The sequence below is a fragment of the Dryas octopetala genome, chromosome 9, assembly GCF_963921425.1.
Source record: "Dryas octopetala chromosome 9, drDryOcto1.1, whole genome shotgun sequence".
NCBI lineage: Eukaryota > Viridiplantae > Streptophyta > Magnoliopsida > Rosales > Rosaceae > Dryas > Dryas octopetala.
Genome location: NC_141374.1, coordinates 2,706,091 through 2,778,179, shown reverse-complemented (window position 1 = coordinate 2,778,179; position 72,089 = coordinate 2,706,091). Strand labels below are relative to the sequence as shown.

The 72,089-nt window shown below is 40.5% G+C and overlaps 1 protein-coding gene across 1 annotated transcript; it reads left to right on the top strand.

The window, feature by feature from the left end:
- Positions 1-14,490: 14,490 nt before the first annotated feature.
- LOC147273171 (uncharacterized) lies at positions 14,491-31,066 on the top strand. The gene is made up of 4 exons (XM_086228166.1): positions 14,491-14,562; positions 15,036-15,411; positions 20,935-21,834; positions 30,921-31,066. Exons 1-4 carry the CDS (start codon positions 14,491-14,493, stop codon positions 31,064-31,066), a joined length of 1,494 nt encoding a protein of 497 aa, XP_086084292.1.
- Positions 31,067-72,089: the final 41,023 nt, after the last annotated feature.

The window sequence follows — 72,089 nt, the reverse complement described above, 5'->3', positions numbered from 1 at the left end:
AAGCTGAAGATGAGAAACTTGAATGCCTCGACGTGGTACGGTCCGACCTCAGCTATCGCTATTGCCTGGGGAAAACGTAAAAATAACAAAATATGAGAAACAAACTCTCAGTGAGTAGACAAAATAAACTTCAAAACCTTTCATAATTCCATTTTCGAACATCATCTCAAAATCAATAAATCTTTCTTGATTCTGAACTGAAACTAACAACTTCAAACTTTGAAATCTCTTATGAACATAGAGAATAATGGGAAATAATAGAAATAATATAACTTATAACATCTCTAGCTAAAACTTCTTTCGAGTCTCGAACTGATAGAAAACAACTAAAAATATTTTCTATCTAATAAAGTTTTTAGCAAAAACGTTGGCCATATAAGTACCCAATTGACAGGCTCCACATTGGTACCGTACAAGACCGTCGCACCAAGTGGGCCGTCTATATAACCTTCCACCCGTACCGTCGCATCGCCGTCATACGAGTGGACTTACGGTGTCCCTTGTACCGTCGCAACGCCGTCATACAAGTGGACTTATGGTGGCCCTTGTACCGTCGAATCGCCGTCATACAACAAGCCAAAGTGCCGTACGTGCACGTAGACTACCCCCAAAGGGCAAGGCATCCCGGCACACGGCCCAAAGCCTATGTGTGTGCCGTGATGGGTCCCAAAGACCTACTTAATAATCGGTGAGTACTTAGACGGCCTCTTAAATAATTAATTTTAATTATTTAATAACCCTTAGATCAACATGGCATATAATTCAATCCATTTAAAATATTTATTAATGCAAAACGGACTTCACTCAATTCATTATTTCATTATTTAACTCAAAATTTCGAAAGTAATATAAAAACCATAAAACCCATAAACTTTGCAAGCAAAAGAAAATCCACTCATCAAATCAATCCCAGAAACCATTTGATTCAATATACCGAAGTTATAATTAACCGAGTCATCAAAGCCAAACTAAATGAAATTCATTTAACCATGGCAATTCACCTATTTCAATCAAACCAAGCTCAATAATGTCAGCGGCCCACAACCTAAATCAGAGTTCGTAAAACAAATTACTATAAATATGAACAATGGCCGGAAATAGGATCGGCTGCCACAAATGGTGGTTGCCCATACCATATTTCCTACTCAAACGCGAATTCATAAGTCTCAAGCTATCAACCAGTTGCAATCCATCACAAGCAAACCCAAATTTGCAGAAAGAACACAAAACCATCGAAATAGGATCACCAGCACTGTCACACGCAGCGGAGCTCGCGGTGGCAGTGGGTGCTTCACCTGCAATTTCCTAGTTTACAACCAATTACACAATTTTAATCCAGCCAGCATCAAGAAGACACAGAGGGAAGCAAAACTCACCCAAACCTGCGGCCAAGAGTGGCCGGAGTCGCCGCAAGTGACAGTGGCAGCGGCGTTTGGATTGGGGCTTTCAGATTCCGGCCCGATTGACTTCATCCGAACACACCCATGTGTTCAGCTCGGCGAGAGGGGACTAACCATACACTCAGAGCAGCAAGACACCGCCGGAAAAGCAGCATTGCCGCCGGGAGCCACCGACGGCTTCTCTCCTTCAAACGGCGGCGGTGGAAGTCGGTTGGATGATCGGAGGCCACCTTCATGCTCGCCACGATGAGAAGGAGACCTGACCGATTCGACGTCGTAACTCCTCTGGGATCGGTGGATCGTCGACGAGAACGTTTCCTGTCTCGCGTAGATTTTCCGCCTACAGTGGTCGGCCGGCAATGGGGAGGGCAGCTGGGGGTCGGCGACGGCGAGAGGGTCCTGCCGCCGGCCTCTGGTCGCCGAGAACTTGGCCGGAGCTGGCCGCGCCGGAGAAAGGAGAGAGGGGCAGAATGGCTCGGGCAAACTGAGAGAAGGCGAGAGAGTGAGAGTGGGGTGCAGACACGGGGAAGAAAAATGAAGGAGGAGAGAGTGTTTTCCAGAAAATTCTAGAGAGAGAAAACCCCTTAAAAATCTGATTTTGAAATTTTAAAACCCAATTTGTCAATTTACGAAATTGCCCCTAGCTTCAGACACTCATATCTCTCAAACCGTAACTCGGATCAACGCGTATTACGTGTCTATGAAATCGTATTCTCGAGGCCTACCCAACGGGCCCAAAGTCAAAATTAAAAGCTCACAAATTTTAAAAGTCAACTTTGGGGTCAAGTATAATTTCAAAACGAAAATCTAAAATTAATCCAGAACATCTTGTTTCTCAATAAGTTCCCAAGGTCGCGAAAAAAAACTTCCTTGAAACCAAAGTTAAATAAAAATTTTAACTTCCAGTGAAATTTGGGTCGGGTCGTTACAAGCGTAAAATGAACACTTATCACACCCCCAAACTTAGACTTTGCTAGTCCTCGAGCAAAGAAAATAAAGAAAAAGACTCAAAGATTCAAAAATAAACTAACCAACTTACCCAACAACTGACATCATGAGTATGACCAACAATAACATAGTAGAGCAAGGCATATATAACATTTATTCTTCAAATTCTAATACTGCTTCAAATAACATACCTTACTCCTCCATTGTGCATATAGGTCATTCTCTTCATAACCCAAGTGTTAGACAAGCAAGAAATAAATCAACATATACAAAATAGATTCAACTCCAATCCTCACCAAGGCATACCCTCAACAATAAAGCACTCAAGAATTGGGTTGAATTGTGCACTCAAAGGATATGTGAGAGAAGTTATGTAATCAAAGAGAAATAGCTCACATATTAGCATGAAAGATAGGCACATCTGAAAGGAAACAAGATCTCAAGGAAGGGAAAATCAAAACACTTGAAATAAAATCAATAACCATAAGCTTCCTTCCGTCCTAGACTCCACATTAAGAACTGCACTTCTCTTAAAATCAATTAGGGCTTCAGAGGGGTTATAATGAAGGCTTAGGGTAAGTTATGATATTGAAATGAAAGGGATAAATAAATGGCTATAAACTATGGAATTGCAAGAACAATAGAACATTCTGAGGCATACCTTGCTTCTTTGCACTACATAGCTCAATTTGAACTCTTTTGCTTAATTCTTCTTTTGAAACCGTCCCAACTATTTCTTTCTTTCTTTTTATTTTTATTTTTTTTTCTTTTTTTTTTTCTTTCAGTGCACGACATATACAATTAAGCACATTTCATTTTCTTCTCCTTCAAGTTAATCATAATCATTTATTTACAACCTCAATCTTAATTAATGCAAAACCATAGATAAGGGTAAACAGGTAGAAGGGGTATAGCACCCCCAAACTTAGGGTTTGGTATATAGTATGGGTAAACAAAGAAAAAGCTATAAGACTCAAAAGGGTTAACTAGGGATAAAACACATAAGGGTTGGCTTTTTAGGCTATAGGCAAAACAAACATGGCCTAAAATCATCTTCTAAGATTCATGTAGTTATAAACATGCTTTGCCTAGAATAAGAAAGAAGTTCTAGTTCATTGATTCAAAAATACATACATTTCAAGCATTTGATAAAAAACAATGAGATCATACAACGACTTAAATAACGAGAAAAGAATAGAGTCATGTACAACACTCGCGAAATGAAGGATAAGGCTCAAAACTTCACATAGGTCACATAAGTCTACTCTAATATGCATATGAATCACTAAATCATGCAAATCACAACTCAAGTTCATGAAAATAAGGCCCAATCACATAGAATCATAAAATATGTTATGGAACAATATTAGAAAAAGAAGAATACATATCATACACACAATGCTAAACATGCTTCTCAAAAGTCATAAACAATCAATCAACTTGTTGGGGACTCAAAAACTAACCAAAACACACAAAAGACTCAAATCACTTTAAAAAAAATGTTGCAACAAGGTTCTAAAGATTCAATTCCATCATTAGGGTGGAATGAATTTTAGAAAATTGCATTTTGATGTGGGATTTGACTCCCTAAGTTTAAAATCAAAAGAAACAAAACCTTTTTTTTTTTTTTTTTTTTTTTTTTTTGAAAAATGCCCTAGAGGACCGAAACCTCTAAAGCCAAAACGGAATTTGTTTTTTTTTTTTTTTTTCAAAAATTAAAAACTAAAAACCTAATAAACAAGCTACGACACCATTGCTTTCCCCCCAAACTTAAATGATACATTGCCCTCAATGTATACAAATTAAATGCATGAATGCTCAAAATAAGCAATAGGGAAATTGCAACCAAATAAACACACAAATGAAATAAGATGGTCAAATGAAGCAAGAATAGAGGAATTGTTTACTTGCGGATGCAAGTTGGACACTCCAAGTGTAGGCGCGGCCTCCTTGGTCTCTATTGATCCCTTGGATTCTTGAAAAAGCTTGGGTTGCCTCCCAATCAGCGCTTGATTTACTGTCTTTCAGCCTGACATTGCCATTCCTCTACTTGCGTCTTCTCTTCCTCTTTCTCCCATTGTTGCTCTAGGCATCTACAAAAGCAAACACTAAATCAGTAGAGAATATGCTTGTAAAGTCATGGCATTTATTTAAACTAAAAACTAACCAAAAACAAATCTAACTAATATATCCTAATTCTAATGATTAATCAAATCAATTCATTGATATTAGACACCATTCCCCGGCAACGGCGCCAAAAACTTGTTGAATGTTTTCTTAGAACAAAATAAACATCAATTTCATTCAAAGTATACTCGCAAGTGCACGAATCGCATCAGTAGCAAAGCGTACAAGCACGAGGTCGATCCCACAGGGAATGGTTAATACACAACAAATCAATTCAATTAATCAATAGAATAACTAAATGAGGGGTTTTGGAAAGATAGAACACACGCACACATCACCACACGCACACACCCTTTATTCTATCTTGCAATGTTAAGTTTTCAGTTTCAAATCAGATAAACATGCAATAACCATCCAAGGCTAATGACAGTTAATTTGAACACAACATATTAAAGTTTGACTGCTAAAAAGGTTTGGCTAGTTACTTTCTCGCAATTGTTCTCCTAATGCATAAACTAAGAGCTTCTTGGGCCTTCCTTAGCCAGTTAACCTACATGTTCCCTAGTTCAAGCTAAGGCAGCTGTTACCCATGCAGGAGTCATTAAGTTTTATGAGAACGTCAAACATGCACAACATATAAGCTTTGACTATTTCCTTATAGAGGTCGCCCAACCCCACTACCAAGAATAATCCTTTATTCCCTTGTTACTTGTGGTTTAGTGTCTTTGACTATTTCACAGCTAAACCTAACAAATAAACTAGATGCAATTACCCTAAGGTGGCCAGTCAAAGGATGCAAACAACTAGTGACGGGTTCTAATAGATAGTGGAAATTTAATACATGCAAACATCAAACTAACAGACCAAGAGACGGATAAACGATTTGTTAAAGCATGCAAATCCAATAATCAACCTACAACTAACATGCAAGATAGAATAAATAAACTTACATAATTAAAATAGAAAAGAAAATCAGAATAATATAAATAAATTCCCAATCCATGTTGGAAAGCAAACTAATTAAACAAAACAATTAAAAACTAGAATCAAACAAAAGAAATAAAAATTCCAAAACAAAAATAAAAGAACATCCCTAGAGAGTGGCAGCGGCGGCGGCACAAGGTGGCAGCAGCGGCACTAGGTGGCAGCAGCGGCACAAGGTGGCAGCGGTTTGACACCTTCCTCCTCCTTCGGTTCAGCAGAAAAATAAAGAGGGAGAGATGATGGTGGCTACGGCAAGGGAAGAGAAATAATGGGGGCTGCTAGGGTTCCTAGGCTTCGTGAGAAAAGAAAGAGAAAGAAAGGAGGCTAGGGTATTGGCGGCTACAAAAGAGAGAGAGAGAACAGCTAGGGTTTCTGAAATTTCAGAGAGGAGCTCCCTCTCCTTGAGTTATAAAGATGTATTTATAGAGAAGAGTGGGGCTGAGATTTCTCTTTCTCTTCAATGTGGGATAAGTGCATTCCTTGCACACCAAGACTCATAATTTTCGGCCAAACATGGGCCTTGGGCTGATTTGGGCTCTTTTTGGGCGTAACTCCGTTTTCAGCTCGCGGAACTGCTGCGCTACCTCCACTAAAATGACCATATCTTGAGCTAGAAAACTCGGAATCGAAATCCGTAAAATTCCCTACGAAGCTAACATCCGTATCTTTCCAACCATATATGGCATGCTACCTGATTCGTTCTGGAGAATTACAGATTTGCTGTCGAAATTGGTGCTCTATTTTCCAGGGTTTTGACTTCTTTTTCAGCTAGGATTCCTTGGGCTTTCTCTTTGTAGGCGTGATGGGCTTGGGTTTCCTTTAAAAGAACATAGGCTGGCTGCAACAAGCAAGTGGCATGATGGGCTTTAGGAATGCATGGCTTGCGCATGGCTGTATGACTTGGGCTGAATGGGCTGCAAGCATGCAAATAATGTGTTGGGCTGCCACCTCACCATTCTTGTGGATTTCGACTTCACCTAGGCCCAAAGCCCAATTGACTTCATGACATGATATGGTTGACCCTTGACCATTGACTTTGACTTCCAATTTTACCCCTCTCTCCTTCTTGGATTCGAATTCATTTCTTCCATCTGATTCCATGGATGTCCACCACCTTCTAGAAGCTTCTGGAACCTTGACTTGATTGAGTTGACTTTGACCAACCTTTCCTAGTCCAACTAGGATTTCTTGTAAATGTAAGATTCCTTATCCATTTTGACTTCTCTTAATGACCATATTGCCCCTGGAGTCTCCTAGTGTCATTAGGACTCCTTCCCCTAGTAGGGTTAGGTTTCCTAGTTCAACCAGGAATTCCTGTTCCAATCAGGATTTCTCATTTCTGGCTCGACAATGATGGTTATGGACTTGATGTTTCCTAGTGTGACTAGGAATCCTCATTTGATTAGGATTTCAGCTTTTTTCCTAGTTTGACTAGGAATTGACCCATTTTCCTAGTTTGACCAGGAAATGTCCCAAAACGGCTCCATTTGCTCCTATTTCCTATTTATGCTTCATTCTACCTAAAAACACAAAAACAAGACAACAGATACAAAAAGATCGAGTTCTAACACTCTAGGTTAGGGAGTTAGTATCATAAAATAGCGTAAAATGAACACTTATCAGTGCACGAATCACATCAGTAGCAAAGCGTACAAGCACGAGGTCGATCCCACAGGGAATGGTTAATAAACAACAAATCAATGCAATTAATCACTAGAATAACTAAATGGGGGGGTTTTGAAAGATGGACACACACGCACACATCACCACACGCACACACACTTTATTCTATCTTGCAATGTTAAGTTTTCAGTTTCAAATCAGATAAGCATGCAATAACCATCCAAGGCTAATGACAGTTAACTCGAACACAACATATTAAAGTTTGACAGCTAAAAAGGTTTGGCTAGTTACTTTCTCGCCATTGTTCTCCTAATGCATAAACTAAGAGCTTCTTGGGCCTTCCTTAGCTAGTTAACCTACATGTTCCCTAGTTCAAGCTAAGGCAGCTGTTACCCATGCAGGAGTCATTAAGTTTTATGAGAACGTCAAACATGCACAATATATAAGCTTTGACTATTTCCTTATAGAGGTCGCCCAACCCCACTACCAAGAATAATCCCTTATTCCCTTGTTACTTGTGGTTTAGTGTCTTTGACTATTTCACAGCTAAACTTAACAGATAAACTAGATGCAATTATCCTAAGGTGGCCAGTCAAAGGATGCAAACAACTAGTGACGGGGGTTCTAATAGATAGTGGAAATTTAATATGCGCAAACATCAAACTAACAGACCAAGAGACGGATAAACGATTTGTTAAAGCATACGAATCCATTAATCGACCTACAACTAACATGCAAGATAGGATAACTAACCTACATAATTAAATAAAATAAATAAAAACAAAACAGCAACGAATAAACAAAATCCCAATTCATGATTATTAACGGAAATCAGAAACGCAAATTAAACAAACTTAAGAACATAAACTAAACAACTAATTTAAAGTGCATAAATTAATTGAAACCAGAAACGTAAAGTACACAAGATTAAATGCATGCACAAATTAAAATCAGCAACATAAAGTAATTGAAACCAAAGACAAATTAAATAAATCCAGAAACTTAATTTAATAAATTCAGTAGCGTAAACCAATAATTAAAATAGAAACTAGAAGGAAAAGAAAGCAAAAATCAGAGGTGCAAACAAATGGGGGCTGCGGCAAGGAGAGAGGAAGAAGGAGGCACCTAGCAAGCAGGAGGAACTCACGGCAAGGTGAGCTAGGGCTTGCGGCAACAGGTGGTCCTTCCCTCTCACTTGTCACGCCACCCTCTCTCTAAGTCTCTCTCTGAATTCGGCTCACCTTACAAGAGAAATAAAAGTTGAAACTAAAACCCTAAAACAGAAAAATAAAACTAGGACAGGAGAGGGGAATTTTCGGCTGGAGTGTAGGTGAAAAGTGATTCCCAAAAGTCTGAATGAGAGGGACTTATATAGAGGAGCCTTCCTTGAGAGGCAAGGAAGAGGAACTTGCGGCTGCTAGGGTTTGCATCTCCTAGTTCCTTGCGGCTTCAGCTAGGGCTAGCTGACTAGGCCTTGCGTGTTGTGCTGCTCCCCATTGGGCTTCAGTGGTTCACGCCTAGCCTAGCTAGGGTCCCTCCTTGGCGCATGGGCTGGTAGTCTTGGGCTTTGGGCTTGCATGTTGGGCTTCCATGTTGGGCTTCAGTTGCTTGCACAAGATGGGCTAGGGTTTCACTCCATGGGCTTCCATCTTGGGCTTGTCACCTTGGCTTGCGCATGGCCCCTTGTCTTGCTAGGGTTTGCATGGCATGCATGCGCATGCATGGCTGCCATCTACCTCCTTGCGTGTGGCTTTTGGGCTGCTAGGGTTTGGGCCCATGCATGTGCATGCATGGCCCACTTGGTTCAGCATCCCTAGGGCCCATGGGCCCTCCACTTTTGACTTTCCATTTTGCCCCTCATTTCCATTTGAATTCAAATTCATTTCTTCCCTCCATTCATTTCCATGGATGTCCACCACTTTCTGGAAGCTTCTGGAACCTTGAAAAACATTTCCTGGTGCAACTAGGATTCCTTGAAAATGAGAGATTCCTTATCCATTTCGAATTCTCGTAATGACCATATTGCCCCTGGGGTCTCCTAGTGTCACTAGGACTCCTTTCCCTAGTTGGGTTAGGTTTCCTAGTTCGACCAGGATTTCCTGTTCGAATCAGGATTTCACATTTCTAGCTCCGCAATGATGGTTCTGCACTTGATGTTTCCTAGTGTGACTAGGAATCCTCATTTGACTAGGATTTCTGCACTTGTTGCTCCTTTTTGTACAACTTTTTTTACTTGGAATTTTGAAACGAATACCAAGTTGTAGCTCGCAAGTATACGAATCGCTCATGTAAGCATAGCGTATAAGTACGAGGTCGATCCCACGAGGAATAGGTAAATACACATCAAACCAATTCAACTTACCAACTAGAATAACCAAACACACACACACGGCAGGGGGGTTTGTAGATTGTTAAACTCACGCACACCACATACACACACACACACACACAATTGCAATGCTAAGAATTCAGAATCCACACCAATTGATGGAAATACAACCAAGCAATTCAAGATAATGCATAAATGTAATAAAGTTCATCTACTAAAAGGTTTGGCTAGTCACTTTTAGCAATTACTCCCCTTACTGTGCATAAACTAAGAGCTTCTTGGGCCTTCCTTAGCCAGTTAACTTGCATGTTCCCAAGTTCTAAGCTAAGGCAGCTGTTACCCATGCAAGAGTCGTTACGATCTGTGAGAGTGACAAACACATAGCGCATGGCTCCAAATTAATGTACTGTATGTCATCTATGATCCCTTTTCTCATGAATATTATCTTAGGATACCCACTTGTTGCCTACTGAAACTATCATCCTTTCGAGCTTGTTTAGTTTCACAACATAAATCTAGATGCATGCAACCTAAGGTGATCAGTCAAAGATGCAAAACAAATAGAGTCAATTTAAATAGAGATCAAGGATTTATTACATGCATCAAATTAAATCACAAGTGTCACCATTGCATAACTCACAATTAAAGTTTCATCATCCAACTTAGCAAAGCAATAAAAAAAACTCAAAACATAATAATAAAGAAAATAAAAGATCTAACTTCCATTATAATAATTTAATCCACAATGAAAGCAAGAACAAGCTAGTTAACTAAAGAAAAAGAAGAAAATCAAAAGAAAAACAAAGAACATCACAAGAGGGTGGCAGCGGCACAAGAGAGAAGAAGAGGAGAGACATAGCAGCAAGGAGGCTCATGGCAAAGGTGAGCTAGGGCTGCGGCACATGGTCTCTCATTCTCCCTCAAATGGCGCCACCCTCTCACTCTCTCTCTCTGAAATTCGGCCTCCCCCTCTCTCTTTGAATTCTGAAAATATAAAAATATGGGAACCCTAAATAATGAGAGAATAGGATATATTTATAGAGGTGAGGTGAGGATTCCTTTGGAGGCAAGGAGAAGACAAGGTGCGGCTAGGGTTTCATTAAAAGAACATGGGCTTAAGTGAATTTCTTGCTCCTTAAGACTTCTAATTTTCGGCCAAAAGTGGGCCTTGGGCTGATTTGGGCTCTTTTTGGGCGTAACTTATTTTCAGCTCGCGGAACTGCTGCGCTACCTCCACTAAAATAGCCATATCTTGAGCTAGAAAACTCGGAATTGAAAACCGTAAAATTCCTTGCGAAGCTAACATTCGTATCTTTCCAACCATATATGGCATGCTACCTGGTTCACTCTGGAGAATTACAGAATTGCTGTCGAAATTGGTGCTCTATTTTCCAGGGTTTTGACTTCTTTTTCAGCTAGGATTCCTTGTGCTTTCTCTTTGCATGGTGTGATGGACTTGGGCTGCATGGCTTGCGCCTGGCTGTATGGGATGGGCTGCTGCAAGTGACGTGATGGGCTTCCTTCCTTCTAGCTTGCGCATGGCTGCATGACTTGGACTGAATGGGTTGCACATAGGCCGTAGGGTTTCAGTGCATGGGCTGCCACCTTGCATGGCGTGATGGACTTGGGCTGCTAGGTTTAGGCGCATGGGCTTGCATGAGATGCGCATGTATGCATGGGCTGCCACCTGGCCATTAACTTCCACATAGGCCCATGGCCCATTTGACTTGATGACATGTCATAGTTGACCCTTGACCATTGACTTTAACTTTCCATTTCGCCCCTCATTTCCATGGATGTCCACCACCTTCTAGAAGCTTCTGGAACCTTGACTTGATAGAGTTGACTTTACCAACCTTTCCTAGTCCCACTAGGATTCCTTGTAGATGTAAGATTCCTTGTCCATTTCAACTTCTCATAATGACCATATTGCCCCTAGTGACCCCTAGTCTCATCAGGACTCCTTTTCCTAGTAGGATTAGGTTTCCTAGTTCAACCAGGAATTCCTGCTTCAATTAGGATTTCTGATTTCTGGCTTAACAATGATGGTTCTGGGCTTGATGTTTCCTCTTGTGACTAGGAATCCTCATTTGACTAGGATTTCTGCTCGTTTCCTAGTTTGTCCAGGAAATGTCCCAAAACGGCTCCATTTGCTCATATTTCCTATTTTTGCTTCATTAGACCTAAAAACACAAAAACAAGATAACAGACACCAAAGTATCGAGTTCTAACACTCTAGGTTAGGGAGTTAGTATCATAAAATAACGTAAAATGAACACTCATCAGCACTTTTCCTGGTTTGACCAGGATTTCACTTGTTTTCCTGGTTTGACCAGGAAATGTCCCAAAATGGCTCCATTTGCTTCTTTTTCTCATTTCTGCTTCATTTGACCTGAAAACACAAAAACAAGACAAGAAACACAAAATAGCGAGTTCTAACACTCTAGGTTAAGGAATTAGTATCATAAAGTGATGCAAAATGCACACTCATCAACAATGGCGAGAAAGTAACTAGCCAAACCTTTTTAGCTGTCAAACTTTAATATGTTGTGTTCAAATTAACTGTCATTAGCCTTGGATGGTTATTGCATGCTTATCTGATTTGAAACTGAAAACTTAACATTGCAAGATAGAATAAAGTGTGTGTGCGTGTGGTGACGTGTGCGTGTGTTCCATCTTTCCAAAACCCCCCATTTAGTTATTCTATTGATTAATTGAATTGATTTGTTGTATATTAACCATTCCCTTTGGGATCGACCTCGTGCTTGTACGCTTTGCTACTGATGCGATTCGTGCACTTGCGAGTAAACTTAGAATGAGGTAATTGTTTATTTTGTTCTAAGAAAACACATCAACACCTATCTTTGTGTTCTTTTATTTTTGGGCTGAACTGAAGAAGGTGGAGGAAGTCACGCCGCAGCCACCACCACCTAGCCACGCCACCTTCTTGCTGCCACCACTTTGCCGAGCACCCCAGCAGCCTTGCCATGGAGCCCAAGTCGAGCAGCAGCCATCACGCCACCTTGCAGCCACACCGTCCAAGGGTGGAGCCGCCTCCACCTCGTCATCCGTGGCTTGATTTCTTCTTCCCTTTCTTTTATTTTAATTGTTTTAATTATGCATTATTTATTTATGGATTTAATTATGTGTAACTGAATATTGGGCTAGGGCTAGGATGAAGCCCTAGCGATGCTGCTTACTCTCACTATGGATTATTGATATTTTAATTATTTACATGTTGACAAATCTTGGATCTCTATTTAAATTGAATCTATTTGTTTCGCATCTTTGACTGATCACCTTAGGTTGCATGCATCTAGATATTTGTTGTGAAACTAAATAAGCTCGAAAGGATGATAGTTTCAATAGGCAACAAGTGGATATCCTAAGATAATATTCAGGAGAAAAGGGATCATAGAGGACATAGGGTACATTAATTTGGAGCTATGCGCTATGTGTTTGTCACTCTCACAGATCGTAATGACTCTTGCATGGGTAACAGCTGCCTTAGCTTAGCACTAGGGAACATGCAAGTTAACTGGCTAAGGAAGGCCCAAGAAGCTCTTAGTTTATGCACAGTAAGGGGAGTAATTGCTAAAAGTAACAAGCCAAACCTTTTAGTAGACGAACTTTGTTGACATGTTTATATATTGATTGTTAATATCCATAGTAGAGTGAATGGTATGCTAGTGGTGGATTCTGACCCCTAGTGTTTCTTTATTATTGTTTTATCCAAATTCATTCAGTTGTTATTTTAAAGTTTTGTCATTTATCTATTAGTTTGTCTAGTCTCAAAAACCAATCAAAACCCCCCATTTGCGTGTGTGAGTTAGAGTTGATTTAATCGAATTTAATTAAGTTAGTGATCATAACACTAGTACAATTCCCTGTGGGATCGACCTCGTATTTGTAAGCTTTGCTACTCTGCGATTCGTGCACTTGCGAGTTAACCTAGAGCTCAGAAAAGGGTATTTAATTTGCTCTAGGAAAACATACAACAAGTTTTTGGCGCCGTTGCGGGGGAATTATTATTTGTGTTGATTGCTAGTTTAATTAACTTTAGTTAAGTCATTTTAGTTAGGTTTTATTTTTTGTTTTTATTTTTGGTTCTCACTGATTTCTCTTGTTTCTAAGGTACAATGGAGGAATCAAATTCGAAGATCACTCCTCTTTCACGCGTAGAAGGCCAAAAGGTGTTGAGTGCGTACAAGGGAAGGCCGAGACTCAATTGGACACCATTAAGGATGAGGTCGACTCTTGTGTCGCCGAAAGGAAGTGAATCTGAAGAAGCATACGAAGAGGAGAAATCAGAAGATGAAGTCGAGGAGACCTTGCAGCCGAATGCATCTCAAATGAGAATACCTTTGAGTGATTATTCGTCTCCAACACTTCTAGCTCAACCTACGTGCATTGTTTACTCTCAAGTGGAAGCTGATTTTGAACTTTCAAGTGGGACAATCAAACTTCTTCCATCATTTCATGGGTTAGAAGGAGAGGATCCCTACGTGCATATCAAGGAATTTCATGCAATAAGCGAGATTGGCAAGCTGAGGGGGTTGAGCGATGATCAAAGGAAGTTAAGGTTATTTCCATTCTCTCTTAAAGATAAAGCTAAACATTGGTTGTTTTTCTTGCAGGTCGCTTCAATTACAACATGGGAGGAACTGGCATCTAAGTTTCTTCTGAGGTTCTATCCAGTTAGCAAGACTATCATCATGAGGAAGCAGATCTTAGGGTTTACACAATCAGAGGACGAAGTGTTTCATGAGAGTTGGGAAAGGTACCAAGAGCTTCTGACTTCGTGTCCGCACCATAATTTTGCCCCATGGATGCAGATTGAGTACTTTTATGAGGGTCTGTTGGATCAAGATCGTAATATGGTGGATATGACATGTGGAGGAGCACTGAAAAAGAAGACTTTTGAGGAAGCATGGACACTCTTTGACACATTGGCATTGAGTTCACAGCAGTGGAATAGACAGAAAAGAGTGGAAAAGAAATCAGCTATGGAAGCTGAGATGTCTGAGCTTAAGCAGATGATGCAGGTTCTGATGGAAAATCAGGAAGCTAGGCCATCACATGGAGAGTCATGTTTTGAGGTTGAAAAAGTTCAAGCTAGACCGAGTGTACAGTCCCCAGTTGAGCAGCGAAGTACTTATTTGGAGGACATGATTGCTACATTAGCCCAGAGTACAGCTTCGATGTCTAATGATACTAAGACGTTTATGAATAAGACTGAGGAGCAGTTGAGTGTCACAGCTAAAGCTATCTCGAATTTGGAAGCCCAATTGGAACAAGTGACTTTGACCTTGGACAAAGTGGTAAAGGGTGCACCAATTCAGGATAAGGCCGAAGCAATCACTACTTTGAGAAGTGGGAAAGTGATTGACAACAAAGTGGGCACTACTCAAGGTGATAATGCAGACAACGAGGATGAAGTTGAGATTTTAGAGCCCGAACAAGTGGAAAAGTATAACAGGGATAAAGTTAAGATTAAGGATGAGGAAGAGGAGGAAAGAAAGAAACAAGAAAAGCACATTGCTACACGTGCTAGCAAGAAGGCCGTGACTACCTCCTCTATCCCAAGAGCTCCATTGCCTTTCCCTCAACATCAATGGAAGCAGAATAAAGATGAGCAAGCCAAGGAAATTTTAGAGATGTTTAAGAAAGTGGAAATCAACATTCCTTTGCTTGATGCTATTCAGCAGATTCCTAAGTATGCCAAGTTCTTGAAGGAATTGTGCACACACAAGAGAAAATTCAAAGAACATGAACAGGTGTGTCTAAGTGAAGAAGTCAGTGCTGTTTTGCAAAGAAAGTTGCCGCCCAAGTTGAAGGACCCTGGCAGTTTTACGATTCCATGTTTGGTTGGGGATCATAAGTTTGAGAAGGCATTGCTGGATTTGGGAGCAAGTATAAATTTGATGCCGTATTCAGTTTTCGCACAGTTGGGCATAGGAGATCTTAAACCTACTAGTGTTACTCTTCAATTGGCAGATCGTTCAGTAAAGGTTCCGAAAGGTGTAGTTGAAGATGTGCTGGTTCGGGTTGCAGATTTGATCATGCCCGCTGATTTTATCATTCTTGAAATGGAGGATACCCCAATTAGAGGGAATGAGCTACCGATCATATTGGGAAGACCGTTCATGGCCACAGCGAACACCAAGATTGATGTGAGTAATGGGAAGTTGACAATGTCTGTTCTTGGTGAAACAGTTGAGTTTGATGTTTTTGGTGCAATGAAATATCCAAAGGAGAAGGATGATTGCTTGAGGATTGATAGTTTGGACCCATTGGTTGAGGAAGTGTGCGAAACTAGCCTTGTGATGAGTGTTCATTTTACGTTATTTTATGATACTAACTCCCTAACCTAGAGTGTTAGAACTCGATACTTTGGTGTCTGTTATCTTGTTTTTGTGTTTTTAGGTCTAATGAAGCAAAAATAGGAAATATGAGCAAATGGAGCCGTTTTGGGACATTTCCTGGACAAACTAGGAAACGAGTAGAAATCCTAGTCAAATGAGGATTCCTAGTCACAAGAGGAAACATCAAGCCCAGAACCATCATTGCCAAGCCAGAAATGAGAAATCCTAATTGAAGCAGGAATTCCTGGTTGAACTAGGAAACCTAATCCTACTAGGAAAAGGAGTCTTGATGAGACTAGGAGTCACTAGGGGCAATATGGTCATTATGGGAAGTTGAAATGGACAAGGAATCTTTTGAGTGCTCATTTTACACTATTTTATGATACTAACTCCCTAACTCAGAGTGCAAGAACTCGGTATTTTGTGTGTTGTTAGTTTGTTTTTGTTTTTATAGGATAAAATGAGCAAAGAAGAGAAAAGGAGCCAAAAGGACCATTTTTAGACATTTCCTAGTCAAACTAGGAAAACAAGAGAAATCCTGGTCAAACCAGGAAGGGGGCCGAAATCCTAGTCGAATGAGGATTCCTAGTCATACTAGGAAACATCAAGTCCAGAACCATCATTGCGGAGCCAGAAATGAGAAATCCTGATTGGAACAGGAAATCCTGGTTGAACTAGGAAACCTAACCCAACTAGGGAAAGGAGTCCTAATGACACTAGGAGACCTCAGGGGCAATATGGTCATTACGAGAAGTCAAAATGGATAAGGAATCCTTCATTTACAAGAATTCCTAGTCACACTAGGAAATGTTGGTCAAAGTCAACTTTACAAAGTCAAGGTTCCAGAAGCTTCTAGAAGGTGGTGGGCATCCATGGGATTAAATGGAGGGAAGAAATGAATTCGAATTCAAATGGAAATGAGGGGCAAAATGGGAAGTCAAAGTTAATGGTCAAGGGTCAACTATGAAAAGTCAACAAGTCAAGTGGGCCATGGGCCTATGCAAATGCCGAAATCTGAGGGGCCATACATGCATGCATGCACCAGCCCAAGATGAAGCCCAATGCGCAAGCTAGAAGGTGGCAGCCATGAAGTGAAACCCTAGGGGGGCTGGCGTGTGGTACTTAAGCCCAAAGCCAAAGCCTTGCTTTAAGCCCAAAGCTTTCCCTAACCCTAGCAGCAGCCGCATCTTTCTTGTTCTTGCCTCCCAAGGAATCCTAGCTGAAAAAAAGAAGTCAAAACCCTGGAAAATAGAGCACCAATTTCGACAGCAATTCTGTAATTCTCCAGAACGAATCAGGTAGCATGCCATATATGGTTGGAAAGATACGGATGTTAGCTTCGCAGGGAATTTTACGGATTTCGATTCCGAGTTTTCTAGCTCAAGATATGGCCATTTTAGTGGAGGTAGCGCAGCAGTTCCGCGAGCTGAAAGAGGAGTTACGCCCAAAAAGAGCCCAAATCAGCCCAAGGCCCATGCTTGGCCGAAAATTATAAGCCTTGGTGTGCAAGGAATGCACTTATCCCACATTGAAGAGAAAGAGAAATCTCAGCCCCACTTCCCTCTATAAATATATCTCTAAAAATCAGAAAAGGGGTTCTGTTCTGAAGTTCTCTTCTCTCCTCTTTAATTTTCAGAAACCCTAGCTAGCCTCCTTCTCTTTCTTTTATTTTTCTGAAGCAAACCCTAGCAGCCACCATCTCTTTCTTTATTTTTCTTGTGCCGCAGCCACCTTCTCTCCCTTCCTTTTTATTCTTCTTCTTTTCTCTTGTGGCCGAACATAGCAGCCACCTTTTCTTGTGTGCTTTCTTTTATTTTGTGCTGAACTGAAGAAGGAGGATCAAGTGAAGCCGCAGCCACCACCACCAAGTTGCGCCACCAAGCCGCAGCCACCTCCAGCAGCCACGCCATCACCACCTTGCTGCCACCTTGCCGAGCACCTCAGCCTCCTCGCCGTGGAGCCCAAGGCCGAGCAGCCCCATTACGCACCACCATTGCAGCCGCACCTCCACCTTGCTGCCCCGGCTTGATCTCTCTCCCTTTCTTTTATTTTCATTATTTTAATCATGCATTATTTATTTGTGAATTTAATTATGTGTAGCTGAATATTGGGCTAGGGCTAGGATGAAGCCCTAGCATTGCTGTTCACTTTTACTATGGATTATTAATATTTTGATTGTTTATATGTTGACAAATCTTGGATCTCTGTTTAAATTGAATCTATTTGTTTCGCATCTTTGACTGATCACCTTAGGTTGCATGCATCTAGATATATGTTGTGAAACTAAATAAGCTCGAAAGGATGATAGTTTCAATAGGCAACAAGTGGGTATCCTAAGATAATATTCATGAGAAAAGAGATCATAGATGACATACAGTACATTAATTTGGAGCCATGCGCTATGTGTTTGTCACTCTCACAGATCGTAACGACTCTTGCATGGGTAACAGCTGCCTTAGCTTAGAACTAGGGAACATGCAAGTTAACTGGCTAAGGAAGGCCCAAGAAGCTCTTAGTTTATGCACAGTAAGGGGAGTAATTGCTAAAAGTGACTAGCCAAACCTTTTAGTAGACGAACTTTGTCAACATGTTTATCTATTGATTGTTAATATCCATAGTAGAGTGAATGATATGCTAGTGGTGGATTCTGACCCCTAGTGTTTCTTTATTATTGTTTTATCCAAATTCATTCAGTTGTTATTTTAAAGTTTTGTCATTTATCTGTTAGTTTATCTAGTCTCAAAAACCAATCAAAACCCCCCCATTTGTTTATCTATTGATTGTTAATATCCATAGTAGAGTGAATGATATGCTAGTGGTGGATTCTGACCCCTAGTGTTTCTTTATTATTGTTTTATCCAAATTCATTCAGTTGTTATTTTAAAGTTTTGTCATTTATCTGTTAGTTTATCTAGTCTCAAAAACCAATCAAAACCCCCCATTTGCGTGTGTGAGTTAGAGTTGATTTAATCGAATTTAATTAAGTTAGTGGTCATAACACTAGTACAATTCCCTGTGGGATCGACCTCGTATTTGTAAGCTTTGCTACTCCGCGATTCGTGCACTTGCGAGTTAACCTAGAGCTCAGAAAAAGTTATTTAATTTGCTCTAGGAAAACATATAACAAGTTTTTGGCGCCGTTGCCGGGGAATTGTTATTTGTGTTGATTGCTAGTTTAATTAACTTTAGTTAAGTCATTTTAGTTAGGTTTTATTTTCTGTTTTTATTTTTGGTTCTCACTGATTTCTCTTGTTTCTAAGGTACAATGGAAGAATCAAATTCGAAGATCACTCCTCTTTCACGCGTAGAAGGCCAAAAGGTGTTGAGTGCGTACAAGGGAAGGCCGAGACTCAATTGGACACCATTAAGGATGAGGTCGACTCTTGTGTCGCCGAAAGGAAGTGAATCTGAAGAAGCATACGAAGAGGAGAAATCAGAAGAGGAAGTCGAGGAGACCCTGCAGTCGAAAGCCTCTCAAATGAGAATACCTTTGAGTGATTATTCGTCTCCAACGCTTCTAGCTCAACCAACGTGCATTGCTTATTCTCAAGTGGAAGCTGATTTTGAACTTTCAAGTGGGACAATCAAACTTCTTCCATCATTTCATGGGTTAGAAGGAGAAGATCCCTACGTGCATCTTAAGGAATTTCATGCGATATGCGAGATTGGCAAGCTGAGGGGATTGAGCGATGATCAAAAGAAGTTAAGGTTATTTCCATTCTCTCTTAAAGATAAAGCTAAACATTGGTTGTTTTCCTTGCAGGTCGCTTCTATTAAAACATGGGAAGAACTGGCATTTAAGTTTCTGTTGAGGTTCTATCCAGTTAGCAAGACTATCATCATGAGGAAGCAGATCTTAGGGTTTACACAATCAGAGGACGAAGTGTTTCATGAGAGTTGGGAAAGGTACCAAGAGCTTCTGACTTCGTGTCCACACCATAATTTTGCCCCATGGATGCAGATTGAGTACTTTTATGAGGGTCTGTTGGATCAAGATCGTAATATGGTGGATATGACATGTGGAGGAGCACTAAAAAAGAAGACTTTTGAGGAAGCATGGACACTCTTTGACACATTGGCATTGAGTTCACAGCAGTGGAATAGACGGAAAAGAGTGGAAAAGAAATCAGCTATGGAAGCTGAGATGTCTGAGCTTAAGCAGATGATGTAGGTTCTGATGGCAAATCAGGAAGCTAGGCCATCACATGGAGAGTCATGTTTTGAGGTTGAAAAAGTTCAAGTTAGACCGAGTGTACAGTCCCCTGTTAAGCAACGAAGTACTTATTTGGAGGACATGATGGCTACATTAGCCCAGAGTACAGCTTCGATGTCTAATGATACTAAGACGTTTATGAATAAGACTGAGGAGCAGTTGAGTGTCACAGCTAAAGCTATCTCGAATTTGGAAGCCCAATTGGAACAAGTGACTTTGACCTTGGACAAAGTGGTAAAGGGTGCACCAATTCAGGATAAGGCCGAAGCAATCACTACTTTGAGAAGTGGGAAAGTGATTGACAACAAAGTGGGCACTACTCAAGGTGATAATCCAGGCAATAAGGATGAAGTTGAGGTGCTAGATCCTGAACAAGTGGAAAAGTATAAGAGGGATAAAGTTAAGGTTAAGGATGAGGAAGAGGAGGAAAGAAAGAAGCAAGAAAAGCACATTGCTACGCGTGCTAGCAAGAAGGCCGAGATTACTTCCTCTATTCCAAGAGCTCCATTACCTTTCCCTCAACGTCAATGGAAGCAGAATAAGGATGAGCAAGCAAGGAAATTTTAGAGATGTTTAAGAAGGTGGAAATCAACATTCCTTTGCTTGATGCTATTCAGCAGATTCCTAAGTATGCCAAGTTTTTGAAGGAATTGTGCACACACAAGAGGAAATTCAAAGAGCATGAGCAGGTGTGTTTGAGTGAAGAAGTCAGTGCGGTTTTGCAAAGGAAGCTGCCACCAAAGTTGAAAGACCCTGGCAGTTTTACGATCCCATGTTTGGTTGGGGATCACAAGTTTGAGAAGGCATTGCTGGATTTGGGAGCAAGTATTAATTTGATGCCGTATTCAGTTTTCGCACAGTTGGGCATAGGAGATCTTAAACCTACTAGTGTTACTCTTCAATTGGCAGATCGTTCAGTAAAGGTTCCGAAAGGTGTGGTTGAAGATGTGCTGGTTCGGGTTGCAGATTTGATCATGCCCGCTGATTTCATCATTCTTGAAATGGAGGATACCCCAATTAGAGGGAATGAGCTACCGATCATATTGGGAAGACCGTTCATGGCCACGGCGAACACCAAGATTGATGTGAGTAATGGGAAGTTGACAATGTTTGTACTTGGTGAAACAGTTGAGTTTGATGTTTTTGGTGCAATGAAGTATCCAAAGGAGGAGGATGATTGCCTAAGGATTGATAGTTTGGACCCATTGGTTGAGGAAGTGGGCGAAACTAATCTTGCAGAAGATACATTGGAGGTTGCTTTGGGAGCACTCGAGTCTAGTGAGTTGGAAGAAAACGTGGAAACAACTCGTACACGTTTGGAAGGCACCCGACCTCTCAGAAATAAGTGGTTCAACCAGTTTGAAATGTTAGTGCCTACTAATCAAAAGACGCTTCCCTCTATTGAGCAAGCACCTAAGTTGGAGCTGAAACCGTTACCAGAGCATTTGAAATATGCATTTTTGGGAGAGAATGAGACCTTGCCTGTGATTATTGCAGCTAATTTGAGTGCAAGCGAGGAAGAAAGACTCTTGAGAATTCTGAAGGAAAATCGGTTAGCATTGGGATGGACCATAGCCGATATCAAGGGGATCTCACCCACAGTGTGTATGCACAGAATTTTACTTGAGGAGGAATCCAAGCCTACTCGTGATGCCCAAAGAAGACTGAATCCAACTCTGAAGGAAGTCGTGCGTAATGAGGTAATCAAATTGTTGGATGTTGGTATTATTTATCCTATCAGTGATTCGAAGTGGGTTAGTCCTGTTCAAGTAGTGCCAAAGAAAAGTGGTATTACTGTGGTGAAGAATGAGCATAATGAGTTGGTTCCCCAAAGGACACAAACCGGTTGGCGTGTTTGTATTGACTATCGGAAGCTGAACACCGCGACAAGAAAGGATCATTTTCCTTTGCCATTTATTGACCAGATGTTGGAAAGGTTGGCCGGCCATAGTCACTATTGCTTTTTGGATGGGTATAGTGGGTATAATCAGATTGCTATTGCACCGGAGGATCAAGAGAAGACCACGTTCACATGTCCATTTGGTACATTTGCTTATAGGAGGATGCCATTCGGATTGTGCAATGCGCCTGCAACGTTTCAGAGATGCATGATGTCTATTTTCTCTGACATGGTGGAACGAATCATTGAGGTATTTATGGATGATTTTTCTGTTTTTGGTTCGTCTTTTGATGCATGCCTGGATAACTTGTCTTTAGTTCTGAAAAGATGTCAAGAAGCCAATCTAGTGCTTAATTGGGAGAAATGTCACTTCATGGTTCAACAAGGGATAGTATTGGGTCATGTGATTTCGAAGGAGGGCATACAAGTTGATAAGGCCAAGATTGATGTGATTCAGAGATTGCCGCCTCCATCGAGTGTTAAAGAAGTAAGAAGTTTTCTAGGCCATGCTGGGTTTTATAGGAGGTTCATTAAGGACTTTTCCAAGATCTCCAGGCCTTTGTGCACCTTATTGCAAAAAGAGGTGAATTTCGAGTTTAATGAGGATTGCTTGGTTGCATTTAACAAGTTGAAGAAGTTACTCACTTCCGCTCCAATCATCATGCCACCTGATTGGAACCTGCCGTTTGAGCTCATGTGTGATGCAAGTGACTATGCTGTTGGAGCTGTTTTGGGTCAGAGAGTTGATAAACTGCCACATGTGATTTATTATGCAAGCAGAACTCTGAATGATGCACAGTTGAACTATTCTACTACAGAGAAGGAGTTGCTTGCTGTGATCTTTGCCTTGGAGAAATTTAGAAGTTATTTGATTGGGTCTAAGATTATCATCTACACGGATCATGCCGCTCTCAAGTATCTGCTGAATAAGAAAGACGCCAAGCCGAGGTTGATTAGATGGACTCTGTTGCTACAGGAATTTGATATTGAGATCAAGGATAAGAAAGGTTGTGAGAATGTGGTAGCAGACCATTTGAGTAGACTCGTCAATGAGGAACAGTCTGAAGAGGACACACTACCGTTACGAGAGTCATTCCCGGACGAGCAGCTTTTTGCCATCTTGACTACTCCATGGTATGCTGACATAGCGAATTATTTAGCGAGTGGAGTGTTGCCCAATGATCTGACACACTATCAAAGGAAGAAGTTTTTGCATGACGTTAGACAGTATGTGTGGGATGATCCTTATTTGTTCAAATATGGGTCAGATCAGTTGATAAGACGATGTGTACCGGAATTGGAGCAGAGGAATATCATTGAGATGTGTCATTCTAAAGAATGTGGAGGCCATGGTGGAGGGACTAAGACCGCTTACAAGATTCTTCAAGCAGGTTTCTTTTGGCCAACTATCTTTCATGATTGTCATCAGTTTTATCTCACATGTGACAGGTGTCAGAAGATGGGAAATATTTCTGCTCGTGATCAGATGCCGCTGAACTTCATGTTGGAAGTTAAGATCTTTGATGTTTGGGGTATAGATTTCATGGGGCCATTTCCATCTTCTTTTGGATACGAGTACATTCTGGTTGGAGTTGATTATGTGTCTAAGTGGGTGGAAGCTGTCGCTTGTAGGACTAATGATGCTCGAGTGGTTTTGAATTTCCTTAAGACCAATATCTTTGCACGATTTGGTACCCCAAGAGCAATCATTAGTGATGGGGGGTCGCATTTTTGCAATAAGCTGTTTGAGGCCGTGATGAAGAAGTATGGAATAAGGCATAAAGTGGCTACTCCCTATCATCCTCAGACGAGTGGGCAAGTGGAAATATCGAATCGTGAGATCAAGTTCATTTTGGAAAGAACAGTGCTCGCCAATAGGAAGGATTGGTCTACCAAGCTTAATGATGCATTATGGGCTTATCGCACCGCTTACAAGTCACCCATTGGAATGTCTCCGTTTCGACTGATCTATGGGAAGGCTTGTCATTTACCAGTTGAGCTTGAGCATAAGGCATATTGGGCGATTAAGAAGTTCAATTTCGATATTCATGCCGTTGGTGAGAAAAGGAAGTTGCAGCTTAGTGAGCTGGAGGAAATACGACATTTCGCATATGAGAATGCTAAGTTGTACAAGGAAAGGACCAAGAGGTACCATGATAAGAAGCTACGTCCGCGAGAATTCTTTGTTGGAGGGAAGGTGTTATTATATGATACAAGATTACGTCTCTTCCCAGGCAAGTTGCGTTCGAGATGGACCGGACCTTATGAGGTGATTAGAGTGTTTCCCTATGGTACAGTTGAAATCAAGAATCCGAAGAATGGGAACATATTTAAGGTCAATGGTCATCGTGTGAAACCTTTCCTTGAACCTGATTTTGAGCTGAACCAAGAGAAAATTGATTTCTAGTACAAGACTAGGTCTGGCTGAAGACGTGAAACTTAGCGCTTCTTGGGAGGCAACCCAAGGGATGGATGACGAGGAGGAGGTGATTTTGTACATAGGGCAAGCCATTTTCACATCAGCCAAGGTATGTTTTCACCCTCTCTTTGCTCCGTTCAGTAGTTTTGTTTTATTTGTTGTTTTTCCCTTCCTCTTTTTATTACATTGTGCATTACATTTGTCATTCATTTAAACATTGAGGACAATTTTTCTTTTAAGTTTGGGGGTGGGGAATGCAACGCATTTTTCATTTTTAGTGTGTAAAAAAAAAATAAAAAAAAATAAAAAAAATAAAAAAATTTTACTTTTGTTGTAAATTAAGGGTATCAAACCCACATTAAAATGCATCTGTTCTTAAGATTTCAATCACCGTAGTGATGGATTCGAATCTTTAGAAGCATGCAACAATGTTTTTGTTTGTTTTAAGTCTTGAGTCCCCAACTAATTGATTTCATTATGTATGGTTATTTTGAGCATGTCTAGCTTGTATATATAGTATGTATTTTTCTTTATCTAGTATTGTTTCGTAACATGCTTTACAACTCTATGGACTTGTGGCCTTGTTTTCATGAGCTTAAGTGCTGACTTGCATGCTTAGAGATGCATATACTTAATAGAGTAGACTTGTATGACCTAAGTGAGCTTTTGAGCCCTGTACTTCAATTCGTGAGTGTTAACATTACTCTAATATTTTCTTGTCATATAAAGTCGTTGTGATCTCATTATTCTTTCTTTTGATTAAGTACTTGGAATATAATTGTGAATCAAAAAGCTAGAACTTCTCTCTTATTCTATTCAAAGCATGGATATAACTACATGAATCTTAGGAGATGATATTAGGCCTTGTTTTTTTTTAACCCATAGCCTAAAGCCTACCCTGTGTTATAACCCTAGTCAAACATTTTGAGCCTAATGACCTTTTCTTTGTTCACCCTTATACCAAACCCTAAGTTTGGGGGAGTTTCACTCCTTAACCTGTTTACCTTACTGATGGATTTGCATTGAGCTAATGAAGCTGTGAGGTTAAAAAGAAATGTGTGTGCATAGCTTGGAAGAGAATGAATTGTGCTTAAGAGTGTTTGTCGTTCCCTTTCCACAAAAAAAAAAAAAAAAAAAAATCAATCAATCAAGAATCAAAAATCAAAGGGAAGGGACGATTTCAAAAGATGGAAGTGGAAAGGTGTTCGAATTCGAGCTATGAGTGCAAAATTATGAAGGAATGCCTCCATTATTGTTTGGTGCAAATCCATAGTCTGTAGCCCTTTGTTATCCGTTTCATTTCAATACCCTATCCTAACCTAAGCCTCCATTACAACCCTTATTAAAGCCCTACTTGATCTTGGGAGAATTGTAGTTCATTATGTGGAGTCTAGATAAAAGGGAAGCTTATGGTTATTGATTCTGTTCCAAGTATTTTAATTCCTTCTATTGAGATCAGTATTTTTGTTCATGGTGCCTGTCTTTCATGATTAATATGTGAGCTTTTTGTATTTATTTATCATATCATCTCTCACATATACTTGAGTGCACGTATTGACCCAATATCTGAGCGTTTTATTGTTGAGAGTATGCCTTAGTGAGAATTGAAGTTGAATCTATTTTGTAAATGCTGATTTGGTCTTGTTTGTCTAACACTTGAGTTTGTGTCAAGGATGGTCTATACGCTTCATGGAGGAGTAAGGTATGTTAATTGAAGCATTATTAGAGATTGAGGAATAAATTCTATATGTATCTTGCTTGACTATGCTATTTATGGCTGTACTTATGAAGTCATGTGTTGGGATGTTTTGAGTTTGTCTTGAGTCTTTTCTTTGTTCTTTTTGCTCGAGGACTAGCAAAATCTAAGTTTGGGGGTGTGTTGAGTGCTCATTTTACACTATTCTATGATACTAACTCCCTAACTCAGAGTGCAAGAACTCGGTATTTTGTGTGTTGTTAGTTTGTTTTTGTTTTTATAGGATAAAATGAGCAAAGAAGAGAAAAGGAGCCAAAAGGACCATTTTTAGACATTTCCTAGTCAAACTAGGAAAACAAGAGAAATCCTGGTCAAACCAGGAAGGGGGCCGAAATCCTAGTCGAATGAGGATTCCTAGTCATACTAGGAAACATCAAGTCCAGAACCATCATTGCGGAGCCAGAAATGAGAAATCCTGATTGGAACAGGAAATCCTGGTTGAACTAGGAAACCTAACCCAACTAGGGAAAGGAGTCCTAATGACACTAGGAGACCTCAGGGGCAATATGGTCATTACGAGAAGTCAAAATGGATAAGGAATCCTTCATTTACAAGAATTCCTAGTCACACTAGGAAATGTTGGTCAAAGTCAACTTTACAAAGTCAAGGTTCCAGAAGCTTCTAGAAGGTGGTGGGCATCCATGGGAATAAATGGAGGGAAGAAATGAATTCGAATTCAAATGGAAATGAGGGGCAAAATGGGAAGTCAAAGTTAATGGTCAAGGGTCAACTATGAAAAGTCAACAAGTCAAGTGGGCCATGGGCCTATGCAAATGCCGAAATCTGAGGGGCCATACATGCATGCATGCACCAGCCCAAGATGAAGCCCAATGCGCAAGCTAGAAGGTGGCAGCCATGAAGTGAAACCCTAGGGGGGCTGGCGTGTGGTACTTAAGCCCAAAGCCAAAGCCTTGCTTTAAGCCCAAAGCTTTCCCTAACCCTAGCAGCAGCCGCATCTTTCTTGTTCTTGCCTCCCAAGGAATCCTAGCTGAAAAAAAGAAGTCAAAACCCTGGAAAATAGAGCACCAATTTCGACAGCAATTCTGTAATTCTCCAGAACGAATCAGGTAGCATGCCATATATGGTTGGAAAGATACGGATGTTAGCTTCGCAGGGAATTTTACGGATTTCGATTCCGAGTTTTCTAGCTCAAGATATGGCCATTTTAGTGGAGGTAGCGCAGCAGTTCCGCGAGCTGAAAGAGGAGTTACGCCCAAAAAGAGCCCAAATCAGCCCAAGGCCCATGCTTGGCCGAAAATTATAAGCCTTGGTGTGCAAGGAATGCACTTATCCCACATTGAAGAGAAAGAGAAATCTCAGCCCCACTTCCCTCTATAAATATATCTCTAAAAATCAGAAAAGGGGTTCTGTTCTGAAGTTCTCTTCTCTCCTCTTTAATTTTCAGAAACCCTAGCTAGCCTCCTTCTCTTTCTTTTATTTTTCTGAAGCAAACCCTAGCAGCCACCATCTCTTTCTTTATTTTTCTTGTGCCGTAGCCACCTTCTCTCCCTTCCTTTTTATTCTTCTTCTTTTCTTTTGTGGCCGAACATAGCAGCCACCTTTTCTTGTGTGCTTTCTTTTATTTTGTGCTGAACTGAAGAAGGAGGATCAAGTGAAGCCGCAGCCACCACCACCAAGTTGCGCCACCAAGCCGCAGCCACCTCCAGCAGCCACGCCATCACCACCTTGCTGCCACCTTGCCGAGCACCTCAGCCTCCTCGCCGTGGAGCCCAAGGCCGAGCAGCCCCATTACGCACCACCATTGCAGCCGCACCTCCACCTTGCTGCCCCGGCTTGATCTCTCTCCCTTTCTTTTATTTTCATTATTTTAATCATGCATTATTTATTTGTGAATTTAATTATGTGTAGCTGAATATTGGGCTAGGGCTAGGATGAAGCCCTAGCATTGCTGTTCACTTTTACTATGGATTATTAATATTTTGATTGTTTATATGTTGACAAATCTTGGATCTCTGTTTAAATTGAATCTATTTGTTTCGCATCTTTGACTGATCACCTTAGGTTGCATGCATCTAGATATATGTTGTGAAACTAAATAAGCTCGAAAGGATGATAGTTTCAATAGGCAACAAGTGGGTATCCTAAGATAATATTCATGAGAAAAGAGATCATAGATGACATACAGTACATTAATTTGGAGCCATGCGCTATGTGTTTGTCACTCTCACAGATCGTAACGACTCTTGCATGGGTAACAGCTGCCTTAGCTTAGAACTAGAGAACATGCAAGTTAACTGGCTAAGGAAGGCCCAAGAAGCTCTTAGTTTATGCACAGTAAGGGGAGTAATTGCTAAAAGTGACTAGCCAAACCTTTTAGTAGACGAACTTTGTCAACATGTTTATCTATTGATTGTTAATATCCATAGTAGAGTGAATGATATGCTAGTGGTGGATTCTGACCCCTAGTGTTTCTTTATTATTGTTTTATCCAAATTCATTCAGTTGTTATTTTAAAGTTTTGTCATTTATCTGTTAGTTTATCTAGTCTCAAAAACCAATCAAAACCCCCCATTTGCGTGTGTGAGTTAGAGTTGATTTAATCGAATTTAATTAAGTTAGTGGTCATAACACTAGTACAATTCCCTGTGGGATCGACCTCGTATTTGTAAGCTTTGCTACTACGCGATTCGTGCACTTGCGAGTTAACCTAGAGCTCAGAAAAAGTTATTTAATTTGCTCTAGGAAAACATACAACAGAATCCTACATCTACAAGGAATCCTAGTGGGACTAGGAAAGGTTGGTCAAAGTCAACTCTATCAAGTCAAGGTTCCAGAAGCTTCTAGAAGGTGGTGGACATCCATGGAAATGAGGGGCGAAATGGAAAGTTAAAGTCAATGGTCAAGGGTCAACTATGACATGTCGTCAAGTCAAATGGGCCATGGGCCTATGTGGAAGTCAATGGCAAGGTGGCAGCCCATGCATACATGCGCATCCCATGCAAGCCCATGCGCCTAAACCTAGCAGCCTAAGTCCATCACGCCATGCAAGGTGGAAGCCCATGCACTGAAACCCTAGGGCCTGTGCAACCCATTCAGCCCAAGTCATGCAGCCATGCGCAAGCTAGAAGGGAGGAAGCCCATCACGTCACTTGCAGCAGCCCATCCCATACAGCCATGCGCAAGCCATGCAGCCCAAGTCCATCACGCCATGCAAAGAGAAAGCCCAAGGAATCCTAGCTGAAAAAGAAGTCAAAACCCTGAAAAATAGAGCACCAATTTCGACAGCAATTCTATAATTCTCCAGAGAGAACCAGGTAGCATACCATATATGGTTGGAAAGATACGGATGTTAGCTTCGCAGGGAATTTTACGAATTTCAATTCCGAGTTTTCTAGCTCAAGATATGGCCATTTTAGTGGAGGTAGCGCAGCAGTTCCGCGAGTTGAAAATAAGGTACGCCCAAAAAGTGCCCAAATCAGCCCAAGGCCCACTTTTGGCCGAAAATTAGAAGTCTTAAGGAGCAAGAAATTCACTTAAGCCCATGTTCTTTTAATGAAACCCTAGCCGCACCTTGTCTTCTCCTTGCCTCCAAAGGAATCCTCACCTCACCTCTATAAATATATCCTATTCTCTCATTGTTTAGGGTTCCCATATTTTTATATTTTCAGAATTCAGAGAGAGAGAGGGAGGCCGAATTTCAGAGGGAGAGAGTGAGAGGGTGGCGCCACTTGAGGGAGAATGAGAGACCATGTGCCGCAGCCCTAGCTCACCTTTGCCGTGAGCCTCCTTGCTGCTATGTCTCTCCTCTTCTTCTCTCTTGTGCCGCTGCCACTCTCTTGTGATGTTCTTTGTTTTTCTTTTGATTTTCTTCTTTTTCTTTAATTAATTAGCTTGTTCTTGCTTACATTGTGGATTTAATTATTATAATGGAAGTTAGATCTCTTATTTTCTTTATTATTATGTTTTGAGTTTTTTTTTTTATTGCTTTGCTAAGTTGGATGATGAAACTTTAATTGTGAGTTATGCAATGGTGACACTTGTGATTTAATTTGATGCATGTAGTAAATCCTTGATCTCTATTTAAATTGACTCTATTTGTTTTGCATCTTTGACTGATCACCTTAGGTTGCATGCATCTAGATTTATGTTGTGAAACTAAACAAGCTCGAAAGGATGATAGTTTCAGTAGGCAACAAGTGGGTATCCTAAGATAATATTCATGAGAAAAGGGATCATAGATGACATACAGTACATTAATTTGGAGCCATGCGCTATGTGTTTGTCACTCTCACAGATCGTAACGACTCTTGCATGGGTAACAGCTGTCTTAGCTTAGAACTAGGGAACATGCAAGTTAACTGGCTAAGGAAGGCCCAAGAAGCTCTTAGTTTATGCACAGTAAGGGGAGTAATTGCTAAAAGTGACTAGCCAAACCTTTTAGTAGATGAACTTTATTACATTTATGCATTATCTTGAATTGCTTGGTTGTATTTCCATCAATTGGTGTGGATTCTGAATTCTTAGCATTGCAATTGTGTGTGTGTGTGTGTGTATGTGGTGTGTGTGAGTTTAACAATCTACAAACCCCCCCTGCCGTGTGTGTGTGTTTGGTGATTCTAGTTGGTAAGTTGAATTGGTTTGATGTGTATTTACCTATTCCTCGTGGGATCGACCTCGTACTTATACGCTATGCTTACATGAGCGATTCGTATACTTGCGAGCTACAACTTGGTATTCGTTTCTAAATTCCAAGTAAAACAAGTTGTACAAAAAGGAGCAACAAGTTTTTGGCGCCGTTGCCTGGGAATGGTGCTAAATATCATCGAATTGGTTTTACTTATCATTAGAATTAGGTTAGGTTATTTATTTTTCTTTGTAGTTTTTTTTTTTCTTAGGTTTTAGTAATGCTATTTTCTACTTGAATTCTTATTCTAACCAATTATTGTTTTTGAGAGTTTTTGGAAGGTTCAAAGAGTCCATGAAGGATGGCGAGGTTTCCAAAGCCGAGAGCAAGAAAGGGAAGAAGAGGACATTTGAGTAGACGATTGGCAACGTCTGGCTGAAGACGTACAAACTTAGCGCTGTTTGGGAGGCAACCCAAAGCTTTTGAAGAAATCAAGGGAGTGAGTCGAGAAGACCAAGGAGGCCGCGCCTATGCTTTGAGGATCATGGTGGCTGTGCATTCATTGGGCCATGCTTGCAATCCAAGTACACAATTTCTTTCATCCTTGCTTCATTGAACCAATTTTTAGTTTTTTGTATTTTTGGTTTTGTTGGATAATTGTTTTGATTCCCTTACTTTAACTGATCATGCATGATTGTTATTTCTTTCACATTGAGGACAATGAGTCATTTAAGTTTGGGGGGAAACGCAATTTCTTTGTTTTTAGGTTTCTAGGTTTTTCTACAAAAAAAAAAAAAAAAAAAATTTCTTTCTGTTTGTTTTCAATTAGGGTGTTAAAACCCACAACAAAATGCAATTCTCTAAGATTCATTCCACTCTAATGATGGAGTTGAATCCTTAGAACCGTGTTGCGACATTGTTTTAAATAAAAACAAAGTTTTGAGTCTTTTTGTTTTTAATTGTATTTTTAGAGTCCCCAACAAGTTGATTGATTGTTTATGGTCATTGAGAAGCATGTTTAGCATTGTTGTATATAATATGTGTTCTTCTTTTTCTAATATTGTTCCATAACCTATATTATGATTCTATGTGATTAGATCTTGTTTTCATAAGCTTGAGTTATGATTTGCATGATTTAGTGATTCATATACATTTTAGAGTAAACTTATATGACCTAAGTGAGCTTTTGAGCCTTGTCCTTCATTTTTCGAGTGTTAGACACCACTCTATTCCTTTCTTGTCATTTAAGTCGTTGTGTGATCTCATTATTCATTCTTTTGATCAAATGCTTGAAATACACATGATTTGAATCAATGAGCTAGAACTTCTCTCTTATTCTATGCAAAGCATGTTTATAACTACATGGAACCTAGGAAATGATTTTAGGCCCTGTTTGTTGTATTTTTAACCTTTAGTTAACCCTTTACTTTCTAAACCTAGTTTAACCTTAAGTTTGGGGGAGTTACATCCCTTGACCTAATTATTCTTTTATCTATGGTGTTGCATTGATTTGTGGCTTTTGAAGGTTGAAGAAAAGTGTTTATGCATAGCTTGAAACAAAAGAAAAATGAAAAGTGCTACAAAAGTGTGTATGCCGTACCCTTTAAAAAAAAAAAAAAAAAAGTGGAGTGTATGGGACGGTTCCAAAAGAAAAAAAAAAAATTTGAAATAGTCAAGCTATGTAGTGCAATTGTGGAAGGTATGCCTCTAAGAGTTGTGTTGGTTGCAATTCCATAGATCTAGCCCTTTGTTGTATACCCTTTTCATTGTTTATATCCCACCTAACCCAAGCTAACCCTTTTGAAAGTCCTAATTGATCTTAGGAGAAATGTGGTTCTTGATGTGGAGTGTAGATAAGAGAGGAGCATATGGTTTTTGATTTTATTTCAAGTATTTTGATATTCCTTTCATGAGATCATGTTTCCTTTCAAATGTGCCCTTGTTTCATGCTAATATGTGAGCTATTTGTCTTTGATTACATAACCTCTCTCACATATACTTATGAGTGCACGAATCAACCTAATTCTTGAGTGCTTTATTGTTGAGAGTATACCTTGGTGAGGATTGGAGTTGAATCTATTTTGTATATGTGATCTATTCGTGGCGTGTCTAACTCTTGGGTTATGAAGAGAATGACTTATATGCACAATGGAGGAGTAAGGTATGTTATTTGAAGCATTATTAGAAATCGAAGAATAAATGTTATATATGCCTTGCTCTACTATGTTATTGTTGGTCATACTCATGATATCATTTGTTGGGAAAGTTAGTTTGTTTTTGAGTCTTTGAGTCTTTTTCTTTATTTTCTTTGCTCGAGGACTAGCAAAGTCTAAGTTTGGGGGTGTGATGAGTGTTCATTTTACGTTATTTTATGATACTAACTCCCTAACCTAGAGTGTTAGAACTCGATACTTTGGTGTCTGTTATCTTGTTTTTGTGTTTTTAGGTCTAATGAAGCAAAAATAGGAAATAGGAGCAAATGGAGTCGTTTTGGGACATTTTCTGGACAAACTAGGAAATGAGCAGAAATCCTAGTCAAATGAGGATTCCTAGTCACAAGAGGAAACATCAAGCCCAGAACCATCATTGCCAAGCCAGAAATGAGAAATCCTAATTGAAGCAGGAATTCCTGGTTGAACTAGGAAACCTAATCCTACTAGGAAAAGGAGTCCTGATGAGACTAGGAGTCACTAGGGGCAATATGGTCATTATGGGAAGTTGAAATGGACAAGGAATCCTACATCTACAAGGAATCCTAGTGGGACTAGGAAAGGTTGGTCAAAGTCAACTCTATCAAGTCAAGGTTCCAGAAGCTTCTAGAAGGTGGTGGACATCCATGGAAATGAGGGGCGAAATGGAAAGTTAAAGTCAATGGTCAAGGGTCAACTATGACATGTCATCAAGTCAAATGGGCCATGGGCCTATGTGGAAGTCAATGGCAAGGTGGCAGCCCATGCATACATGCGCATCCCATGCAAGCCCATGCGCCTAAACCTAGCAGCCCAAGTCCATCACGCCATGCAAGGTGGCAGCCCATGCACTGAAACCCTAGGGCCTGTGCAACCCATTCAGCCCAAGTCATGCAGCCATGCGCAAGCTAGAAGGGAGGAAGCCCATCACGTCACTTGCAGCAGCCCATCCCATACAGACATGCGCAAGCCATGCAGCCCAAGTCCATCACGCCATGCAAAGAGAAAGCCCAAGGAATCCTAGCTGAAAAAGAAGTCAAAACCCTGAAAAATAGAGCACCAATTTCGACAGCAATTCTATAATTCTCCAGAGAGAACCAGGTAGCATACCATATATGGTTGGAAAGATACGGATGTTAGCTTCGCAGGGAATTTTACGGATTTCAATTCCGAGTTTTCTAGCTCAAGATATGGCCATTTTAGTGGAGGTAGCGCAGCAGTTCCGCGAGCTGAAAATAAGTTACGCCCAAAAAGTGCCCAAATCAGCCCAAGGCCCACTTTTGGCCGAAAATTAGAAGTCTTAAGGAGCAAGAAATTCACTTAAGCCCATGTTCTTTTAATGAAACCCTAGCCGCACCTTGTCTTCTCCTTGCCTCCAAAGGAATCCTCACCTCACCTCTATAAATATATCCTATTCTCTCATTGTTTAGGGTTCCCATATTTTTATATTTTCAGAATTCAGAGAGAGAGAGGGAGGCCGAATTTCAGAGGGAGAGAGTGAGAGGGTGGCGCCACTTGAGGGAGAATGAGAGACCATGTGCCGCAGCCCTAGCTCACCTTTGCCGTGAGCCTCCTTGCTGCTATGTCTCTCCTCTTCTTCTCTCTTGTGCCGCTGCCACCCTCTTGTGATGTTCTTTGTTTTTCTTTTGATTTTCTTCTTTTTCTTTAATTAATTAGCTTGTTCTTGCTTACATTGTGGATCTAATTATTATAATGGAAGTTAGATCTCTTATTTTCTTTATTATTATGTTTTGAGTTTTTTTTTTTATTGCTTTGCTAAGTTGGATGATGAAACTTTAATTGTGAGTTATGCAATGGTGACACTTGTGATTTAATTTGATGCATGTAGTAAATCCTTGATCTCTATTTAAATTGACTCTATTTGTTTTGCATCTTTGACTGATCACCTTAGGTTGCATGCATCTAGATTTATGTTGTGAAACTAAACAAGCTCGAAAGGATGATAGTTTCAGTAGGCAACAAGTGGGTATCCTAAGATAATATTCATGAGAAAAGGGATCATAGATGACATACAGTACATTAATTTGGAGCCATGCGCTATGTGTTTGTCACTCTCACAGATCGTAACGACTCTTGCATGGGTAACAGCTGCCTTAGCTTAGAACTAGGGAACATGCAAGTTAACTGGCTAAGGAAGGCCCAAGAAGCTCTTAGTTTATGCACAGTAAGGGGAGTAATTGCTAAAAGTGACTAGCCAAACCTTTTAGTAGATGAACTTTATTACATTTATGCATTATCTTGAATTGCTTGGTTGTATTTCCATCAATTGGTGTGGATTCTGAATTCTTAGCATTGCAATTGTGTGTGTGTGTGTGTGTATGTGGTGTGTGTGAGTTTAACAATCTACAAACCCCCCCTGCCGTGTGTGTGTGTTTGGTGATTCTAGTTGGTAAGTTGAATTGGTTTGATGTGTATTTACCTATTCCTCGTGGGATCGACCTCGTACTTATACGCTATGCTTACATGAGCGATTCGTATACTTGCGAGCTACAACTTGGTATTCGTTTCTAAATTCCAAGTAAAACAAGTTGTACAAAAAGGATCAACACCTTGCAGAAGATACATTGGAGGTTGCTTTGGGAACACCAGAGTCCAGTGAATTAGATGAAATCATGGAAACAACTCCTACACGTTTGGAAGGCACCCGACCTCTCAGAAATAAGTGGTTCAACCAGTTTGAAATGTTAGTGCCTGCGAATCAAAAGACGCTTCCTTCTATTGAGCAAGCACCTAAAGTGGAGCTGAAACCGTTACCGGAGCACTTGAAATATGCATTTTTGGGAGAGAATGAGACCTTACCTGTGATTATTGCAGCTAATTTGAGTGCAATGATGAGTGTGCATTTTGCATCACTTTATGATACTAATTCCTTAACCTAGAGTGTTAGAACTCGCTATTTTGTGTTTCTTGTCTTGTTTTTGTGTTTTCAGGTCAAATGAAGTAGAAATGAGAAAAAGAAGCAAATGGAGCCATTTTGGGACATTTCCTGGTCAAACCAGGAAAACAAGTGAAATTCTAGTCAAACCAGGAAAAGTGCAGAAATCCTAGTCAAATGAGGATTCCTAGTCATACTAGGAAACATCAAGTCTAGAACCATCATTGCGGAGCCAGAAATGTGAAATCCTGATTCGAATAGGAAATCCTGGTTGAACTAGGAAACCTAACCCAACTAGGGAAAGGAGTCCTAATGACACTAGGAGACCCCAGGGGCAATATGGTCATTACGAGAAGTCGAAATGGATAAGGAATCTCTCATTTTCAAGGAATCCTAGTTGCACCAGGAAATGTTTTTCAAGGTTCCAGAAGCTTCCAGAAGGTGGTGGACATCCATGGAAATGAATGGAGGGAAGAAATGAATTTGAATTCAAATGAAAATGAGGGGCAAAATGGGAAGTCAAAAGTGGAGGGCCCATGGGCCCTAGGGATGCCGAACCAAGTGGGCCATGCATGCACATGCATGGGCCCAAATCCTAGCAGCCCAAAAGCCATACGCAAGGAGGAAGATGGCAGCCCATGCATGCGCATGCATGCCATGCAAACCCTAGCAAGACAAGGGGCCATGCGCAAGCCCAAGGTGACAAGCCCAAGATGGAAGCCCATGGAGTGAAACCCTAACCCATCTTGTGCAAGTAACTGAAGCCCAACATGGAAGCCCAACATGCAAGCCCAAAGCCCAAGACTACCAGCCCATGCGCCAAAGAGGGACCCTAGCTAGGCTAGGCGTGAGCCACTGAAGCCCAAGGGGGAGCAGCCCATGCCGCAAGGTCCTAGTCAGCTAACCCTAGTTGAAGCCGCAAGGAACTAGGAGATGCAAACCCTAGCAGCCGCAAGTTCCTCTTCCTTGCCTCTCAAGGAAGGCTCCTCTATATAAGTCCCTCTCATTCAGACTTTTGGGGATCACTTTTTCACCTCTTCCTCCAGCCGAAATCTCTTAGGGTCTCTAGTTTATTTTTCTGTTCTAGGTTTTAATTTCAGAATTGAGTTTTGTTTTAGGGAGAGCTAGCCGAAATTGAGAGAGAGAGAGGAGAGGCGTGGAAGCAAGGAAGGAGGACCCCATTGCCGCAAGCCCTAGCTCACCCTAGCCGTGAGCCAATTGCTTGTGGAGGTTGCCTTCTCTCTTGCCTTGCCGCAGCCCTCTCACTTGGTTTCTTTGATTTTTCGTCTAGTTTTCTTATTTCAAGTTAGTTTATGTTGCTGAATCCATTATATTGGTCTCTGAATTTATTTCATTTAAGTTTCTGAATTCAATTAGTTTATATTTGTCAATCTAGTTTAGTTGTGTTTCTGATTTTAATTCGTGCATGCATTTAATCTTGTGTACTTTACGTTTCTGGTTTCATTTAATTTATGCACTTTAAATTAGTTGTTTAGTTTATGTTCTTAAGTTTGTTTAATTTGCGTTTCTGATTTCCGTTAACAATCATGAATTGGGATTTTGTTTATTTGTTGCTGTTTTGTTTTTATTTATTTTATTTAATTATGTAGGTTAGTTATTCTATCTTGCATGTTAGTCGTAGGTTGATTAATGGATTCGGATGCTTTAACAAATCGTTTATCCGTCTCTTGGTCTGTTAGTTTGATGTTTGCGCATATTAAATTTCCACTACCTATTAAAACCCCCGTCACTAGTTGTTTGCATCCTTTGACTGGCCACCTTAGGGTAATTGCATCTAGTTTATCTGTTAGGTTTAGCTGGGAAATAGTCAAAGACACTAAACCACAAGTAACAAGGGAATAAGGGATTATTCTTGGTAGTGGGGTTGGGCGACCTCTATAAGGAAATAGTCAAAGCTTATATGTTGTGCATGTTTGACGTTCTCATAAAACTTAATGACTCCTGCATGGGTAACAGCTGCCTTAGCTTGAACTAGGGAACGTGTAGGTTAACTAGCTAAGGAAGGCCCAAGAAGCTCTTAGTTTATGCATTAGGAGAACAATGGCGAGAAAGTAACTAGCCAAACCTTTTTAGCTGTCAAACTTTAATATGTTGTGTTCAAATTAACTGTCATTAGCCTTGGATGGTTATTGCATGCTTATCTGATTTGAAACTGAAAACTTAACATTGCAAGATAGAATAAAGTGTGTGTGCGTGTGGTGATGTGTGCGTGTGTGTCCATCTTTCAAAACCCCCCCATTTAGTTATTCTAGTGATTAATTGCATTGATTTGTTGTTTATTAACCATTCCCTGTGGGATCGACCTCGTGCTTGTACGCTTTGCTACTGATGCGATTCGTGCACTTGCGAGTAAACTTAGAATGAGATAATTGTTTGTTTTGTTCTAAGAAAACACATCAACAAGTTTTTGGCGCCGTTGCCGGGGAATGGTGTCTAATATCAATGAATTGGTGTAATTAGTCATTAGAATTAGGTTATATTAGCTAGATTTCAGTTTTTGTTAATTTTTAGTTTTTAATAAATGCCATGCCTTTATGTGCATTCTTTCTACTGATTGTGTGTTCTCTCTTGATTAGGTGTGTTTTATGAACCCTGAACTTGTTGCAAGGTTGGAGAGGCTTAAGGACGAAGCTTTAGGTACATCACAAGTCAGCCCGCAACCTAGTGCATCAGATTCGAGTAGTGAAGAGACTGAGAGTGTCGACATGGCTGAAGCAAATGAGATGGTGCCGCAGCCCCTGAGCCACTTTTCAGCGCCTTCGCTGCCCACTCAACCATCATGCATTCGGTATGCCACCATAGCCACTGATTTCGAAATCAAGAGTGGTCAGATTCACTTGTTGCCGAGCTACCATGGGCTGAATGGGGAGGATCCGATCCACTTTTTGAAGGAGTTTTTCGGGGTTTGTGAAGCCGCACAATTGAGGGGCCTGAATGCCGATCAGTACCGTTTGAGGATGTTCCCTTTTGCGCTTAAGGACAAGGCAAAGAGGTGGTTGTATTCGCTGCCCAGTGGTTCCATTTCGACATGGGATGATCTTTCGAGCAAGTTTTTGAACAAGTTCTATTCCATTTCCAAGACTAATTCGATTCGGAAGGAGATCCTTGGATTTGTGCAGAAGGCGGACGAGCCATTCCATGAGACTTGGGACAGATTCAATGAGTTACTTACTAGCTGCCCACACCATAACCTATCTCCTTGGTATGTGATTTGCTGTTTTTATCAGGGATTATTGGAGAGAGACCAAGCCAAGGTGGATTCGGCATGTGGTGGTGCATTCATGTCCAAAACGGAGGATGAGGCTACAGAATTGTTTGAGTCGCTTTCTTTGAGTTCTCAACAATGGGATTCCAATCGTGCAAGAGGAGGACCAAAGAGAGGGTTGTATGAGGTAGCTGATGTGCCGAACACCATGGAGGGACAGATTTTGGAAATCAAGACTATGGTGCAGAAGTTATCTTTGGCTCAAGAGAAGATGATGAGTGTGCAAGGACAAGGGGCTGATGTGGAACACGTGAACCAGGTTGGGAGCTATCCTAGGGTGCCGTATGATCCATATTCCAACACTTACAACCCTGGATGGAAGAACAACCCGAATTTCAGGTGGAGCAACAACAATGGACAACAAGCTAGTGGGAGCACCAACAAGCCGTATGTGCACCCTAATGCCGAGAGGTCTAGTTTGGAGGACAAGATTGCTCAGATTGCTCAAAGCACCACTTCCCTTGCCCAAAGCACCAATGCCTTCATGAACCGTACCGAGCAGCAGATGCAAGCCAATTCGAAGGCTATTGCACACTTGGAGAGTCAAATGGGTCAGATTGCCACTACTTTGGGTCAGAGAGAGAAGGGGAAGTTGCCAAGTCAGCCCATCGTCAACCCGAAGAATGAGGAGCATGTAAATGCTATTTTGAGGACTACTCCAAGAAAAAGAGTTAGAGTGGTCAAGACTAAGGAGGTGAAGGAGGTGATTGAGATCATGGATAGTGAGGAAGAGGAGGATCCAGAAATGATAGAGGAGAAAGCTGATACACGTGTGATTCCCCTCATTCCGGACATCGACATCACCAAATTTCCAGCAACCATGAGGGAGTTGAAGTCTATTGAGAAGAAGGTTGAGGAGCAAGGGCATAGTCACAACGTTCCTAGGGAGATTTGTGGTTATCTCTTTGCATCTTTTCCAAGCAAGAAGAAGGATCCGGGCTCGTTAGTCATACCATGCAGCATAGGGGAGCATAAGATCGCCAATGCCTTAGTTGACAATGGCTCAGCTATCAATGTCATGCCGCTGGTTGTGTTCGAGAGGCTTGGATTTAAGGAGGCTGATTTGCAACCGTTTGATTTGGACATTCGCTTCGCCAACTCTTCAGTCGAGAAAGCCCGTGGTATGCTTGTGGATGTTTTGGTTAAATGTCGTAAATTACTAATCCCCTCTGATTTCATAGTGCTAGATGTGCCGAGAATTCCGGGCGACGTCTCTATTATTCTTGGGAGACCATTTTTGTGCACCTCTAACATGGAGTACAAAGCATTGGAGAGTACCATGAAGATTCGGCACTACACCAAGCAAGAGGTGTATTTGCTCACTTCCGAGATGCCAGAAAACGAGGAGATCACTTTTTATGGAGAGGAGAAGTCAGAGATGGAGAGCTTCTTCTGTTCGTTCTTAGGGACTGCCGAGAGTAGCAATGGCAAGAGGAAGAGGAAAGGACGCAAGTAAAGGAGAAGGCAATGTCAGGCTGAAGACAGAAAAACAAGCGCTTATTGGGAGGCAACCCAAGTTTTTGTTTCGAATAATGGAGGAGGAGTCATTGAGGACCAAGGAGGCCGCGCCTACCCTTGGAGTGTCCACGCTTGCGTACGCAAGTAAACAGTTTCTTTATTTCGCTTCATAAGACAATTTTTCATTTTGGTGTGTTTATTTGGTTTTGGATGTTTGCAATTTCCCGTTTTGCTTAACTTGATCATTCTTGCATTTATTTCATATACATTGAGGGCAATGTATCATTTAAGTGTGGGGGGAAGGGCAATTGTCATTTGTTAGTGTTTTTAGGTTAGAACAAGTGTTTAGAGTGTTTTAAGTGTTTTTGAGTGTTTTTAGAAAAAAAAAAAAAAAAGAAAAGAAAAAAAAAAAATTTCGTTTTTAGTGTTTTTAGGTGTTTTTAGGTTAGGAAAAAACTTTTTCTTTTGTTTTTAAACTTAGGGTGTCAAAACCCACATCAAAATGCACGTTTTCGTTAGATCTCATTCACCTTAGTGATGGATGTGATTCTTTAGAAGTGTGCGACATTGTTTTAAAAACAAAAAGTTTTTAAGTCATTTTGGTTGTTTCAGGTCGTTTTGAGTCCCCAACTAATTGATTTAAGTGTGCACGATTGTTATGAGCATGTTTTAGTATTGTGTGTATATTTGATGTTCTTTTCATTCTAATAGTGTTCCATAGCATATCTTGCAATTCTATGTCATTTGGCCTTGTTGATATGAATTTAGGTTGTGATTAGCATTACTAATGATTATATGCATAATAGAGTAGACTTGCATGACCTAAGTGAGCTTTTGAGCCCTGTTCTTCAATTCTTGAGTGTTGCGCGCCACTCTGATTCTATCATTGTCAGATAAGTCGTTGTTTTGATCTCATTATCTTTCATTTGGTCATTTGCTTGGAATATGCATAATCTTGAATCAATGAGCTAGAACTCTTTTCTTGTGTACACAAAGCATGTTGTATTTGCATAACTCTTGAGAAATGAATTTAGGCCCTGTTTGTGTACCCCAAAGCCTGAAAGCCTATCCAATACATGTTTTATCCTTAGTTACCCATTTTGAGCCTTTTAAGCCGTTTTCTTTGTTACCCCATACCAAATCCTAAGTTTGGGGGTGTACCACCCCTTTTACCCGTTTTACCCTTTTTATGGTATTGCAAGTTGTTTATATGTTGATTGAGGTGAAAAAGAAGTGAAAGTGCATAGCTTGTACAAAAATGTGTCATAAAAGTATGTATACCGTGCCCAAAGAAAAGAAAAAGAAAAGAAATCAAAGAAAAGAGATGGGACGGTTTCAAAAGAAAAAAAAAAATGAGCAAAAAGAGTTCAAAGTAAGCTATGAAGTGCAAAGAAGCAAAGTGTACCTCAGAATGTTCTATTGGTGCTTGCAATTCCATGAATTTAGCCCTTTGTGTTTCCATTTCATTTCAATACCCTATCCTAGCCTAAGCCTTCATTATAACCCTATTAAAGCCCTAGCTGATCTCAAGAGTGTGTATTATACTGATGTGGAGTCTATTTAAGAAGGGAGCCTATGGTTATTGATTCTATTTCAAGCATTTGTATTCCTTTCATGAGATCAGTATTTCTTTCAAAAATGTGCCTTTATTTCATGTACATATGTGAGCTAATTGTTTTTGTTACATATTTCCTCTCACATATACTTTTGAGTGCACATATCAACCCAATTCTTGAGTGTTTATCATTGAGAGTATGCCATAGTGAGGATTGGAGTTGAATCTATTATGTATGTATTGATTTAGTCTTGTTTGTCTAATACTTGGATTTGTGTCAAGGATGGCCTATATGACAATAGAGGAGCGAGGTATGTTATTTGAAATGTTATTAGAATTTGGAGAATACAATTTATATGCCTTGCTTTCCTATGTGATTAATGGTTGTGCGCATGAATTCAGTTGTTGGGATGTTGGAGTCAGTCTTGAGTCTTTTCTTTCTTTTATTTGCTCGAGGACTAGCAAAATCTAAGTTTGGGGGTGTGATGAGTGTGCATTTTGCATCACTTTATGATACTAATTCCTTAACCTAGAGTGTTAGAACTCGCTATTTTGTGTTTCTTGTCTTGTTTTTGTGTTTTCAGGTCAAATGAAGCAGAAATGAGAAAAAGAAGCAAATGGAGCCATTTTGGGACATTTCCTGGTCAAACCAGGAAAACAAGTGAAATCCTGGTCAAACTAGGAAAAGTGCAGAAATCCTAGTAAAATGAGGATTCCTAGTCATACTAGGAAACATCAAGTCTAGAACCATCATTGCGGAGCCAGAAATGTGAAATCCTGATTCGAACAGGAAATCCTGGTTGAACTAGGAAACCTAACCCAACTAGAGAAAGGAGTCCTAATGACACTAGGAGACCCCAATGGCAATATGGTCATTACGAGAAGTCGAAATGGATAAGGAATCTCTCATTTTCAAGGAATCCTAGTTGCACCAGGAAATGTTTTTCAAGGTTCCAGAAGCTTCCAGAAGGTGGTGGACATCCATGGAAATGAATGGAGGGAAGAAATGAATTTGAATTCAAATGGAAATGAGGGGCAAAATGGGAAGTCAAAAGTGGAGGGCCCATGGGCCCTAGGGATGCCGAACCAAGTGGGCCATGCATGGGCCCAAATCCTAGCAGCCCAAAAGCCATACGCAAGGAGGAAGATGGCAGCCCATGCATGCGCATGCATGCCATGCAAACCGTAGCAAGACAAGGGGCCATGCGCAAGCCCAAGGTGACAAGCCCAAGATGGAAGCCCATGGAGTGAAACCCTAACCCATCTTGTGCAAGTAACTGAAGCCCAACATGGAAGCCCAACATGCAAGCCCAAAGCCCAAGACTACCAGCCCATGCGCCAAAGAGGGACCCTAGCTAGGCTAGGCGTGAGCCACTGAAGCCCAAGGGGGAGCAGCACATGCCGCAAGGCCCTAGTCAGCTAACCCTAGCTGAAGCCGCAAGGAACTAGGAGATGCAAACCCTAGCAGCCGCAAGTTCCTCTTCCTTGCCTCTCAAGGAAGGCTCCTCTATATAAGTCCCTCTCATTCAGACTTTTGGGGATCACTTTTTCACCTCTTCCTCCAGCCGAAATCTCTTAGGGTCTCTAGTTTATTTTTCTGTTCTAGGTTTTAATTTCAGAATTGAGTTTTGTTTTAGGGAGAGCTAGCCGAAATTGAGAGAGAGAGAGGAGAGGCGTGGAAGCAAGGAAGGAGGACCCCATTGCCGCAAGCCCTAGCTCACCCTAGCCGTGAGCCAATTGCTTGTGGAGGTTGCCTTCTCTCTTGCCTTGCCGCAGCCCTCTCACTTGGTTTCTTTGATTTTTCGTCTAGTTTTCTTATTTCAAGTTAGTTTATGTTGCTGAATCCATTATATTGGTCTCTGAATTTATTTCATTTAAGTTTCTGAATTCAATTAGTTTATATTTGTCAATCTAGTTTAGTTGTGTTTCTGATTTTAATTCGTGCATGCATTTAATCTTGTGTACTTTACGTTTCTGGTTTCATTTAATTTATGCACTTTAAATTAGTTGTTTAGTTTATGTTCTTAAGTTTGTTTAATTTGCGTTTCTGATTTCCGTTAACAATCATGAATTGGGATTTTGTTTATTTGTTGCTGTTTTGTTTTTATTTATTTTATTTAATTATGTAGGTTAGTTATTCTATCTTGCATGTTAGTCGTAGGTCGATTAATGGATTTGCATGTTCTAACAAATCGTTTATTCGTCTCTTGGTCTGTTAGTTTGATGTTTGCATGTATTAAATTTCCACTATCTATTAGAACCCCCGTCACTAGTTGTTTGCATCCTTTGACTGGCCACCTTAGGGTAATTGCATCTAGTTTATCTGTTAGGTTTAGCTGTGAAATAGTCAAAGACACTAAACCACAAGTAACAAGGGAATAAGGGATTATTCTTGGTAGTGGGGTTGGGCGACCTCTATAAGGAAATAGTCAAAGCTTATATGTTGTGCATGTTTGACGTTCTCATAAAACTTAATGACTCCTGCATGGGTAACAGCTGCCTTAGCTTGACCTAGGGAACATGTAGGTTAACTAGCTAAGGAAGGCCCAAGAAGCTCTTAGTTTATGCATTAGGAGAACAATGGCGAGAAAGTAACTAGCCAAACCTTTTTAGCTGTCAAACTTTAATATGTTGTGTTTAAATTAACTGTCATTAGCCTTGGATGGTTATTGCATGCTTATCTGATTTGAAACTGAAAACTTAACATTGCAAGATAGAATAAAGTGTGTGTGCGTGTGGTGATGTGTGCGTGTGTCCATCTTTCAAAACCCCCCCCATTTAGTTATTCTAGTGATTAATTGCATTGATTTGTTGTTTATTAACCATTCCCTGTGGGATCGACCTCGTGCTTGTACGCTTTGCTACTGATGCGATTCGTGCACTTGCGAGTAAACTTAGAATGAGATAATTGTTTGTTTTGTTCTAAGAAAACACATCAACATGCAAGCGAGGAAGAAAGACTTTTGAGAGTTCTGAAGGAAAATCGGTTAGCATTGGGGTGGACCATAGCCGATATCAAGGGGATCTCACGCACAGTGTGTATGCACAGAATTTTACTTGAGGAGGAATCCAAGCCTACTCGTGATGCCCAAAGAAGACTGAATCCAACTCTGAAGGAAGTTGTGCGTAATGAGGTAATCAAATTGTTGAATGTTAGTATTATTTATCCTATTAGTGATTCGAAGTGGGTTAGTCCTGTTCAAGTAGTGCCAAAGAAAAGTGGTATTACTGTGGTGAAGAATGAGCATAATGAGTTGGTTCCCCAAAGGACACAAACCGGTTGGCGTGTTTGTATTGACTATCGGAAGCTGAACACCGCGACAAGAAAGGATCATTTTCCTTTGCCATTTATTGACCAGCTGTTGGAAAGGTTTGCTGGCCATAGTCACTATTGCTTTTTGGATGGTTATAGTGGGTACAATCAGATTGCTATTGCGCCCCAGGATCAAGAGAAGACCACGTTCACATGTCCATTTGGTACATTTGCTTATAGGAGGATGCCATTCGGATTGTGCAATGCGCCCGCAACATTTCAGAGATGCATGATGTCTATCTTCTCCGACATGGTAGAAAGAATCATTGAGCTATATGGATGATTTCTCTGTTTTTGGTTCGTCTTTTGATGCATGTCTGGATAATTTGTCTTTAGTTCTGAAAAGATGTCAAGAAGCCAATCTAGTGCTTAATTGGGAAAAATGTCATTTTATGGTCCAACAAGGGATAGTATTGGGTCATGTGATTTCGAAGGAGGGCATACAAGTTGATAAAGCTAAGATTGATGTGATACAAAGATTGCCACCTCCATCGAGTGTTAAAGAAGTAAGGAGTTTTCTAGGCCATGCTGGGTTCTATAGGAGGTTCATTAAGGACTTTTCTAAGATTTCTAGGCCTTTGTGCACCTTATTGCAAAAAGAGGTGAATTTTGAGTTTGATGAGGATTGCTTGGTTGCATTTAACAAGTTGAAGAAGCTACTCACCTCCGCTCCGATCATTATGCCACCTGATTGGAATTTGCCGTTTGAGCTCATGTGTGATGCAAGTGATTATGCTGTTGGAGCTGTTTTGGGTCAGAGAGTCGATAAGCTGCCACATGTGATTTATTATGCAAGCAGGACTCTGAATGATGCACAGTTGAACTATTCTACTACAGAGAAGGAGTTGCTTGCTGTGATCTTTGCCTTGGAGAAATTTAGAAGTTATTTGCTTGGGTCCAAGATCACCATCTACACGGATCATGCTGCTCTCAAATATCTGCTGAATAAGAAAGATGCCAAGCCAAGGTTGATTAGATGGACTCTGTTGCTACAGGAATTTGATATTGAGATCAAGGATAAGAAAGGTTGTGAAAATGTGGTAGCAGACCATTTGAGTAGACTTGTCAATGAGGAACAATCTGAAGAGGACACACTACCGTTACGAGAGTCATTCCCGGACGAGCAACTTTTTGCCATCTTAACTACTCCATGGTATGCTGACATAGCAAATTATTTAGCAAGTTGAGTGTTGCCCAATGATCTGACACACTACCAAAGGAAGAAGTTCTTGCATGATGTCAGACAATATGTGTGGGATGATCCTTATTTGTTCAAATATGGATCAGATCAGTTGATAAGACGATGTGTATCGGAAATGGAGCAGAGGAATGTCATTGAGATGTGCCATTCTAAAGAGTGTGGTGGCCATGGAGGAGGAACTAAGACTGCTTACAAGATTCTTCAAGCAGGTTTCTTTTGGCCTACTATTTTTCATGACTGTCATCAGTTTTACCTCACATGCGATAGATGTCAGAAGATGGGAAATATTTTTGCTCGTGATCAGATGCCGCTGAACTTTATGTTGGAAGTTGAGATCTTTGATGTTTGGGGTATAGATTTCATGGGGCCATTTCCATCTTCTTTTGAATACGAGTACATTCTGGTAGGAGTTGATTATGTGTCTAAGTGGGTGGAAGCTGTCGCTTGTAGGACTAATGATGCTCGAGTGGTCTTGAATTTCCTTAAGACCAATATCTTTGCCCGATTTGGTACCCCGAGAGCAATCATTAGTGATGGGGGGTCGCATTTTTGCAACAAGCTATTTGAGGCCGTGATGAAGAAGTATGGAATAAGGCATAAAGTGGCTACTCCCTATCATCCTCAAACGAGTGGGCAAGTGGAAATATCGAATCGTGAGATCAAGTTCATTTTGGAAAGAACAGTGCTCGCCAATAGGAAGGATTGGTCTACCAAGCTTAATGATGCATTGTGGGCTTATCGCACCGCTTACAAGACACCCATTGGAATGTCTCCGTTTCGACTGATATATGGGAAATGTTGTATGTTTTCCTAGAGCAATTATAATAAACCTTTTTAACAACTCTAGGTTAACTCGCAAGTGTACGAATCGCGGAGTAGCAAAGCTTACAAATACGAGGTCGATCCCACAGGGAATTGTACCAGTGTTATGATCACTAACTTAATTAAATTCGATTAAATCAACTCTAACTCACACACGCAAACGGGGGGTTTTGATTGGTTTTTGAGACTAGACAAACTAACAGATAAATGACAAAACTTTAAAATAACAACTGAATGAATTTGGATAAAACAATAATAAAGAAACACTAGGGGTCAGAATCCACCACTAGCATACCATTCACTCTACTATGGATATTAACAATCAATATATAAACATGTCAACAAAGTTCGTCTACTAAAAGGTTTGGCTAGTTACTTTTAGCAATTACTCCCCTTACTGTGCATAAACTAAGAGCTTCTTGGGCCTTCCTTAGCCAGTTAACTTGCATGTTCCCTAGTGCTAAGCTAAGGCAGCTATTACCCATGCAAGAGTCATTACGATCTGTGAGAGTGACAAACACATAGCGCATAGCTCCAAATTAATGTACCCTATGTCCTCTATGATCCCTTTTCTCATGAATATTATCTTAGGATATCCACTTGTTGCCTATTGAAACTATCATCCTTTCGAGCTTATTTAGTTTCACAACAAATATCTAGATGCATGCAACCTAAGGTGATCAGTCAAAGATGCGAAACAAATAGATTCAATTTAAACAGAGATCCAAGATTTGTCAACATGTAAATAATTAAAATATCAATAATCCATAGTGAGAGTAAGCAGCATCGCTAGGGCTTCATCCTAGCCCTAGCCCAAGATTCAGTTACACATAATTAAATCCATAAATAAATAATGCATAATTAAAACAATTAAAATAAAAGGAAAGGAGAAAGAAATCAAGCCACGAATGATGGGGTGGAGGTGCGGCTGCAAGGTGGTGGCGTGATGGGCTGCTGCTCGGCCTTGGGCTCCACGGCAAGGAGGCTGAGGTGCTCGGCAAGGTGGCGCGCACGGCTGGGTGTTGGTGGCTGCTGCTTGGCTTCACTTCCTTCTTCTTCCGTTCAGCACAAAATAAAAGAGAAACAAAAATAAAGTGGCTGCTAGTGTTCGGCCAGACAAGAAAAGAAAGAAAAATAAAGAGAGAGGGGGAGATGGTGGCTGCGGCACAAGAAAAACATGAGAGAGGGTGGCTGCTAGGGTTTGCGGCAAGAGGAGAAGAGAGGGGCTGCTAGGGCTGCGAAAATTAAAAGAAAAATGAAAGAGAACTTCAGAACCCTTTTTCTGATTTTTAGAGATATATTTATAGAGGGAAGTGGGGCTGCATTTTCTATTCCTCTCCAATGTGGGATTGATGTAACTTAACCTAATGGACCAAGGCCATACTCACTTAAGCCCAATGCACATACAGCAGCCCTATGCGCAAGTTACTTGAGTCCATCTCCTTCAGCCCATGCGCCAATTGCATGGCTTATCACTTAAGTCCATGCGCCAGCCCCTAGGGTTCCACTTAAGCCCATGCCGCACCCTCCTTAGGGTTTCACGCCTGGCCCAAGCCCAATCCCTTGGCTGAAATTCATCTCATCCATTTGTGCTTTGGCCCAATGTCTTCCAGAAGCTTCTAGAACCTTTGACTTGTTGACTTTGACTTTTGACCACTTCTCCTTGTCCACCTAGGAATCCTTGTTGACTTAGGATTTCTATCTCACTTGGAATTTCACAATTACCATTTTGCCCCTCATGATTCCTATCTTCAGTAGGACTCCATTTCCTACTTGGATTAGATTTCCTAGTTGAAACAGGATTTCCTGCTCCAACTAGGATTTCTCATTTCTGGCTTTAGATCGTCATGATTCCTTCATATTCAAGCTTGATCTTTCCTGGTGAGACTAGGAATCCTAGTTTGACTGAGATTCAGCATTTCCTGGTGAGACCAGGATTTCTCCACTTTTCCTAGTTTGACTAAGAAACGTCTAAAAATGGCTCTTTTGGCTCCTTTTCACTTCTTTGCTCATTTTATCCTATAAAAACAAAAACAAACTAACAACACACAAAATATCGAGTTCTTGCACTCTGAGTTAGGGAGTTAGTATCATAAAATAGTGTAAAATGAGCACTCAACACACCCCCAAACTTAGATTTTGCTAGTCCTCGAGCAAAAAGAACAAAGAAAAGACTCAAGACAGACTCAAAACATCCCAACACATGACTTCATAAGCACAGCCATAAATAGCATAATCAAGCAAGATACATATAGAATTTATTCCTCCATCTCTAATAATGCTTCAATTAACATACCTTACTCCTCCATGAAGCGTATGGACCATCCTTGACACAAACTCAAGTGTTGGACAAACAAGACCAAATCAGCATACACAAAATAGATTCAACTCAAATTCTCACTAAGGCATACTCTCAACAATAAAGCCCTCAGAGATTGGGTTAACACGTGCACTCAAGTATATGTGAGAGATGATATGATAAAAAAAAACTCACATATTAATCATGAAAGAAAGGCACAAAGAAACAAAAACACTGATCTCAATAGAAGGAATTAAAATACTTGGAATAGAATCAATAACCATAAGCTTCCCTTTTATCTAGACTCCACATAATGAACTACAATTCTCCCAAGATCAAGTAGGGCTTTTATGTGGGTTGTAATGGAGGCTTAGGTTAGGATAAGGTATTGAAATGAAGGGAGAGCAAAGGGCTACAGACTATGGATTTGCACAAGGAAATCAATAGAGGCATTCTTTGCATAATTTGTACGCATAGCTCAAATTCGAACACCTTTCCACTTCCATCTTTTGAAATCGTCCCTTCCCTTTGATTTTTTTTTTTTTTTTTTTTTTTTTTTAGGGAACGACAAACACTCTTAAGCACAATTCATTTTCCTTTTACATCAAGCTACGCAGAGACATTTCTTTTCATAGGTAAGGTAAACGGGTAGAGGAGTGAAACTCCCCCAAACTTAGGGTTTGGTATAGGGGTGAACAAAGAAAAGGTCATTAGGCTCAAAATGTTTGACTAGGGTTATAACACTGGGTAGGCCTTAGGTTATGGGTTAAAACAAACAAGGCCTACTATCATTTCCTAAGATTCATGTAATTATATCCATGCTTTGAATAGATTAAGAGAGAAGTTCTAGCTCATTGATTCCCAATTATATTCCAAGTACTTAATCAAAAGAAAGAATAATGAGATCACAACGACTTTATATGACAAGAAAATATTAGAGTAATGTTAACACTGTTGAGTGCTCATTTTACACTATTTTATGATACTAACTCCCTAACTCAGAGTGCAAGAACTCGATATTTTGTGTGTTGTTAGTTTGTTTTTGTTCTTATAGGATAAAATGAGCAAAGAGGAGAAAAGGAGCCAAAAGGACCATTTTTAGACATTTCCTAGTCAAACTAGGAAAAAAAGAGAAATCCTGGTCAAACCAGGAAAGGGGCCGAAATCCTAGTCAAATGAGGATTCCTAGTCACACTAGGAAACATCAAGTTCAGAACCATCATTGCGGAGCCAGAAATGAGAAATCCCGATTGGAACAGGAAATCCTGGTTGAACTAGGAAACCTAACACAACTAAGGAAATGAGTCCTAGTCACACTAGGAGACCCCAGGGGCATTATGGTCATTACGAGAAGTCGAAATGGATAAGGAATCCTTCATTTACAAGAAATCCTAGTCACACTAGGAAATGTTGGTCAAAGTCAACTCTACAAAGTCTAGGTTCCAGAAGCTTCTAGAAGATGGTGAACATCCATGGGAATAAATGGAGGGAAGAAATGAATTCAAATTCAAATTCAAAGTTAATGGTCAAGGGTCAACTATGAAAAGTCAACAAGCCAAATGGGCCATGGGCCTATGCAAACGCCGAAATCTGAGGGGCCATGCATGCATGCATGCACCAGCCCAAGATGAAGCCCAATGCGCAAGCTTGAAGGTGGCAGCCATGAAGTGAAACCCTAGGGGGGCTGGCGTGTGGCACTTAAGCCCAAAGCCAAAGCCCTTGCCGCAAGCCCAATGCTCTCCTAACCCTAGCTGCTGCTGCACTTTCTTGTTCTTGCCTCCCAAGGAATCCTAGCTGAAAAAAAAGAAGTCAAAACCCTGGAAAATAGAGCACCAATTTCGACAGCAATTCTGTAATTCTCCAGAGAGAACCAGGTAGCATGCCATATATGGTTGGAAAGATACGGATGTTAGCTTCGCAGGGAATTTTACAGATTTCAATTCCGAGTTTTCTAGCTCAAGATATGGCCATTTTAGTGGAGGTAGCGCAGCAGTTCCGCGAGCTGAAAAGGGAGTTACACCCAAAAAGAGCCCAAATCAGCCCAAGGCCCATGCTTGGCCGAAAATTATAAGCCTTGGTGTGCAAGGAAGGCACTTATCCCACATTGAAGAGAAAGAGAAATCTCAGCCCCACTCTCCTCTATAAATACATCTTTATAACTCAAGGAGAGGGCTCTCTCCACTTTATTTTTTCAGAAACCCTAGCTAGCCTCCCTCTTCCTTGCCGCTCACCCCTCTTCCTTTCTCTCTCTTCCTTTTATTTTTCTGAAGAAAACCCTAGCAGCCACCATCTCTTTCTTTTTCTCTTGCCGCAGCCCCCATCACCTCCTTCTCTTCTCTTTATTTTTCTGCTACAGCCACCTATCTTGGTGTTCTTTTATTTTTGGGCTGAAGTGAAGAAGGAGAGGGAAGTCAAGCCGCAGCCACCAACATTCAGCCGCGCCACCTTCTTGCTGCCACCATCTTACCGAAGCACCTCAGCCATCTTGCCGTGGAGCCCAAGGCCGAGCAGCAGCCCATCTCGCCACCACCTTGCAGCCACACCGTCCAAGGGTGGAGCCGCCTCCACTTCGTCATCCGTGGCTTGATTTCTTCTTCCCTTTCTTTTATTTTAATTGTTTTAATTATGCATTATTTATTTATGGATTTAATTATGTGTAACTGAATATTGGGCTAGGGCTAGGATGAAGCCCTAGCGATGCTGCTTACTCTCACTATGGATTATTGATTTTTAATTATTTACATGTTGACAAATCTTGGATCTCTGTTTAAATTGAATCTATTTGTTTCTCATCTTTGACTGATCACCTTAGGTTGCATGCATCTAGATATTTGTTATGAAACTAAATAAGCTCGAAAGGATGATAGTTTCAATAGGCAACAAGTGGGTATCCTAAGATAATATTCATGAGAAAAGAGATCATAGATGACATACAGTACATTAATTTGGAGCCATGCGCTATGTGTTTGTCACTCTCACAGATCGTAACGACTCTTGCATGGGTAACAGCTGCCTTAGCTTAGAACTAGGGAACATGCAAGTTAACTGGCTAAGGAAGGCCCAAGAAGCTCTTAGTTTATGCATAGTAAAGGGGAGTAATTGATAAAAGTGACTAGCCAAACCTTTTAGTAGACGAACTTTGTCAACATGTTTACTTATTGATTGTTAATATCCATAGTAGAGTGAATGGTATGCTAGTGGTGGAATCTGACCCCTAGTGTTTCTTTATTATTGTTTTATCCAAATTCATTCAGTAGTTATTTTAAAGTTTTGTCATTTATCTGTTAGTCTTTTCCAGTCTCAAAAACCAATCAAAACCCCCCATTTGCGTGTGTGAGTTAGAGTTGAGTTAATTGAATTTAATTGAGTTAGTAATCGTACACTAGTACAATTCCCTGTGGGATCGACCTCGTATTTGTAAGCTTTGCTACTTAGCGATTCGTGCACTTGCGAGTTAACCTAGAGCTCAGAAAAGGTTATTTAATTTGCTCTAGGAAAACATACAACAAACACTCACGAATTGAAGTACATGGCTTAAAAGCTCACTTAGGTCATACAAGTCTACTCTATTAAGTATATGCATCTCTAGTCATGCAAGTCATCACTTAAGCTCATGAAAACAAGGCCACAAGTCCATAGAGTTGTAAAGCATGTTACGAAACAATACTAGATAAAGAAGAATACATACTATATATACAAGCTAGACATACTCAAAATAACCATACATAATGAAATCAATTAGTTGGGGACTCAAGACTTAAAGCAAACAAAAAGACTCAAAAACACTGTTGCATGCTTCTAAAGATTCAAATCCATCACTACGGTGAATGAAATCTTAAGAACAGATGCATTTTAATGTGGGTTTGATACCCTTAATTTACAACAAAAGTAAAAAAAAAATTTTTTTTTTTTTTTATACACTAAAAACTAAAAATGCATTGCATTCCCCACCCCCAAACTTAAAAGAAACATTGTCCTCAATGTTTAAATGAATGACAAATGTAATGCACAATGTAATGAAAAGAGGAATGAAAAACAACAAATAAAACAAAACTACTGAACTGAGCAAAGGGAGGGTGAAAACGTACCTTGGCTGATGTGAAAATGGCTCGCCCACGCATATGTACAAAATCACCTCCTCCTCGTCATCCATCCCTTGGGTTGCCTCCCAAGAAGCGCTAAGTTTCACGTCTTCAGCCAGACCTAGTCTTGTACTAGAAATCAATTTTTTCTTGGTTCAGCTCAAAATCAGGTTCAAGGAAAGGTTTCACACGATGACCATTGACCTTAAATATGTTCCCATTCTTCGGATTCTTGATTTCAACTGTACCATAAGGAAACACTCTAATCACCTCATAAGGTCCGGTCCATCTTGAACGCAACTTGCCTGGGAAGAGACGTAATCTTGTATCATATAATAACACCTTCCCTCCAACAAAGAATTCTCGCAGACGTAGCTTCTTATCATGGTACCTCTTGGTCCTTTCCTTGTACAACTTAGCATTCTCATATGCGAAATGTCGTATTTCCTCCAGCTCACTAAGTTGCAACTTCCTTTTCTCACCAGCGGCATGAATATCAAAATTGAACTTCTTAATCGCCCAATATGCCTTATGCTCAAGCTCAACTGGTAAATGACAAGCTTTCCCATAGATCAGTCGAAACGGAGAAATTCCAATGGGTGTCTTGTAAGCGGTGCGATAAGCCCATAATGCATCATTAAGCTTGGTAGACCAATCCTTCCTATTGGCGAGCACCGTTCTTTCCAAAATGAACTTGATCTCACGATTTGATATTTCTACTTGCCCACTTGTCTGCGGATGATAGGGAGTGGCCACTTTATGCCTTATTCCATACTTCTTCATCACGGCCTCAAACAGCTTATTGCAAAAATGCGACCCCCCATCACTAATGATTGCTCTTGGGGTACCAAATCGTGCAAAGATATTGGTCTTCAGGAAATTCAAGACCACTCGAGCATCATTAGTCCTACAAGCGACAGCTTCCACCCACTTAGACACATAATCAACTCCCACCAGAATGTACTCGTATCCAAAAGAAGATGGAAATGGTCCCATGAAATCTATACCCCAAACATCAAAGATCTCAACTTCCAACATAAAGTTCAGCGGCATCTGATCACGAGCAGAAATATTTCCCATCTTCTGACATCTATCGCATGTGAGGTAAAACTGATGACAGTCATGAAAAATAGTAGGCCAAAAGAAACCTGCTTGAAGAATCTTGTAAGCGGTCTTAGTTCCTCCACCATGGCCTCCACATTCTTTAGAATGGCACATCTCAATGACATTCCTCTGCTCCATTTCCGGTACACATCGTCTAATCAACTGATCTGATCCATATTTGAACAAATAAGGATCATCCCACACATACTGTCTGACATCATGCAAAAACTTCTTCCTTTGGTAGTGTGTCAGATCATTGGGCAACACTCCACTTGCTAAATAATTAGCTATGTCAGCATACCATGGAGTAGTTAAGATGGCAAAAAGCTGCTCGTCCGGGAATGACTCTCGTAACGATAGTGTGTCCTCTTCAGACTGTTCCTCATTGACGAGTCTACTCAAATGGTCTGCTACCACATTCTCACAACCTTTCTTATCCTTTATCTCAATATCAAATTCCTGTAGCAACAGAGTCCATCTAATCAACCTCGGCTTGGCATCTTTCTTATTCAGCAGATACTTGAAAGCGGCATGATCCGTGTAGATGGTGATCTTAGACCCAATCAAATAACTTCTAAATTTCTCCAAGGCAAAGATTACAGCTAGCAACTCCTTCTCTGTAGTAGAATAGTTCAACTGTGCATCATTCAGAGTCCTACTTGCATAGTAAATCACATGCGGCAGCTTCTCAACTCTCTGACCCAAAACAGCTCCAACAGCATAATCACTTGCATCACACATGAGCTCAAATGGCAAGTTCCAATCAGGTGGCATAATGATCGGAGCAGAAGTGAGTAGCTTCTTCAACTTGTTAAAAGCAACCAAGCAATCCTCACCAAACTCAAAATTCACCTCTTTTTGCAATAAGGTGCACAAAGGCCTAGAAATCTTGGAAAAATCCTTGATGAACCTCCTATAAAACCCAGCACGGCCTAGGAAACTTCTTACTTCCTTAACACTCGATGGAGGCGGCAATCTCTGTATCACATCAATCTTGGCCTTATCAACTTGTATGCCCTCTTTTGAAATCACATGACCCAATACTATCCCTTGTTGAACCATGAAGTGACATTTCTCCCAATTAAGCACTAGATTGGCTTCTTGGCATCTTTTCAGAACTAAAGACAAGTTATCCAGACATGCATCAAAAGACGAACCAAAAACAGAAAAATCATCCATAAATACCTCAATGATTCGTTCCACCATGTCAGAGAAAATAGACATCATGCATCTCTGAAATGTTGCAGGCGCATTGCACAATCCGAATGGCATCCTCCTATAAGCAAACGTACCAGATGGACATGTTAAAGTGGTCTTCTCTTGATCCTCGGGTGCAATAGCAATCTGATTGTACCCACTATAACCATCCAAAAAGCAATAGTGACTATGGCCGGCCAACCTTTCCAACATCTAGTCAATGAATGGCAAAGGAAAATGATCCTTCCTTGTTGCGGTGTTAAGCTTCCGATAGTCAATACAGACACGCCAACCGGTTTGCGTCCTTTGGGGAACCAACTCATTATGCTCATTCTTCACCACAGTAATACCACTTTTCTTCGGCACCACTTGAACAGGACTAACCCACTTCGAATCACTGATAGGATAAATAATACCAACATCCAACAATTTGATTACCTCATTACGCACAACTTCCTTCAGAGTTGGATTCAGTCTTCTTTGGGCATCACGAGTAGGCCTAGATTCCTCCTCAAGTAAAATTCTATGCATACACACTGTGGGTGAGATTCCCTTGATATCGGCTATGGTCCACCCCAATGCTAACCGATTTTCCTTCAGAACTCTCAAAAGTCTTTCTTCCTCGCTTGCACTCAAATTAGCTGCAATAATCACAGGCAAGGTCTCATTCTCTCCCAAAAATGCATATTTCAAGTGCTCCGGTAACGGTTTCAGCTCCAACTTAGGTGCTTGCTGTTGTATGTTTTCCTAGAGCAATTATAATAAACCTTTTTAACAACTCTAGGTTAACTCGCAAGTGTACGAATCGCGGAGTAGCAAAGCTTACAAATACGAGGTCGATCCCACAGGGAATTGTACCAGTGTTATGATCACTAACTTAATTAAATTCGATTAAATCAACTCTCACTCACACACGCAAACGGGGGGTTTTGATTGGTTTTTGAGACTAGACAAACTAACAGATAAATGACAAAACTTTAAAATAACAACTGAATGAATTTGGATAAAACAATAATAAAGAAACACTAGGGGTCAGAATCCACCACTAACATACCATTCACTCTACTATGGATATTAACAATCAATATATAAACATGTCAACAAAGTTCGTCTACTAAAAGGTTTGGCTAGTTACTTTTAGCAATTACTCCCCTTACTGTGCATAAACTAAGAGCTTCTTGGGCCTTCCTTAGCCAGTTAACTTGCATGTTCCCTAGTGCTAAGCTAAGGCAGCTGTTACCCATGCAAGAGTCATTACGATCTGTGAGAGTGACAAACACATAGCGCATAGCTCCAAATTAATGTACCCTATGTCCTCTATGATCCCTTTTCTCATGAATATTATCTTAGGATATCCACTTGTTGCCTATTGAAATTATCATCCTTTCGAGCTTATTTAGTTTCACAACAAATATCTAGATGCATGCAACCTAAGGTGATCAGTCAAAGATGCGAAACAAATAGATTCAATTTAAACAGAGATCCAAGATTTGTCAACATGTAAATAATTAAAATATCAATAATCCATAGTGAGAGTAAGCAGCATCGCTAGGGCTTCATCCTAGCCCTAGCCCAAGATTCAGTTACACATAATTAAATCCATAAATAAATAATGCATAATTAAAACAATTAAAATAAAAGGAAAGGAGAAAGAAATCAAGCCACGAATGATGGGGTGGAGGTGCGGCTGCAAGGTGGTGGCGTGATGGGCTGCTGCTCGGCCTTGGGCTCCACGGCAAGGAGGCTGAGGTGCTCGGCAAGGTGGCGCGCACGGCTGGGTGTTGGTGGCTGCTGCTTGGCTTCACTTCCTTCTTCTTCCGTTCAGCACAAAATAAAAGAGAAACAAAAATAAAGTGGCTGCTAGTGTTCGGCCAGACAAGAAAAGAAAGAAAAATAAAGAGAGAGGGGGAGATGGTGGCTGCGGCACAAGAAACACATGAGAGAGGGTGGCTGCTAGGGTTTGCGGCAAGAGGAGAAGAGAGGGGCTGCTAGGGCTGCGAAAATTAAAAGAAAAATGAAAGAGAACTTCAGAACCCTTTTTCTGATTTTTAGAGATATATTTATAGAGGGAAGTGGGGCTGCATTTTCTATTCCTCTCCAATGTGGGATTGATGTAACTTAACCTAATGGACCAAGGCCATACTCACTTAAGCCCAATGCACATACAGCAGCCCTATGCGCAAGTTACTTGAGTCCATCTCCTTCAGCCCATGCGCCAATTGCATGGCTTATCACTTAAGTCCATGCGCCAGCCCCTAGGGTTCCACTTAAGCCCATGCCGCACCCTCCTTAGGGTTTCACGCCTGGCCCAAGCCCAATCCCTTGGCTGAAATTCATCTCATCCATTTGTGCTTTGGCCCAATGTCTTCCAGAAGCTTCTAGAACCTTTGACTTGTTGACTTTGACTTTTGACCACTTCTCCTTGTCCACCTAGGAATCCTTGTTGACTTAGGATTTCTATCTCACTTGGAATTTCACAATTACCATTTTGCCCCTCATGATTCCTATCTTCAGTAGGACTCCATTTCCTACTTGGATTAGATTTCCTAGTTGAAACAGGATTTCCTGCTCCAACTAGGATTTCTCATTTCTGGCTTTAGATCGTCATGATTCCTTCATATTCAAGCTTGATCTTTCCTGGTGAGACTAGGAATCCTAGTTTGACTGAGATTCAGCATTTCCTGGTGAGACCAGGATTTCTCCACTTTTCCTAGTTTGACTAGGAAACGTCTAAATATGGCTCTTTTGGCTCCTTTTCACTTCTTTGCTCATTTTATCCTATAAAAACAAAAACAAACTAACAACACACAAAATATCGAGTTCTTGCACTCTGAGTTAGGGAGTTAGTATCATAAAATAGTGTAAAATGAGCACTCAACAGCGTCCTTTCCTCTTCCTCTTTTTGCCATTACTACTCTCGGCACTCCCTAGGAACGAACTGAAGAAGCTCTCCATCTCTGACTTCTCCTCTCCATAAAAAGTGATCTCCTCGTTTTCTGGCATCTCGGAAGTGAGCAAATACAACTCTTGCTTGGTGTAGTGCCGCATCTTCATGGTACTCTCCAATGCTTTGTACTCCATGTTAGAGGTGCACAAAAATGGTCTCTTCGAATTGGCTTGCATCTGCTGCTCGGTACGGTTCATGAAGGCATTGGTACTCTGAGCAAGGGAAGTGATGCTTTGAGAAATCTGAGCAATCTTGTCCTCCAAACTAGACCTCTCGGCATTAGGGTGCACATATGGCTTGTTGGTGCTCCCACTAGCTTGCTGTCCATTGTTGTCGCTCCACCTGAAATTAGGGTTGTTCTTCCATCCAGGGTTATAAGTGTTAGAAAATGGATCATATGGCACCCTAGGATAATTCCCAACCTGATTCACGTGTTCCACATCACCTCCTTGTTCTTGCATACCCATCATCTTCTCTGAGCCAAAGATAACTTCTGCACCATAGTCTTGATTTCCAAAATCTGTCCCTCCATGGTGTTCGGCACATCAGCTACCTCATACAACCCTCTCTTTGGTCCTCCTCTTGCACGATTGGAATCCCATTTTTGAGTACTCAAAGAAAGCGACTCAAACAATTCTGTAGCCTCATCCTCCGTTTTTGACATGAATGCACCACCACATGCCGAATCCACCTTGGCTTGGTCTCTCTCCAATAATCCCTGATAAAAACAACAAATCACATACCAAGGAGATAGGTTATGGTGTGGGCAGCTAGTAAGTAACTCATTGAATCTGTCCCAAGTCTCATGGAATGGCTCGTCCGCTTTCTGCACAAATCCAAGGATCTCCTTCCGAATCGAATTTGTCTTGGAAATGGAATAAAACTTGTTCAGGAACTTGCTTGAAAGATCATCCCATGTCGAAATGGAACCACTGGGCAGCGAATACAACCACCTCTTTGCCTTGTCCTTAAGCGCAAAAGGGAACATCCTCAAACAGTACTGATCGGCATTCAGGCCCCTCAATTGTGCGGCTTCACAAACCCCGGAAAACTCCTTCAAAAAGTGGATTGGATCCTCCCCATTCAGCCCATGGTAGCTTGGCAACAAGTGAATCTGACCACTCTTGATTTCGAAATCAGTGGCTATGGTGGCATACCGAATGCAAGATGGTTGAGTGGGCAGCGAAGGTGCTGAAAAATGGCTCAGGGGCTGCGGCATCATCTCGTTTGTCTCAGCCATGTCGACACTCTCAGTCTCTTCACTACTCGAATCTGATGCACTAGGTTGCGGGCTGACTTATGATGTACCTAAAGCTTCGTTCTTGAGCCTCTCCAACCTTGCAACAAGTTTAGGGTTCATAAAACACACCTAATCAAGAGAAAAACACATAATCAGTAGAAAGAATGCATATAAAGGCATGGCATTTATTAAAAACTAAAAATTAACAAAAACTGAAATCTAGCTAATATAACCTAATTCTAATGACTAATTAAACCAATTCATTGATATTAGACACCATTCCCCGGCAACGGCGCCAAAAACTTGTTGAATGTTTTCTTAGAACAAAATAAACAATTATCTCACTCTAAGTTTACTCGCAAGTGCACGATTGCATCAGTAGCAAAGCGTACAAGCACGAGGTCGATCCCACAGGGAATGGTTAATAAACAACAAATCAATGCAATTAATCACTAGAATAACTAAATGGGGGGTTTTGGAAAGATGGAACACACGCACACATCACCACACACACACACACCTTATTCTATCTTGCAATGTTAATTTTTCAGTTTCAAATCAGATAAGCATGCAATAACCATCCAAGGCTAATGACAGTTAATTTGAACACAACATATTAAAGTTTGACAGCTAAAAAGGTTTGGCTAGTTACTTTCTCGCCATTGTTCTCCTAATGCATAAACTAAGAGCTTCTTGGGCCTTCCTTAGCCAGTTAACTTGCATGTTCCCTAGTTCTAAGCTAAGGCAGCTGTTACCCATGCAAGAGTCGTTACGATCTGTGAGAGTGACAAACACATAGCGCATGGCTCCAAATTAATGTACTGTATGTCATCTATGATCCCTTTTCTCATGAATATTATCTTAGGATACCCACTTGTTGCCTACTGAAACTATCATCCTTTCGAGCTTGTTTAGTTTCACAACATAAATCTAGATGCATGCAACCTAAGGTGATCAGTCAAAGATGCAAAACAAATAGAGTCAATTTAAATAGAGATCAAGGATTTACTACATGCATGAAATTAAATCACAAGTGTCACCATTGCATAACTCACAATTAAAGGTTCATCATCCAACTTAGCAAAGCAATAAAAAACTCAAAACATAATAATAAAGAAAATAAAATATCTAACTTCCATTATAATAATTAAATCCACAATGAAAACAAGAACAAACTAATTAACTAAGGAAAAAGAAGAGAATCAAAAGAAAAACAAAGAACATCACAAGAGGGTGGCAGCGGCACAAGAGAGAAGAAGAGGAGAGACATAGCAGCAAGGAGGCTCACGGCAAAGGTGAGCTAGGGCTGCAGCACATGGTCTCTCATTCTCCCTCAAGTGGCGCCACCCTCTCACTCTCTCCCTCTGAAATTCGGCCTCCCCCTCTCTCTTTGAATTCTAAAAAAAATAAAAATATGGGAACCAAAAGTTATGAAGTCTGAAGGGATATGATATATTTATAGAGGTGTAAGAGAGGAATCCTTGGGAGGCAAGGAGAAGACAAGGTGCGGCTAGGGTTTCAGTAAAAGAACCTGGGCTTAAGTGAATTTCTTGCTCCTTAAGACTTCTAATTTTCGGCCAAAAGTGGGTCTTGGGCTGATTTGGGCTCTTTTTTGGGCGTAACTCCTTTTCAGCTCGCGGAACTGCTGCGCTACCTCCACTAAAATGACCATAACTTGAGCTAGAAAACTCGGAATCGAAATCCGTAAAATTCCCTGCGAAGCTAACATCCGTATCTTTCCAACCATATATGGCATGCTACCTGATTCGTTCTGGAGAAGTACAGAATTGCTGTCGAAATTTGATGTTCAGATTTCAGGGTTTTGACTTCCTTGCAAGATAAGGACTCCTTGTGTGTCGACTTGGGCTAGGGTTTACAAACACACATGTGGGCTGCTGCAACCTTGTAAGCGTGATGGGCTTAAGTGACTTGCAAGTGGGCTGGCGCAAGGAAGCTTGGAATGGGCTGCTAGGTTTAGGCGCATGGCCTTGGTCCTTTGGGCTAGGGTTATGCGCATGGCCCATAGTGCATGGGCTGCATGTGTGGTCCATGTCATGTGATGATGTGGCACGGTTGACCATTGACTTTGACCTTTGACCTTTGACTTTGACCAAAAGTCAACCTTGACCAAAAAGATTCCTCAAAAGATTCTGTCTGAGATTCTCCAAAGATTCCTTTCAGATTCCAGATCCTTCTAGCAGATTCCCTCAAGATTCTTTTTCCCATTTCTTCCATTTTTAGCTCAAAATAGCCTCATTTAGCTTCTTTCTCCATCATTGCTTCATTTAACCTAAAAACACAAAAACAAGACAACAGACACAAAAGTATCGAGTTCTAACACTCTAGGTTAGTGAGTTAGTATCATAAAATAACGTAAAATGAACACTCATCACACCCCCAAACTTAGACTTTGCTAGTCCTCGAGCAAAGAAAATAAAGAAAAGACTCAAAGACTCAAAAACAAACTACTTACTTTCCCAACAGATGATATCATGAGTATGACCAACAATAACATAGTAGAGCAAGGCATATATAACATTTATTCTTCAAATTCTAATAATGCTTCAAATAACATACCTTACTCCTCCATTGTGCATATAGGTCATTCTCTTCATAACCCAAGTGTCAGAAAAGCAAGGAATAGATCAACATATACAAAATAGATTCAACTCCAATCCTCACAAAGGCATACTCTCAACAATAAAGCACTCAAGAATTAGGTTGATTCGTGCACTCATAAGTATATGTGAGAGAGGTTATGTAATCAAAGACAAATAGCTCACATATTAGCATGAAACAAGGGCACATTTGAAAGGAAACATGACCTCATGAAAGGAATATCAAAATACTTGAAATAAAATCAAAAACCATATGCTCCTCTCTCATCTACACTCCACATCAAGAACCACATTTCTCCTAAGATCAATTAGGACTTTCAAAAGGGCTAGCTTGGGTTAGGTGTGATAAAAACAATGAAAAGGGTATACAACAAAGGGCTAGATCTATGGAATTGCAACCAACACAACTCTTAGAGGCATACCTTCCATAATTGCACTACATAGCTTGACTATTTCAATTTTTTTTTTTTTTTTTTTTTTTTTTTGGGTACGGCATACACACTTTTGTAGCACTTTTCATTTTTTTTTTTTTTTTTTTTGTTTCAAGCTATGCATGAACACTTTTCTTCAACCTCCTAAAGTCACAAATCAATGCAACACCATAGATAAAAGAAAAATTAGGTCAAGGGATGTAACACCCCCAAACTTAAGGTTAAACTAGGGTTAGAAAGTAAAGGGTTAACTAAAGGTTAAAAATACAACAAACAGGGCCTAAAATCATTTCCTAGGTTCCATGTAGTTATAAACATGCTTTGCATAGAATAAGAGAGAAGTTCTAGTTCATTGATACAAATCATGTGTATTTCAAGCATTTGATCAAAAGAATGAATAATGAGATCACACAACGACTTAAATGACAAGAAAGGAATAGAGTGGTGTACAACACTCAACAAATGAAGGACAAGGCACAAAAGCTCACTTAGGTCATATAAGTCTACTCTAAGATGTATATGAATCACTAAATCATGCAAATCACAACTCAAGTTATGAAAACAAGACCTAGTCACATAGAATCATAATATAGGTTATGGAACAATATTAGAAAAAGAAGAACACATATCATATACAACAATGCTAAACATGCTTCTCAAAGACCATAAACAATCAATCAACTTGTTGGGGACTCTAAAAACACAATTAAAAACAAAAAGACTCAAAACTTTGTTTTTATTTAAAACAATGTCGCAACACGGTTCTAAGGATTCAACTCCATCATTAGAGTGGAATGAATCTTAGAGAATTGCATTTTGTTGTGGGTTTTAACACCCTAATTGAAAACAAACAGAAAGAAAATTTTTTTTTTTGTAGAAAAACCTAGAAACCTAAAAACAAAGAAATTGCCTTTCCCCCCAAACTTAAATGACACATTGTCCTCAATGTGAAAGAAATAACAAACATGCATGATCAGTTAAAGTAAGGGAATCAAAACAATTATCCAACAAAACCAAAAATACAAAAAACTAAAAATTGGTTCAATGAAGCAAGGATGAAAGAAATTGTGTACTTGGATTGCAAGCATGGCCCAATGAATGCACAGCCACCATGATCCTCAAAGCATAGACGCGGCCTCCTTGGTCTTCTCGACTCACTCCCTTGATTTCTTCTAAAGCTTTGGGTTGCCTCCCAAACAGCGCTAAGTTTGTACGTCTTCAGCCAGACGTTGCCAATCGTCTACTCAAATGTCCTCTTCTTCCCTTTCTTGCTCTCGGCTTTGGAAAGCTCGCCATCCTTCATGGACTCTTTGAACCTTCCAAAAACTCTCAAAAACAATAATTGGTTAGAATAAGAATTCAAGTAGAAAATAGCATTATTAAAACCTAAAAAAAAAAAAACTACAAAGAAAAATAAATAACCTAACATAATTCTAATGATAAGTAAAACCAATTCGATGATATTTAGCACCATTCCCCGGCAACGGCGCCAAAAACTTGTTGCTCCTTTTTGTACAACTTGTTTTACTTGGAATTTAGAAACGAATACCAAGTTGTAGCTCGCAAGTATACGAATCGCTCATGTAAGCATAGCGTATAAGTACGAGGTCGATCCCACGAGGAATAGGTAAATACACATCAAACCAATTCAACTTACCAATTAGAATCACCAAACACACACACACGGCAGGGGGGGTTTGTAGATTGTTAAACTCACACACACCACATACACACACACACACACACACACAATTGCAATGCTAAGAATTCAGAATCCACACCAATTGATGGAAATACAACCAAGCAATTCAAGATAATGCATATAATAAAGTTCGTCTACTAAAAGGTTTGGCTAGTCACTTTTAGCAATTACTCCCCTTACTGTGCATAAACTAAGAGCTTCTTGGGCCTTCCTTAGCCAGTTAACTTGCATGTTCCCTAGTTCTAAGCTAAGGCAGCTGTTACCCATGCAAGAGTCGTTACGATCTGTGAGAGTGACAAACACATAGCGCATGGCTCCAAATTAATGTACTGTATGTCATCTATGATCCCTTTTCTCATGAATATTATCTTAGGATACCCACTTGTTGCCTACTGAAACTATCATCCTTTCGAGCTTGTTTAGTTTCACAACATAAATCTAGATGCATGCAACCTAAGGTGATCAGTCAAAGATGCAAAACAAATAGAGTCAATTTAAATAGAGATCAAGGATTTACTACATGCATGAAATTAAATCACAAGTGTCACCATTGCATAACTCACAATTAAAGGTTCATCATCCAACTTAGCAAAGCAATAAAAAACTCAAAACATAATAATAAAGAAAATAAAATATCTAACTTCCATTATAATAATTAAATCCACAATGAAAACAAGAACAAACTAATTAACTAAGGAAAAAGAAGAGAATCAAAAGAAAAACAAAGAACATCACAAGAGGGTGGCAGCGGCACAAGAGAGAAGAAGAGGAGAGACATAGCAGCAAGGAGGCTCACGGCAAAGGTGAGCTAGGGCTGCAGCACATGGTCTCTCATTCTCCCTCAAGTGGCGCCACCCTCTCACTCTCTCCCTCTGAAATTCGGCCTCCCCCTCTCTCTTTGAATTCTAAAAAAAATAAAAATATGGGAACCAAAAGTTATGAAGTCTGAAGGGATATGATATATTTATAGAGGTGTAAGAGAGGAATCCTTGGGAGGCAAGGAGAAGACAAGGTGCGGCTAGGGTTTCAGTAAAAGAACCTGGGCTTAAGTGAATTTCTTGCTCCTTAAGACTTCTAATTTTCGGCCAAAAGTGGGTCTTGGGCTGATTTGGGCTCTTTTTTGGGCGTAACTCCTTTTCAGCTCGCGGAACTGCTGCGCTACCTCCACTAAAATGACCATAACTTGAGCTAGAAAACTCGGAATCGAAATCCGTAAAATTCCCTGCGAAGCTAACATCCGTATCTTTCCAACCATATATGGCATGCTACCTGATTCGTTCTGGAGAAGTACAGAATTGCTGTCGAAATTTGATGTTCAGATTTCAGGGTTTTGACTTCCTTGCAAGATAAGGACTCCTTGTGTGTCGACTTGGGCTAGGGTTTACAAACACACATGTGGGCTGCTGCAACCTTGTAAGCGTGATGGGCTTAAGTGACTTGCAAGTGGGCTGGCGCAAGGAAGCTTGGAATGGGCTGCTAGGTTTAGGCGCATGGCCTTGGTCCTTTGGGCTAGGGTTATGCGCATGGCCCATAGTGCATGGGCTGCATGTGTGGTCCATGTCATGTGATGATGTGGCACGGTTGACCATTGACTTTGACCTTTGACCTTTGACTTTGACCAAAAGTCAACCTTGACCAAAAAGATTCCTCAAAAGATTCTGTCTGAGATTCTCCAAAGATTCCTTTCAGATTCCAGATCCTTCTAGCAGATTCCCTCAAGATTCTTTTTCCCATTTCTTCCATTTTTAGCTCAAAATAGCCTCATTTAGCTTCTTTCTCCATCATTGCTTCATTTAACCTAAAAACACAAAAACAAGACAACAGACACAAAAGTATCGAGTTCTAACACTCTAGGTTAGTGAGTTAGTATCATAAAATAACGTAAAATGAACACTCATCAGTCGCCCAACCCCACTACCAAGAATAATCCCTTATTCCCTTGTTACTTGTGGTTTAGTGTCTTTGACTATTTCACAGCTAAACCTAACAGATAAACTAGATGCAATTACCTTAAGGTGGCCAGTCAAAGGATGCAAACAACTAGTGACGGGGGTTCTAATAGATAGTGGAAATTTAATACATGCAAACATCAAACTAACAGACCAAGAGACGGATAAACGATTTGTTAGAACATGCAAATCCATTAATCGACCTACGACTAACATGCAAGATAGAATAACTAACCTACAAAATTAAATAAAACAAATAAAAGAAACAGCAACCAACAATAATGAAATCCCAATTCATGCTTAACAATTAAAATCAGAAACGTAAAGTAAACAAAATTAAATGCATGCACGAATTAAAATCAGCAACATAAATTAATTGAAATCAAAAGACAAGCTAAATAAATTCAGAAACTTAATTAAAAATATTCAGAAGCATAATCCAACAATAAAAATAGAAACTAGAACGAAAATCAAAAGAAACAAGGGGAAGGGGCTGCGGCAAGACAAGGAGGAGGAGGCACCTTGCACAAGCAATTTGGCTCACGGCTATGGTGAGCTAGGGCTTGCGGCTTAGGGGTATCCTTCCTTGCAGCCACGCCACTCCTCTCTCTCTCTCTACCTTCGGCTAGCTCTCCCTAAAACAAAACTAAATTCTGAAATTAAAAACCTAGAACAGAAAAATAAACTAGAGACTAAAGAAATTTCGGCTGGAGTAGGAGGTGAAAAAGTCATCCTAGGGTTCTGAATGGAAGGGATTTATATAGAGGAGCATTCCTTGAGAGGCAAGGAGGAGAAAACTTGCGGCTGCTAGGGTTTCCTTCTCCTAGTTGCTTGCGGCTTCAGCTAGGGTTAGCTGCATCAGGGCCTTGCGGCATGGGCTGCTCCCTTTGGGCTTAAGTGGCTCACGCCTAGCCTAGCTAGGGTCCCTTCTTTGCGCATGGGCTGGTAGTCTCGGGTTTTGGGCTTGCATGTTGGGCTTCAGTTGCTTGCACAAGATGGGCTAGGGTTTCACTCCATGGGCTTCCATCTTGGGCTTGTCACCTTGGGCTTGCGCATGGCCCCTTGGCTGCTAGGGTTTGCATGGCATGCATGCGCATGCATGGGCTGCCATCTTCCTCCTTGCGTATGGCCTTTGGGCTGCTAGGGTTTGGGCCCATGCATGTGCATGCATGGCCCATCTTGGTTCGGCATCCCTAGGGCCCATGGGCCCTACACTTTTGACTTCCCATTTTGCCCCTCATTTCCATTTGAATTCAAATTCATTTCTTCCCTCCATTCATTTCCATGGATGTCCACCACCTTCTGGAAGCTTCTGGAACCTTGAACAACATTTCCTGGTGTAACTAGGATTCCTTGAAAATGAGAGATTCCTAATCCATTTCGACTTCTCGTAATGACCATATTGCCCCTGGGGTCTCCTAGTGTCATTAGGACTCCTTTCCCTAGTTGGGTTAGGTTTCCTAGTTCAACCAGGATTTCCTGTTCGAATCAGGATTTCACATTTCTGGCTCCGCAATGATGGTTCTGGACTTGATGTTTCCTAGTGTGACTAGGAATCCTCATTCGGCTAGGATTTCTGCACTTTTCCTGGTTTGACCAGGATTTCACTCGTTATCCTGGTTTGACCAGGAAATGTCCCAAAATGGGTCCATTTGCTCCTTTTTCTCATTTCTGCTTCATTTGACCTAAAAACACAAAAACAAGACAAGAAACAAAAAATATCGAGTTCTAACACTCTAGGTTAAGGAATTAGTATCATAAAGTGATGCAAAATGCACACTCATCATTAGTGGATAGATCAAATTGATTTGATGTGTATTTAACCATTCCTCGTGGGATTGACCTCGTGCACTTGCGAGTATACTTAGAATTGAGTTATTTAATTCGTTCTAAGAAAACAATCAATAGTACCGCAAGCCCTAGCTCACCCTAGCCGTGAGTTCCACCTACTTGCTAGGTCTCCTTCTTCTCCTCTTCTTGCCGCAGCCGCCCTGTGATGTTTTCCTTCAGTTTTGAGTTTTCTTTTCTTTTGGAATTCTAGTTTTAAATTGTTTTGCGTTTTTAGTTTTATTTTTATTATGAATTGGGAATTTATTTATTTAATTCAGTTTTGCTTTTCTATTTTAATTATGTAGTAGATTATTCTATCTTGCATGTTAGGTTGTAGGTTGATTTTCGAATATGCTATGCTTTAACAAATCGTTTATCCGTTTCTTGATGAATTGATTTAATGTTTGCACGTATCAAATTCCTATTATCTATTTGAATCCGTTTGCTAGCTGTTTGCGTCTTTTGACTGGCCACCTTAGGATAATTGCATCTAGTTTATTTGTTAGGTTTAGTTGTGAAGTAGTCAAAGACACTAAATCATAAGTAACAAAGGAATAAGAAATTGTTCTTGTGACAGGACCGTCCCCCGATTTTGCCTTGAAACCCAGAGTGGTCTTGTGGGATCCAAATCCAAGGAAAATCCTACCGAAAATTCGGCAGAACCTTCCCTGAAATTTGACTAACCCAAAAAATTTTAAACCTGTAAATAACACTTCTAAAATTCAAGAACCACCTCTACCGCAAACATGTTGAGTGCTCATTTTACACTATTTTATGATACTAACTCCCTAACTCAGAGTGCAAGAACTCGATATTTTGTGTGTTGTTAGTTTGTTTTTGTTCTTATAGGATAAAATGAGCAAAGAAGAGAAAAGGAGCCAAAAGGACCATTTTTAGACATTTCCTAGTCAATCTAGGAAAACGAGAGAAATCCTGGTCAAACCAGGAAAGGGGCCGAAATCCTAGTCAAATGAGGATTCCTAGTCACACTAGGAAACATCAAGTCCATAACCATCATTGCGGAGCCAGAAATGAGAAATCCTGATTGAAACAGGAAATCCTGGTTGAACTAGGAAACCTAACCCAACTAGGGAAAGGAGTCCTAATGACACTAGGAGACCCCAGGGGCAATATGGTCATTACGAGAAGTCGAAATGGATAAAGAATCCCTCATTTACAAGAAATCCTAGTTGCACTAGGAAATGTTGGTCAAAGTCAACTCCACAAAGTCAAGGTTCCTGAAGCTTCTAGAAGGTGGTGGACATCCATGGGAATAAATGGAGGGAAGAAATGAATTCAAATTCAAATGGAGATGAGGGGCAAGATGGGAAGTCAAAGTTAATGGTCAAGGGTCAACTATGACAAAGTCAACAAGTCAAATGGGTCATGGGCCTATGTAATGCCGAAATCTGAAGGGGCCATGCATGCATGCATGCGCCAGCCCAAGAGGAAGCCCAATGCGCCAGCCCAAGACTAGCAGCCATGCGCAAGCCATGCAGCCCAAGTCCATCACGCCATGCAAAGAGAAAGCCCAAGGAATCCTAGCTGAAAAAAGAAGTCAAAACCCTGGAAAATAGAGCACCAATTTCGACAGCAATTCTGTAATTCTCCAGAGAGAACCAGGTAGCATGCCATATATGGTTGGAAAGATACGGATGTTAGCTTCGCAGGGAATTTTACGGATTTTGATTCCGAGTTTTCTAGCTCAAGATATGGCCATTTTAGTGGAGGTAGCGCAGCAGTTCTGCGAGCTGAAAAAGGAGTTACGCCCAAAAAGAGCCCAAAACAGCCCAAGGCCCATGCTTGGCCGAAAATTATAAGCCTTGGTGTGCAAGGAATGCACTTATCCCACATTGAAGAGAAAGAGAAACCTCAGCCCCACTTCCCTCTATAAATATATCTCTAAAAATCAGAAAAGGGGTTCTGTTCTGAAGTTCTCTTCTCTCCTCTTTAATTTTCAGCAACCCTAGCTAGCCTCCTTCTCTTTCTTTTATTTTTCTGAAGCAAACCCTAGCAGCCACCATCTTTTTCTTTATTCTTCTTGTGCCGCAGCCACCTTCTCTCTTTTTATTTTTCTTCTTTTCTTTTGTGGCCGAAACCTACCAGCCACCTTTGTTTGTGTGTCTTCTATTTTCGCGCTGAGTTGACAGAGGGAAAGGAAGCCAAGCCGCAGCCACCAACCTTCAGCCGTGCCACCTTCTTGCTGCCACCATCTTGCCGAGCACCTCCACCTCTTTGCCGTGGAGCCCAAGGCCGAGCAGCAGCCCATCACGCCATCACCTTGCAGCCGCACCTCCACTCCATCATTCGTGGCTTGATTTCTTCCTCCCTTCCTTTTATTTAAATTGTTTAATTATGTTCTGTTTATTTATGAATTTAATTATGTGTAGCTGAATATTGGGCTAGGGCTAGGATGAAGCCCTAGCGATGCTGTTTACTCTCACTATAGATTATTGATATTTTAATTATTTACATGTTGACAAATCTTGGATCTATGTTTAAATTGAATCTATTTGTTTCGCATCTTTGACTGATCACCTTAGGTTGCATGCATCTAGATATATGTTGTGAAACTAAATAAGCTCGAAAGGATGATAGTTTCAATAGGCAACAAGTGGATATCCTAAGATAATATTCATGAGAAAAGAGATCATAGATGACATACAGTACATTAATTTGGAGCTATGCGCTATGTGTTTGTCACTCTCACAGATCGTAATGACTCTTGCATGGGTAACAGCTGCCTTAGCTTAGAACTAGGGAACATGCAAGTTAACTGGCTAAGGAAGGCCCAAGAAGCTCTTAGTTTATGCACAGTAAGGGGAGTAATTGCTAAAAGTAACTAGCCAAACCTTTTAGTAGACGAACTTTGTTGACATGTTTATATATTGATTGTTAATATCCATAGTAGAGTGAATGGTATGCTAGTGGTGGATTCTGACCCCTAGTGTTTCTTTATTATTGTTTTATCCAAATTCATTCAGTTGTTATTTTAAAGTTTTGTCATTTATCTGTTAGTTTGTCTAGTCTCAAAAACCATTCAAAACCCCCCATTTGCGTGTGTGAGTTAGAGCTGAGTTAATTGAATTTAATCGTACACTAGTACAATTCCCTGTGGGATCGACCTCGTATTTGTAAGCTTTGCTACTTAGCGATTCGTGCACTTGCGAGTTAACCTAGAGCTCAGAAAAGGTTATTTAATTTGCTCTAGGAAAACATACAACAAGTTTTTGGCGCCGTTGCCGGGGAATTGTTATTTGTGTTGATTGCTAGTTTAATTAACTTTAGTTAAGTCATTTTAGTTAGGTTTTATTTCCTGTT

Excerpts from the sequence above, each read along its gene's own strand:
- LOC147273171 (XM_086228166.1), top strand. The coding sequence starts at position 14,491 with ATGGAGAGTCATGTTTTGAGGTTGAAAAAGTTCAAGCTAGACCGAGTG. Across the intron at positions 14,563-15,035 it reads GTCCCCAGTTGAGCAGCGAA|AATAAAGATGAGCAAGCCAA; the intron begins GTACTTATTTGG and ends CAATGGAAGCAG. Across the intron at positions 21,835-30,920 it reads TCCCCAAAGGACACAAACCG|GTTTTAGTAATGCTATTTTC; the intron begins GTTGGCGTGTTT and ends TTTTTTTCTTAG.